The sequence below is a fragment of the Theropithecus gelada genome, chromosome 4 (assembly GCF_003255815.1).
Source record: "Theropithecus gelada isolate Dixy chromosome 4, Tgel_1.0, whole genome shotgun sequence".
Classification (NCBI taxonomy): Eukaryota; Metazoa; Chordata; class Mammalia; order Primates; family Cercopithecidae; genus Theropithecus; species Theropithecus gelada.
In genome coordinates this window covers 83,487,356-83,559,444 of record NC_037671.1, presented here as the reverse complement: position 1 = coordinate 83,559,444, position 72,089 = coordinate 83,487,356, and positions in this window count along the sequence as shown.

The following is a 72,089-nucleotide window of genomic DNA, read 5'->3' as shown; positions in this document are numbered from 1 at the left end:
AGGAAATGAGTCAAGAAACAATGGGGAGATGTAAGCTCAGGTAGGACCAATGAGGCCATGGTAAGGATCTAAGCTACTTTGATGAAGGAGATGGAAAGCCACGTGAGGATTTAAGAAAAAACAAAAACAAAACAAAAAAAAAAAACAACCTTATGTTCATTCTAAAACGATCTTCTGGTTCAGTGTGAGAGTACCCTATAAGAGGGTTGAGGGTAAAAGTAAAGGAACCAATTACGAGGTGATTGTAATAATCCAAACAAAAAATAGTGGTGGTGGCTCAGGATGGCGGCAGTCGGGGTGATGAGAAGTGGTCAGATTCTGGATATGTTTTGAAAGAGGAGAGGGCAGGATTGTTGATGGGTTCAATGCAGGATAAGGGAGAAAAAGAGAAGGTAGGCACAACTTAAAGATTCTTTTATCTGAGCAACTGAAAGAATGGAATTTCTATTAAATGATCTGGGGAGTAATTTTTAGAGGTGGGAGATGGGAAATCAAAAGTTCAGTTTGGTATATATATTTTATAGGTTTGAGATGCTATTAGAAGCACAAAGAAAGATGTTAAATAAGCAATTGGCCATGATCACACCAGTGCACTCCAGCCTGGATGACACAGCAAGACCCAATCTCCAAATAATAAATAAATAAATAAATAAATAAATGGAATTGGGTGTCCAAGTCAGGGGAGTATTCTGGGTAGGCTGGAAAAATTAGGGACTTTCAGCATATAAATGACATTTAAATCAGTGGACCTGCATAGCATCACCTAGGATATGAGGATATATAAAGTACAGAAGAGAAGAGGTCTGAAGATTGAGCCTTTAGAGGTCAGGGAGAGAAAGAAGAATCAGGAGATTGAGATGGGGAAACCATTTAAATGAGAGGACAACCACCCTCCTTCTTGCCTTAGCTCTCGCCAGTCTGTCTACCAGAAATGTTCAGAAATGTGTCCTTAATCCTCTCCATTTGTTTACATCTTACCAATTTCTCATAGTTTGGCACTTAATTCTGTGCTGTGTGACTTCTCATCTTGAGTTTAATTTTATTATTTAACTTTTGTTTATGTTTTAGCTCCTTCTGGATGTATCATTTTGTCTTTTACCCAATGCTATTCTTTAATTTTGTTACTTGACTCCTCTCTGAGTGTGTCTGGGCAGGTCAGTCCTGCAATATCTCACCCATCCTGAACCTCAAGTGTAAACACTCAAGAAAATCATTGGTAACACCAGTCTATTGACGGACGACAAAAGAAACTGGGAGTGTTGGGGTCTGGGATTCAATTCTGATGTGGCCCTAGTAACTGGAGATATAAAAATGTTTGGCCATTATGCTATGGTACAAACTAGGTGGCACTTGAGATCATCAGTCAAGCCAAATCAATAGAGAAATGTATCAAGCAAATTATTTCACAAGGAAACGAATGTATGTAAAGCAGTTCCTGCCTTCTTGGAGTTCATTCTTCAAAACAAGCAAATAAAGCAGGAAAGAAGCCTGGGGGAGAGGGGTTGTAGGGGAAGAGAGAACATCAGGAAGAATGGCTAATGGATGGTGGGCACATACCTAGGTTATGGCATGATCTGTGCAACAAACCACCGTGGTACATGTTTACCTATATAACAAACCTGCACATCCTGCATATGTACCCTGGAACTTAAAAGTTAAGGGGAAAAAAGAAAACTGACTCTGATTCTCATTCTGTGGAAATAATGAGGCAGGGATGCTCCTCCACTGACCAGGCACTGCCTTCCAAAGACCAGGAACAGCCTGCAGGTGGCAACCTTTGCAGCTCTGCTTTCCTTCTCTCCCCAGAGACACATGTGGAGTTTAATTCTGGTTTGAGCTATTAACACAGGGAGAACTATTTTACATATTTGGTCTCTCTGGTAGATGATATTAGTACAAACATTAAAATGATGGTTCCCACGCGGGCAAAAATGTGAAAAAAAGAGAACTCTCATATACTGTTGGTAGGGATGTAAATTAGTACAATCACTAGGGAGAACAGGTGGGGGGTTCCTCAAAAAACTAAAAATAGAGCTAACATATGATTCAGCCATCCCACTTCTAGGTATATACCCAAAAGTAAGGAAATCAGTATATCAAAGGTATATCTGTATTCCCACGTTTATTGTAGCACTACTCACAATAGCCAAATTCTGGGAGCAACCTAAGTGTCCATCAACAGACAAAGAGATAAAGAAAATGTGGTACACTCACACAATAGGGTACTAGTCAGCCATAACAAAAGAATGATATTCTGTCATTTTCAACAACATGGATGGAACTGGGGGTCATTATGTTAAACGAAATAAACCAGGTACAGAAAGACAAATTTCATATATTCTCACTTATCTGTGGGAGCTACAAATTAAACAATTGAACTCATGGAGATAGAGAGTAGAATGATAGTTACCAGAGGTGGGGTTGGATAGCCAAGGGTGGGCCTGGGAAGGTGGAGGATGGAAAAAGAGTACAAAAAAATAGGAAGAACAAATAAGACCTAGTATTTACTAGCACAACAAGATGACTATAGTAAAAAGTAATTTAATTGTTTATTTAAAAATAACTAAAAGAGTATAATTGTATTGTTTGAAACACAAAGGATAAATGCTTGAGGTAATAGATACCTTATGTACCCTGATGTGATGATTACATATTGCATGCCTGTATTAATGTATCTCATGTAATCCATAAATATATATATATCTCTCTCTACCATGTACCCACAAAAATTAAAAATAAAAATTAATGATGCTGTTCCCCAAGACTGGCATTTTAGAGGAAAGAGTGATTTTGAATCTGTGCTTGTGACAACTACAAATTATTTAATATGTACTAATCATAATACATATGATCACAATACAGGTGTGAGTCTGACGCCTTATTTATTTATTTTTTTTCATTAAGCAATGGCCCTGGTATTGCCAATAGGAAGCAAAATGACTTGAGCTAGTTTCATTCCGAACAGTCAGGTGGGCATGTTTTTTAAGAACAGGAATTAGCTATGATGAATGATCTGATTAAGCTTTTAAGTAGCAAAAGACAAGGTTTGTTTGTTTGGCTTAAAGCTAATGACTTAAATACCCTTTTAAAAAAAAAATCCATATTCAGATTAAAGTTACCCAGTTGAAAGAAAAATTAGGCCGGGTGCTGTGGCTCACACCTGCAATCCCAACACTTTGGAAGTATGAGGCGGACAGATAACCTGAGGTCAGGAGTTTGAGACCAACCTGGCCAACATGGTGAAACCCCATCTCTACTAAAAATACAAAAATTAGCAGGGTGTGGTCGCATGTGCCCTGTAATTTTTGTAGTCCCAGTCACTCAGGAGGTTCAGGCAAGAGAATCACTTGAGCCTGGGAGGTGGAGTGCAGTGAGCCAGGTCATGTCGCTGCACTCCAGCCTGGGCGACAGAGAGAAATTCTGTCTCAAAAAAANATGAGGCGGACAGATAACCTGAGGTCAGGAGTTTGAGACCAACCTGGCCAACATGGTGAAACCCCGTCTCTACTAAAAATACAAAAATTAGCAGGGTGTGGTCGCATGTGCCCTGTAATTTTTGTAGTCCCAGTCACTCAGGAGGTTCAGGCAAGAGAATCACTTGAGCCTGGGAGGTGGAGTGCAGTGAGCCAGGTCATGTCGCTGCACTCCAGCCTGGGCGACAGAGAGAGACTCTGTCTCAAAAAAAAAAAAAAAAGAAAAAGAAAAAGAAAGAAAGAAAGAAAAAATAAAAGAAAAAAATTAATAATGATTTTTAAAAAATCAGATAACGTTGCTCTGTGGAGTTAATGTTGTCTCACAATTAATCCAACTTTTCTAAGTCACAAATGAAGCAGGTAAAAAGTTGAGAGATTAAAGCAAAATTTTCATTCAACAATGGTTGTACAGGTTGAAATAGGTAAATAATCCTTTATGTAAGAAAAATACAATGAGAGATAATAGACTGTAATTACCAATCAATATTCCTGTAAAACCAAAATTCTAGACAATATTATCAAAAAGTTAATTTAATAATTATCTTCCATAGTAAAAAGGAGTAATTTATTTACACTTATTGCTGTAAACTTTATTCCACAGAATTGTAACCTGATTTAAATAGGGTAGTCAAATTCAGGATGCTTTTTAGTTAATGAAAACTGCAAACCCAGAATGTCATTAAAATATCACTATTTTAATTTTCTAATCTTCCTTTTTCTTCTTCATGAGAGCTACAGACACCAGATAAATCAACTTGTTTATGGGTAATGCCTTATTTTTTTTCCCCCTTGAATTTTTTTATTTAAATAAGTCTTTGTCTTAAAAGAGTATATATCATCAGTCAAAATAATGCTATCACTTCTGAAAATATTTTCATTTTCTGACATGCACTGAGGTGCCATAAAGTAGTGTTGACAACTCCATCTTTAGCATTCCACAAATCTTACAGAGATATATCATCAGAAAACCACACAGTCTATATCCGGGCTCTGACAAAACTGAAACATGGCCTGCAAGCCACAGATAAGGTTTTGAAATGTTAGTCACTGAAAAGGTGATAACAGAAACAAGGATCAAATGCATGTACACCTTCACCTTTGGACGCCTGCGGTTTTGAGCCGTGCCACTTTGGTAAAAGATACTGCCATTTGGCCTCTCGGCAAAATCAGTGGATATACCGAGTGTGATACAACATGAAAACACATGATGAACTTGGAGTTAAGTGTGTTGGAATTAAGAGGTGCTGAGAAGCAATGACACAGCATCTTTAGCAAATAGGAGAATGAGAGGCTTAGGGTAGGAGCAGCTTGGGACAGAGCTAGAGGGATCAAAGCAACATGCCATCGTGCAGCCGCCAGCAGTGGCACAAATGGAAACTAGGAAACATTTCAGAGAAAGTGGAAACTTCTTTCTCATCATCTTCATTTTCATTATCTTCTTTTTTAGTCACTAAATGTTGTGGGATTTCAGGCTGTTCTCAATTTTATATGGAAATTTTAATAGATAGAAGTGGACAAAAACTCATTAGACTAGACCTGGACATGAAATACTAAACCAAAGGATTTTTGTTTAGAAAAGACTCTTAAATATAACCAGAATAATCACAAATATTACCTTCAAGATAGAATTTATAATCATTCACTTCTTAATGGTTCCTCCCTCATGCCATCTATTTTCAAACAAAGCTGAGTTTATGGCCATGATACGAGATTACATTCCCGTGCAGTTGCAGTATTTCTTCTATAATGATTTATTTAAAAGGGCTTCACCATGATAGCTCTCCAACTTTGTTCCTTCCTGTATATCACTGTTCAGGGTCAAAAGCTGGGAAAAGGGCTGGTCCCTAAGGCCTAACATATTTCACCAGTGGAGACTCTGGCTTTTCACTTCTCTTTCTCTCCTCATCACTTTATGCTTAAAGAAGAACAGATGTGGAAACGTTTAGAAAAAGACTAATTGAATTTCACATAACACAATTTAGCATTGTTTGAGGAAGTACCTAAATCAACAGCACATTTTCCAAAGTCCCAGACTCGCCTAATTAGAACACCAAACGTGTGACTAATTGGCCACACTTCCACCAAAGGCTCTGCTGCAGATGAGCTGTTGCCGGTTCCCCTCGCCCCAGCTGAGGCCGGCGGTCTGGCTGTGAGGCAAAGCGGTTGCTCTAAATGAGCTGGGCAGAGTATAATGGGGAAAGGAACTCGGAGAACAAATCCACATGAAGCAGGAGAGGAATTGGAATGTGTATGCTGTGGCAGCATCCAGAAAATTACCAGGAGATTATCAGTACATAAATTAAGAGATTCTTGGGGCTCTGTAATTGGGATCATTAATAGCCTGCTCTTTATCATTTCAGCTTCATGGTCTTAGAACTTGACATCTAATTAAAATATAATCTGATATCACCAGCAAAGGCTCCACTTAACCCAACCCTTCACCACTAGCAGATCTGTTTTTTGCATGCAACAGGAGGCTTTCTTTTTTTTTCTCACTTTATTTCCTGATGGTGTGCAGGAAAGTGTGTGGGGAAGAAGGAGCACAATTAGAGGAAAGAGGGAAGATGATTCTGGGCTTGTTTCTATTGTAAAACTCTGAACATTTTGCTTTAGGGAGTCTATATTCCCCACCTTGTCCCCTAAGTATAAAACCCAGGGAACTAGAAGTGACTTTAAAAGTCATTTGGTACAACTTTTGCATTTTATAGATGAGGATTATGGGGCCAAGAGAGGTAAAGTAATTTGCCTAGGGCCACACATCTCTTTGGTGACCAATTTAGGATGAGAAATCAAACATATGACACTCCATATCTAGTGCAATTTATACTTCCTCTTTTGTGCTTGAGCTGATGTTGAGAGTAACATGTTTCACAATTATCTAATGATGTGCCTCTTCAATTCCAATCTTTTATTATTATTATACTTTAAATACTGGGATACATGTGCAGAATGTGCAGGTTTGTTTCATAAGTATACATGTGGCATTGTGGTTTGCTGCATCCAACAACCCATCATTCACATTAGGTATTTCTCCTAATGCTATCCCTCCCCTAGGCCCCCACCCCGCAACAGGCCCGGTGTGTGATGTTCCCCTCCCTGTGTCCATGTGTTCTCATTGTTCAACTCCTACTTATGAGTCAGAACATGCGGTGTTTGGTTTTCTGTTCCTGTGTTAGTTTGTTGAGAATGATGGTTTCCAGCCTCACCCATGTCCCTGCAAAGGACATGTACTCATTCTTTTTTATGGCTGCAAGTATTCCATGGTGTACATGTGCTACATTTTCTCTAGCCAGTCTAGCATTGATGAGCATTTGGATTGGTTCCAAGTCTTTGCTATTGTGAATAAAGCTGCAATAAACATAGGTGCGCATGTGTCTTTATAGTAGAATAATTTCTAATCCTTTGGGTATACACACAGTAATGGGATTGCTGGGTAAAAAGGTATTTCTGGTTCTAGATCCATCAGGTATCACCACGCTGTCTTCCACAATGGTTGAACTAATTTACATTCCCATCTCCAGTGTAAAAGCGTTTCTGTTTCTCCACATCCTCTCCAGCATCTCTTGTTTCCTGACTTTTTAATGATCATCATTCTAACTGGCATGAGATGGTATCTCATTATGGTTTGCTTTGCATTTCTCTAATGACCAGTCATGATGAGCTTTTTTTCATATGTTTGTTGGCTGCATACATCTTCTTTTGAGAAGTGTCTGTTCATATCTTTCACCCACTTTTTAATGGGGTTGTTTGTTTTTTTCTTGTAAATTTGTTTAAGTTCCTTGTAGATTCTGGATTTTAGCCCTTTGTCAGATGGATAGATGGCAAAAATTTTCTCCCATTCTCCAGGTTGCCTGTTCACTCTGATGGTAGTTTCTTTTGCTGTGCAGGAGCTCTTTAGTTTAATTAGATCCCATTTGTCAATTTAGGCTTTTGTAGTCACTGCTTTTGGTGTTTTAGTCATAAAGTCTTTGCCCATGCCTATGTCCTGAATGGTATTGCCTAGGTTTTCTTCTATGGTTTTTATGGTTTTAGTTCTTAGGTTTAAGTCTTTAATCCATCTCGAGTTAATTTTTGTATAAGGTGTAAGGAAGGGGTCCAATTTCAGTTTTCTGCATATGGCTAGCCAGTTTTCTCAGCACCATTTATTAAATATAGAATCCTTTTCCCTTTGCTTGTTTTTGTCAGGTTTGTCAAAGATCAGATGGTTGTAGATGTGTGACATTATTTCTGAGGCCTCTGTTCTGTTCCATTGGTCTATATATATGTTTTGGTACCAGTAACATGCTGTTTCGGTTACTTAGCCTTGTACCATAGTTTGAAGTCAAGTACCGTGATGCTTCCAGCTTTGTTATTTTTGCTTAGGATTGTCTTGGCTATATGGGCTCTTTTTTGCTTCCACAGGAAATTTAAACAAGTTTTTTCTAGTTCTGTGAAGAAAGTCAACAGTAGCTTGATGGGGATAGCATAGAATCTACAAATTACTTTGGGCAGTATGAACATTTTCATGACATTGATTCTTCCTATCCATGAGCATGGAATGTTTTTCCATTTGTTTGTGTCCTCTCTTATTTTCTTGAGTGGTGGTTTGAGGTTCTCCTTGAAGAGGTCCTTCACATCCCTTGTGTATGATGTATTGTGAATAAACAATAAGTTGTATTCCTAGGTATTTTATTCTCTTTGTAGCAATTGTGAATGGTAGTTCACTCATGATTTGGCTCTCTCTTTGTCTATTATTGGTGTGTAGGAATGCTTGTGATTTTTGCACATTGATTTTGTATCCTGAGACTTTGTTGAAGTTTCTTATCATCTTAAGGAGATTTGGGGCTGAGATGATGGGATTTTCCAAATATACGATAATGTCACCTTGAAACAGAGACAATTTGACTTCCTCTCTTCCTATGTGAATACACTTTATTTCTTTCTCTTGCCTGATTGCCCTGGCCACAACTTCCAATACTATATTGAATAGGAGCAGTGAGAGAGGGCATTCTTGTCTTGTGCCAGTTTTCAAAGGGAATGCTTCCAGCTTTTGCCCATTCAGTATGATATTGGCTGTGGGTTTGTCATAAATAGCTCTTATTATTTTGATATATGTTTTATCCATACCTAGTTTATTTTTGTGCATTTGCCAAGGAGTGTTTTACTTCCAATAATGTGGTCAATTTTAGAATAACTGCAATGTGGTACTGAGAAGAATGCATATTCTGCTGATTTGGGGTGGAGAGTTCTGTAGCTGTCTATTAGGTTCGCTTGATCCAGAGCTGAGTTCAAGTCCTGAATATCCTTGTTAATTTTCTGTCTAATTGATCTGTCTGATATTGACAGTGGGGTTTTAAAGTTTCCCACTATTATTGTGTGGGAGTCTAAGTCTCTTTGTAGGTCTCTACGAACTTGCTTTATGAATCTGGGTGCTCCTATATTGGGCGCATATATATTTAGGAGAGTTACCTCTTCTTGATGCGTTGATCCCTTTACCATTATTTAAAGCCCTTCTTTGTCTTTTTTGATCTTTGTTGGTTTAAAGTGTGTTTTACCAGAGACTAGGATTGCAACCCCTGCTTTTTTTGCTTTCCATTTGCTTGATAAATCTTCCTCCATCCCTTTATTTTGAGCTTATGTGTGTCTTTGGACGTGAGATGGGTCTCCTGAATACAGCACACTTATGGGTCTTGACTCTTTATCCAATTTGCCAGTCTGTGTCTTTTAATTTGGGCATTTAGCCTGTTTACATTTAAAGTTAATATTGTTATGTGTCAATTTGATCTTGTCATTATGATGCTAGCTGGTTGTTTTGCCCATTAGTTGATGCAGTTTCTTCATAGTGTCGATGTTCTTTAAAATTTGGTATGTTTTTGCAGTGGCTGGTACCGGTTGCACATTTTGTGCTTCCTTAGCCCTCATAAGGCAGGACTGGTGGTGACAAAATCTCTCATTTGCTTGTCGGCAAAGGATTTTCTTTCTCTTTCGTTTATGAAGCTTAGTTTGACTGGATATGAAATTCTGGGTTGAAAATTCTTTTCTTTAAGAATGTTGAATTTTGGACCCCACTGTCTTCTGGTTTGTAAGGTTTCTACAGAGAGATCCACTGTTAGTCTGATGGGCTTCCCTTTGTGGGTAACCCAACCTTTCTGTCTGGCTGCCCTTAACATTTTTTCCTTCATTTCAACCTTGTTGAATCTGACGATTATGTGTCTTGGGGTTGCTCTTCTCAAGGAGTATCTTTGTGGTGTTCTCTGTATTTCCTGAATTTGAATGTTGGCCTGCCTTGCTAGGTTGGGGAAGTTCTCCCGGATAATATCCTGCAGACTGTTTTCCAACTTGATTCCATTCTCTCCGTCACTTTCAGGTACACCAGCCAAATATGGGTTTGGTCTTTTTACATAGTTCCATATTTCTTGGAGGTTTTGTTCATTCCTTTTCATTCTTTTTTCTCTCATCTTGTCTTTACATTTTATTTCATTAATTTGATCTTCAATCTCTGATATCCTTTCTTCTGCTTGATCAATTCAGCTATTGGTACTTGTGTATGCTTCACTAAGTTCTTGTGCTGTGTTTTTCATCTCCATCAGGTCATTTATGTTCTTCTCTAAACTGTTTGTTCTAGTTAGCAATTCCTCTAACCCTTTTTCAACGTTATTAGCTTCTTTGCATTGGATTAGAACATGCTCCTTTGACTCGGACGAATTTGTTATTGCCCCTCTTCTGAAGCCTACTTCTGTCAATTTATCAAACTCATTCTCCATCCAGTTTTGTTCCCTTGCTGGAGGAGAAGAGGCATTCTGGTTTTTCGAATTTTCATCCTGTTTGCACTGATTTTTCTTCATCTTCATGGATTTATCTACCTTTGGTCTTTAATGTTGGTGACCTTCAGATGGGGTTTTTGTGTGGACATCCTTTCTGTTGATGTTGATTCTACTCTTTTCTGTTTGTTAGTTTTCCTTCTACCAGTCAGCCCCCCCCCTGCTGCAGGTCTGCTGGTGTTTGCTGGAGGTCCACTCCAACCCTCTTTTCCTGGGTATCACCAGTGGAGGCTGCACAACAGCAAAGATTGCTGCTTGTTCCTTCCTGTGGAAGCTTCATCCCAGAGGAGCACCAGCCAAATGCCAGCCAGAGCTCTCCTGTATGAGGTGTCTATTGACCCCTGCTGGGAGGTATCTCCCAGTCAGAAGGCATGGGGCTCAGGGACTCACTTGAGAGGGCAGTCTGTCCCTTAGCAGAGCTCAAGCACTGTGCTGGAAGATCTGCTGCTCTCTTCAGAGCTGGCAGGCAGGAATGTTTAAGTCTGCTGAAGCTGCACCCAGAGCCGCCCCTTCCCCCAGTTTCTCTGTCCCAGGAGTTTTATCTATGAGCCCCTGACTGGGGCTGCTGCCTTTCTTTCAGAGATGTCCTGCCCAGAAAGGAGGAATCTAGAAAGGTACTCTGGCTATAGTGACTTTGCCAAACTGGGGTGGGCTCTGCCCAGTTCAAACTTCCTGACAGCTTTGTTTACACTGTGAGGGGTAAACCACCTACTCAAGCCTCAGTAATGATGGATGCCCCTGCCCCCACCAAGCTCAAGTGTCCCAGGTTGACTTCAGACTGCTGTTCTGGCTTCTTTGCATTGGATTAGAACATGCTCCTTTGGCTCGGACGAGTGAGAATTTCAAGCCAGTGGATCTTGGCTTGCTGGGCTCTGTGGGGGTGGGATTTGCTGAGCTAGACCACTTGGCTCCTTGGCTTCATCCCCGTTTCCAGGGGAGTGAATGGTTCTGTCTCGCTGGCATTCCAGGTGCCACTGGTGTATGAAAAAAAACTCCTGCAGCTAGCTTGGTGTCTGTCCAAATGGCCGCCCAGTTTTGTGCTTGAAACCCAGAGCTCTGGTGGTATAGGCACCCAAGGGAATCTCCTGGTCTGTGGGTTGCGAAGACTGTATGAAAAGCATAGTATCTGGGCCAGAAGGCACTGTCCCTCACAGCACAGTTCCTCATGGCACCATCCCTCATGGTTTCCCTCGGCTAGGGGAGGGAGTTTCCCGACCCCTTGTGCTTCCCAGGTGAGGCGATGTCCCACCCTGCTTCAGCTTGCCAGTCCTGATGAAATGAGCCAGGTACCTCAGTTGGAAATGCAGAAATCACCTGCCTTCTGCGTTGATCTCACTGGGAGCTGCAGACCAGAGCTCATCCTATTCGGCCATCTTGCCAGCCACCTGAATCCCAATCTTTTAAGGAACAAAATAACCTGTTGTGTAATAAATTGGTTTGAGAAACTTATACAATATTCACATTTGTTAGTGTATGTCCTGGCTTCTAGTTTGCATCCACTGGGGGACTCCACCTGTTAGGGTAATTGACTATCTAAATATCTGGTTATTTGCCTTAATTAAATCTTTTTATTTTATTTTTCTGTCTGATGTGAAATGATAGTGAATTTATTTTTCTCTAATAGAAAAGTGTTTCTGAAAGAGCTAACTGTTTCTCTATACTCAAGCTAAATAGAAAGATCTTTCATATTGATTTTGGCTGTCACATTTGGTTTATGCTCATTATAAAAACCAACCTGATTATAAAGTATAAACCATAATTAGAAAAATCAGTATTCCATGGAGGTTCATGATCATCAATGTGTATTACCTTGAAATAATTTTTAAGCCCTCATTTGCCACCCAGGATGTGATTTTTATACTCCCTTTTTCACAGTTGGTTATTGAAAGCTCAGGGATAAAAAGTAATGTAGCACCTTCATGAGGAAAATATGATTATTAGAGAAAACATAAAATTTTATTTGATAATTTACTACTTAAAATAACCTTTACTCTTACGTTTCTCTGAGAATAAGGCAACCATGAGTGATCCCTTACTTCCATATCCACTGAAAACAAAGTCATAGAACTTCTCTTTCTTAAGTTTTAATCAAAATTTTAGAAAACTAGGAACTAAGTTAATAAAATAAATTAAGATCAGACGTTGGCAAAACATTTCATGCACTAACAATCTTGTCAGTTTCCTGTTGATAAATAGCTTGCTTCAGACAGAAGAACACTGTCCTGGGATTTTTTTTTTCCTTGATGAGAGTGTGTAAAGAAGAGTGATTGTGTGACATTGAGGTGTGTGTGTCACTGAGGAACTGATCAGACAACAATGCAAGGTGAAGTTGTTTTGACTTTTTCACAATGAAAGTTTAATCAGTTGTGCGATTTAGCCAAATAGGTTAAGAAGTAAATCTATCATTAAGGGAAAATCAGTCTTGGGGAAAGTTCCTTAAACTACATTTACTTCAGACTGTAAGCACAAATGAACAAATGGACTGTGGCATGACTGTGTGTCAGCATAGCGGGTTTCAGCCATTTCTCTTCTTCCCTCTGCATTCACCACAGCCAGATGGGCTGTTGGGTGGTCAGAATTTGTCATGAAGATAGACAGCCACTGGGAAACAGTACTGATCGCTCTGAGGCTGTGATCCAGGGCTTTGCTTTATGTGCAGAGCAGTGCTCAGTGTCACTGTGTGTAACATGGCAGCAATCACTTCTTTCATTTAAAATTATCTCATTGAGATAAATTGAGAACACCTAAATGTTAGAAAAGTGTTTTGACCTCTTGAAAAGAAAGACCATTTCAAGGCAGGCATTTATTGATATATTTCCCCATCAAGCAGAAGTGGTCAGTGCCTATCTTTAATGTTGTTGAAGTCGGTTGATTTTCAAATCGTTTTTAGGTATTATAGAAGCTGCTTGACTAAATAAGGTCACTTTTAACTCAGAAGTACAAGCAGAAAATACGAATAAAAACAAGAAACTATTATGGTAACATGATTTTTATAAGTTTCAAACTAGATTTTTATAAGTTTCAAGGAAGATATACCTAACTTCTACTTACACTGTTTTGATATTTCCCCTTGTTTCACTGTTTTCGGGTATTATGGTTATTTCACTTATTATTTATTTTTCACTTATTTTTCTTGGATTTTTGGAATCATTTACAAAGAGCTTTATTAAATAACAGTGTTTCTAAAGTCAAGACTTGGCAGATCTTCTTTTGAAAAATCAGAATATCTTAAAAGAAATTCCAAATTGATGGAGAAAGAACAGAATATTGGGCACTCTAAACCACAGAACCATGTATTTGTACTATTTGTTGTCTTACTTGTAATACGACTTTTAGTAGATTAAATAACAACAACAACAACAAAAAACAGTAAATGATAAAATTTGGATACAGAAGAACAGTACCAATTACTTTTGGTTCCCAAAGTATTTTTCTGAACACTTAAATGAGGAGACTGGATTCTAATCTCAGAAAACTAGTAATCAGATGCCTAACCTTGGGTAAAGCATTTCATTTGTCTGGATTTCACTTTCCTCTCTGAATGATGACAGGCTAAGACTAGAAACATTAGTTGTTCTTAGCCTTACTTGTGTATTAGAATCACATAGGAAGCTTAAGAAATACTGATACCCATGCCCCACTTCCAAACAATAAAATCAAGGCCTATTTTTAAAGGGCCAGGAATTGGTATTGTTTTTTAAAGTTCTGAAGCAGATTCTAATGTGCAGCAATGTTGAGATGCAGATGGATGCTCTATAATAGCACTTGGAGTGCTATAAAACTATCTGTGGCAAACTCAATATGTTTTAGTGATAAAAAATGTTTGGGGTGATTTTTATCCATTGTATTTAGCTAATAATCCAAAATCACATTTTAAATAAATACAGCAAGCCCTGAAAATTAATCACTGAGAAGTATGTTCCTCAAATAATATGTAAACCCTTTACATTTTGAGTGAATTATCTGGTTTGTAAAATAAGTTGAAGTGACACTAATGGGCCAAACATGTAAAACAAACACTTTTCTATTGAGAATGTGTCAACAGAGCACCAAATGGTCACATGAAAATGCAGGAAAAAACTGAATGTTCTACGTGAAAGATGTGTAACTGGACTTCTTTTTCTTCAAGTCTGTTTCTCCTCCCATTTTCCTTACCCTTACCTACCTGATTCTGTGCACTTACTTGTAATTCTTCATTTCTTTTGAAGAATGTACCTCTTTTGTCGGACTAACAGGGAAAAGACATCTCCCAAATACACCTTAATAGAAACGCACATTTCCCTTTGTTTCCTTCTCTATTCAGAGATCTCAAAATATACATCTGAAAGTTTTATATTAAAGCAACTATTTTTAATTAAAGCTCTGGTCTCTTCTGAACTATGAAGACTAGACCAGACCAAGGACTGCCACATCATTTTTCTCCTCATTATCACCTCGTTAAGATCCCAGAACATGCCTCAGAGGCAGGGGGTTGAGACATGCAGCTTAACAAGGTGATAATGAGGAGAAAATGTCTCCAGTCTATTTGGGGCACAGCCCATGCCAGGTAGAATGATAGCAGACCAGGCTGGACTAGAGCAGGATACACTAGTTACTAAAATGTTTTTTCTCTCAATGTGGCAATTTTAACATAAATTCTGGGGTTTTATTTCCCATTGATGAACTGAGATGAAAAAAATGATGACTTGCACCTAAGACTTTGACATAGAGACTGCAAGTAGCTTCCCAATATTCATTTGTTTATCCTGAGTAGTATGGACCTTGACACATAGCTGGACATTGCTATCTAGCTAAAAAACTGGATTCTCTAATATTCCATGATCTAGAAGTGCCATGTGACTATGCTTTGGCCAAAGATATTTAAATGGAAATATTTCTGCTAACTCCTAAAAGTGTCTTAAATTAAGGGAATTGCCTTTTCTTCACCTATTTTCTCCTTTCTGCTGACTGCAAAGTAGATATGCTAACTGGAGCTCAGGCAGCCATCTTGGACCATAAAGTGGTAAAACATAAAGATGAAAAGAATCTAGGCCTTTGCTACCATGTAGGTATTACACTACAGCAGCCTGGACAGCCTCCCTCTAGATTCTCTTACCTGAGAGAGGAACTATGCTGTTTAAGCTAATAGTTTTTGTTGTTGTTGTTGGTATTGGTACATGACCTGAATCCAATAATACTACACATATTTTTTAAAAATTAACGGCTTTTCCGATGTTGTTTTAAATCTAATCCAAGGTGTACATCTTTCATCCTTAATTTTCAGGTGTCAAATCCAGAGCACCTGGGAAGAGTGGTGTGCTGGAGCTAGCTCATACGATCTCAGAAAAGCCTATTTTTAAATGCAGAATTTTTCAAACCAATTGTTAAACACAGTCATTATTAAAAGTTATATAAAATTATAATTTTATAAATTGTATTAAAATCAAAGGTAGTAAACTCTTAAAATTACCATTTCCTAATGATTTTACTTTTTTCTATGATCTTGAATTTATTTTGTACCAAGATGTTGGGAATATTATCTAATGAGGCTTTAGTGTACATTTCTTCAGAATTCTCTGCTTAACAGCATGACAAGGGCAGCTTTAAATCAGCCACAGTGGGAGCATTTCCACCATGAAAATTGGCTATGCCACAAATCTGGGCTTGATGTTTGTTTTGTTCATTTTTTAGGCCTAAGAAAGTGATATGGAGAATGAGTCAATAAATCAAGTTACACTAAAAGTGAGTAATGGCTAGTGATGAAGCAAAAAGATGTTTCAATTAAATGAATAGTAATTTGTATGGAAGTCAGAATAGTTTGACAATAGGCTATCTGTCAGATTTAGTGAAAATAATTTTTTTGGGTAAAGATTAGGATGCAACTTCATTTGTCTAATCATGGTTGAATTGCAATCACAGGTTGGCCACAGAACAGGAGCTCAGCAAAAATTAATAAAAGCATTCTGTGAGAATCAATTAGCTATGGAATTTCTAATGAAAATATTGCATTTTCATTATTTATAAATCATATACCACACATGCTTTAAATCAGTAAAATTTATAATAAATCTATGTAATGACATATATATAGGCATACATGTGCTTTTTTTTCCAGAGAGCCAGTTAAAAATTTACCAGCACACCACTGTCACTGTCCAAGATCATCTGCTATTTTTCCCAGTCCAAACATTCAATTGATTATTAAATCCTCTACATATTGGTTCAGAAATGCTATTTGAATCATATATTTCTATCTACCTCACAGGTAATGTTGTAGGTTAGGTATTCGTTTTCACTCTGGCTGCTCCCACTTTTATCTCCACCATTACTCTCAGTTCATATTCCACGCCATCACCATAAGAGTCCTTCAACAAGGTGGGTATGGTCCTGCCGCTTTCCTGCTTAAAGTCACTCAGTGGCTCTCAATGACTTGGAGGATAACACTTCAGCTGCTTGGCATGGCTCAAGCCACTGACACATCCCTTCAGTCATTCTGAACTCTTTGCTCTTCTCTTCCTTTATTCTACCATCAAGTGAGGGGGATTCAATACCATAAGACAGGGTGGCAAGAAAAGTGAGGGAGTTACCTTCAGCTGAGGAAATTCTTTGAGAGGAATGCAGCTGTGAACCATCAGCAGTCAATATTCTCAGCACCTGGGAAAATGATGCATGCCCTGAAATAAGAGAGAATCTGGGGAGATGCACCACAGTGTTAACTACAGATAGTCTAAGGGAGATTGATGGTTTCATATCAAAGGACTGGAGTTTTCTCAACTATCCCCTTCTCCCTTTTTGAGTGTCTCCCTTCCCTCTGTCAATGTGAGATGATATTATTCTCTGATAAGGGTTTGAGATCCTAGAGCACAGAGTTCCTTTCCCAAGGAATATAGAAAGAGCCTAGGAAAGGTCTTAGAACAGCTTACAGAAATGTCCATATCGTAATGTGACTGCACAGCAGTAGAATTTTTCCTATGTATGTGATGTCTAGCTGCAAAAATAGCTCAGAAAATTATCAGAATAAGAATCCTTCAAGTTAGGAATGTTGTCTATTGATATTGGCATTCACTAAGATGTTTATCTATCTTCATTGATAGATTTCACATGTTGCTGCTGAGTGGTTAAGAGCTCTGTGAGAGATTGTCTCAAAGATGGTCACCAACAGTTCTTCCCATTTCTTAAACACATCCTGCTACTCCCATCAGTACATGAAATCTATTCCACTTCCCTTTGACTTTGAGTTGGACTTGTTTTGAGCAATAGAAAATAGCAGGAGTGATGTTCTGCCTGTTCAAGGGCACCTGCCTGGAAGCTTCCACGGTCACTATTTTGTGACCCAGTCACTACTCTGTGAGGAGCTGATCTAGGCTACTGGAAGGACAGAGGTCAAGCAGGGGAGAACTGAGATGCTAGGCCAACAACCAGGACCACTTTCAGTCAGTCATACGTGTATGACCATCTTGTATGCTCCAGTCCAATCTGAGCACCCAAATGGCTGCAGCTACATAAAGAACTGCAGTCAATGCTGTGTGGAACAGAAGAAAAACTCAGCTGAACCCAGCCAACATACAGAATCTTATACAATGACAAATCATTTTAAAACAGCTTATTGAGGTATAATTCACATACCACACAATTTGCCCACCTAAAGTATATAATTAAATGGTTTTTAGTTAACCATTAAATTCACAGAGTTATGTACCCATCAGCATGATCTAATTTTAAAACAGTTTTATTCTACCAAAAGAGAAACTCCATGCACATTAGCACTCACTCCCCATTTTTATCCATCCTCCAGCCCTTGGCAACCACTAACCTACATATACTCTGAATAGATTCTGGACATATAATTTAGAATAATCATGTAACATTTAGTTGTTTGTGACTGGTTTCTATCACTTGGCATAATGTTTGAATTTTCTTTTTTCTTTTTTTTTTTTTTAAAAGACAGAGTCTTGCTCTGCCACTCAGGTTGGAGTGCAGTGTTGCGATCATAACTCACTGAAGCCTCAAACTCCTGGGATCAAGAAAATATCCTGCCTCAATTTCCTGAGTAGCTAGGACAATATATGTGTGTCACCATGCTCAGCTAATGACCTCAAGTGATCTTCCTGCCTCAGCCTCCCAAAGCACTGGTGTTACATGTGTCAGCCAAAGTGCTTGGCATATTACGTTCTTGAGATCCATTTTTGTTGAAGTAACTATAAGCACTTCTTTTATTTTAATGCATAATAATACTCTATTCTACAGATAGACCACAATTTATTTATCTATTCATTAGTTGATGGACATTTTTATTGTTTCCATCTTTCAACTATTATAAAAATTACTTCTATGAATATTCATGTACAAAATTTTGCATGACAAATTTTAATGTATTTTGAGTATATACTCAAGAGTGGAATTGTTGGATCATATGGTAACTTTATGTTTAACATTTTGAAAAAATGCCAGTTTCTTAAAGTGGCTTTACCATTTTATATTCCCTCCATCAATGTATGAGTGTACTAATTTCTCCATAACCTTGTCAACAATTTTTTCACTTGTTCTTTTGATTATAGTAATCTTACTGAGTACAAAGTAGTATCTCATTGTGGTTTAAAAGTGCATTTTTCTAATGGTTATTGATGTTGAGCATCTATTCAATGTTTATTAGCCATTTTTCTCTCTTCTTTGAAGAATTATGTATTCAGATACTTTCCCCATTTTTTCAGTTGGGTTATTTGTTTCTGTATTGTTGAGTTGTAAAAGTTCTTTATATGGTCTGAATACAAGTTTCTTATCAGAAATATAATTTGAAAATATTTTCTTCTATTCCATGGATTACCTTTTCACTCTCTAGATGTTTTCATTAGAAGCATGAAAGTTTTAAATTTTGATCTACAGTTTACAATATACAGCTTAGCTCATCAGAGTCTGCTTCAGATTTATACTGCCTTAGGTCTAGTGAAATATAGAAACGTTACTCTCATATAGCTATCTTCCCTCCTCCTCAACTTTTTAAGCTATGCATTCTTATACCTACTATGTTTACATTTTATAAACTCAGCAATATGTTGATATAGTTGTTACTTTATATAATCTTACACCTTTTAAAGTAGGTGACAGAAAGAATAAGTATGTGTTTAGAAAGTTTGCTATATTAACTTTTATTTACTCTTTCTGGTTCTTTTTTTTTCTTTCTGTGGATTTGGGTTACCATCTAATACCATTTCTTTGCTCCAACACAGCTTTGCTCCCACCTGACTCCTTTGTGTTGTTATTGTCAAATATATTACATTTCTATATGTTACTGGCCCAACAAAAAAATTATATACATATTGTTTAATGCAATTATGACTTAAATCAGTTAAAAGAAGACATGAAATACACAATTATGTTGTCCCTCACAATTACATACATAATTACCTTTATTAGCACTCTTTGTTTTTTCATATAGGTGTATATTACTGCCTGGTGTCACTTGCTTTTAGCCTGAATAACATCTGTAAGTATTTCTTGTAAGGGAAGTCTGCTAGCAATGAATTCTCTTAGTATTGTTTATCTTTGAATATTTTTATTTCACTGTTCTATTTTAAAGGCATTTTGCTTGATATAAGATGTTTAGTTGGCATTCTTTTTCTTTCAATGCTTAGAATATGTCATTTCACTTCCTCTGGCCTGAATTGCTTTCATTGAGAAGTCAGCTCTTTTTCTCATTGACATGAAACATTGTTTTTCTCTTGCTACTTTTAAGATGTTATTTTTATCTTTGATTTTAAACGTTTTTGTTATGATTTTTCTGTGTGTAGATCTCTTTGCTTTTAACTTGTTGAGAGTTCATTTAACTTCTTGGTTGTATAGACCAATGTTTTTCACCAAATTTTGGAGGTTTTCAGCCATTATTCCTTTAAATAATGTTTCTGTCCCTTTCTCTCTCTCTGTTACTGGTACTCCTATTAAATGTATGTTTGTGTGCCTAATGTTGTTCCACAGTTTTCTGAGTTCTGTTCAATATTTTCATTCATTTTTTTCTCTCAGTTTCAGCTTCCATAATCTCTATTGACTTATCTTTAAGTTTGCTGATTCTTTCTTCTGACAGCTCAAACCTGTTGTTAGGCCCCACTAGTAAATTACTCACTTTGGTTATTTTACTTTTCGACTCAAGAATTTTCATTTTGTTCTTTTTATAATTTCTATCGTTTTTATTGCTATTCTCTATTTATGAGACATCATCATACTTTCCTTTTGTTTTTTAATCAGGATCTTATTTGTTTCTTTAAACATATTTATAACTGCTGCTTTGAAGTCTTCATCTTCTAAGTTCACTATCTAGGGCCCTGTGAGAGTACTTTCTATTACCTGTTGTTTATTTTCCCTGAGTATGGGTGACACGTTACTACATCTTTAAATGTCTCATAATTTTTTGTTGAAAACTGGATATAACTCTGGATACTGAGTCTCCCCATCCCCAGCCAGGGTCATTATTGTTCATTTGGTCATTTTGGTTATTTTTTTAATAACTTAGCTGAAGTAATTCTGTGCAGCCTATTATTTTCCTGATCTTTTCTTTCTTTTATTTTTATCTTTTATCTTGGCTACTTACAGATTGTCCCTGAGTTGGCATAAGCCACTTATTACTAAGTGGTTATGCTTACGCCCCTCAACTAATTAGAATTTTACCCTTTACCACTATATATGTGTATGGCTTGGAGGCTGCTATTAAATTTCAGGGAGTTTATATATTTTTCCCTATTCAGCCAGAAATTAGTAGCTTGAACTTTTCCTTCCTTAGAATTTTTGAGAATGTGCAGTCATGAGCATACATACGTTCTTCCAGAGTGCCAGAAATTACTGTGATTTTTTTTAAAAAATCTGACTTTGTATTAGCTACTCCCACGTCACAGTAGTTTGTTGTTCAATCTGTGTTCAATCAGAAGTTATGTTTAAGCCCCTTGCACCCATGAGGCTTCCACCCTGTGTGAATGGGTCTGTGTGGGGTTTGAGGAATGCTTTAAAATGTGTACTACATCCTGCTGGATTGGTCCTGTGAGAGTGCACCCTATCACATGCACAAAGTCTTCTCAAGCCTCATACTTGAATGTGAACCCACAAGGGCTCTTCATTACTGTCACTCAAATTCTCTGGTCCTCTCTTTAAATTTTATGGTGGTCTGACATTTTGATTTTATCAAGAAACTAACAACCTCCTCTTATTTGCTCACCACCAAAATCGCTATTGTTTTTGACATTGCCCTTAGGCGTGGAGTTCTCCATGCTGTGTTCCAAATAAAAGTCATTCCTTTTGGCAGAACTGTAGGAATCTTTGCCCTTATAGCCTTTCTTTTCCTCTGGGCAGAACTCCTGTACCATTGCACTAAAGCTGGTGGTAAATATCTGCTTTTCCCAGAGTGGCACTCTCACTGAACAAGTGGCCACTGGCAGACCTTTGTCTTCTTGGCTCACCCTTCCTTGGCATGGAACCTCTATCTTATATGCAAACTGGGCTGGGAAGCAATTTAGACCCTAGTATTTTTGGTTTGCTGTACATGGACTAGAGTTTCTGCCCTACAAGTGATCACTGGGTAGGAGAAAGGAGAGTCCATCTTGTTGGCTGCATTTGACTGGACTAGAGTGTCTGTAATATGGGGCTGGGTTGGCATATGAGAAACACCAGCAGCTCACCCTTATCAGAGTGAAACCTACCTCAAACTGGAAGTGAGGATACAGAGAGGGAGCCCCTGTATTTTTGGTAACTTCTGTCTGGAGTAGAGTCCCTGGGATAGAGTTTGGAGAACAAAGAACTGGATAGGGGTAAGAAAACAGTTCATGGCTCAAATGTCACAAAACTCTCATTATTCCTATTGAGCTTTGGTAGATTTTCTTTAATAAAGATTTCTCCATTTGCTATGTGCCTTTGGAATAATTTCCAGATACTTTAAATGATTATTTTTATAACTATCATTCTAAGCTCTTTATTCTGCCATTCTAGAAGTTCCATACAAATCATTTTTTTTAAGTCACCAAGTTTTGAGGTAGCTTGTCGTGCAGCAATAGACAACTGAACCAGACTCTAAACCCAGATAGAGCTATGTGGAAATCCCAGCTCTACTACTAGTTGTGATTTTGGACAAGTTTTCCGAACTAACTGAACTTCTGTTTTCCTGTGTATAAAATGAGGTAATTTTTACTACATACATTGTAAGGAATAATTGAAATAATGTTTATAAGGCATCTGATAGCATAAATCAATTACTTAGTGAATGGTAGTAGTGTTAGTAGTACTAAGAGTAAATGTAACAAGGAGTATAAAAACTCACAAGAAGGATAAATCTAGACAACTGACAATAAGTTAGTTGCTATACATGCAGAAGTGTATCATGTTCTATGATTTACAGAGGAACTTAAAAGAGAGGCAAGAACTGGAGAAATAGACTTGAGAGGTCATTGCTTTCTGAGAAAAGAAGAATTGTAATTGAATATAATTCACCAAAAAAAAAAAAAAAAAAGTTTTAGAGACAGAATAAAGCAGATGCAAAACTTTTGGAAACAAATTCAACCAGAGAGCAGGAATAAGTGGAGGAATCCTAAAATGACAACAAAAGGAAAGTTCAAATAATTTGAAGAGTCAAGAGAATACAGGCACCTTGAAGCCCAAGGCAGAAAAAGCATTGAAAAGGTGCTTATGTGGGAGGAAAAAAGATACTGAGAAAAGATCACTGGAATCTTTTGAACACATACTTGTCATAGAGGAGTGATGGTAGAAGCTAATTGCTAGTAGTAATTGAGAAGTATGGAAGCAGGGGTGGTGGAAAGACCTAAAAGTATTAGCCACTTGAAAGATGAGCTTGAAGGGTACTTCTTCTTGTTTTGTTTTTGTGTTTTTGGTTTTAAGGATGAGGATGTGCTTTTATACAGAGAGAAATTAGAGTATTTAGGGGTAGAAGATGCAAAAAGAGGGTGCTGTCACTCACTTTCTCTGGTGATAAAGGATAGGAAAGCTAGCACAAGGGATGGGACTGTCGCCACAGGTGGAAGGTCAGTCTGCTATAGGGCTTTGAGCAGTGATGCATATGAAAACACTGCATTAATACATAGCTGTTCAGGGTAGAAAGAAGTGAGGAGCTACATCACATAATCTCAGGACTTCTGAAAAATATAAGACAAAACCATATGCAAAGACACTCAGGAAAGTGAACATCTGATTTAATGAGGAGGCAGAGCTTGGGAAAATGTGTAAAGGAAATGTCGGAAATGTAATGAGTCAAATGTTAACAATTGTTTCCTAGGTGGTAGGATTATCAAAAATTCATATCATGCTCTTCTTCTCCTTTTCATCCTTCCCCTACTCTCCTTTCTTCTTCTTTGTAAACTCCATATTTTCCATAATGTGGAAGAATAATGGCATGGAAAGAAAAATTTTATTTAATGGTTGCTTTAATTGATTATAATAAGGTACTAAAAAACACACAGTTGTAAATTCTTGCAGAAGGGTAAAGATAAACTTGTTCTAAAGATAAAATCTTGTCATGGGCTGCATTTTTACGCCAATCATGCTTCTTTCAAAACTGTGACTTTGATTGACAGCAACAGGTGGTGAAGCAAAACATTTGCTCACTTTTGAAATGGCAAATCAAGGTGTATATATTGGCAATTTTACAGGTTTCTTTATATTAAGATAAGCTAAGAGTATTCTAGAAAGTGTTCCAAAATCTTCAGATTGTCTTTATTAACGTCAAGATTACTAAGAAGAGATTAGTAATCAAATAGGAAGTCATGGGTACCTATCTTTTGACAAAGTAATCTTAGAATTAAAATATGTGTATAAAGTAAGGTGAGTCAAATGGTTCAGAGAGAAAAGAGAATGGGGAATCCAGATTAATTGCCTTCCAGATTAACAAAAAGCAGTCTATCAGGGACTCTCAGATGATGTGGCTGACTTTGATTATTACCTTTTTCCCTCGTTCCTGCCAGGCCCTCTGTCAGCACCTCTATAAGACTAGTCAAAAGCCCAGCAGATATAATCAATTTATATCAATTTTATAATCAATAATACAAAGCATTTGTGGGGTTTTATGTGTTTAATTTGTTTGTTTTCAAGTTTATAGAGTGCCACTATACCAGATATTGAACAGAATTTGTAGACAAATTTAAAAAATGACTAATCTGGATTGGTAAATATTCATTGGGTGACTAAATAGATATTTGGGGACCAAATTGGCATAAACAATGTTTAAGAAGTTGAGGTTAATCAACAATGGGAAAAGATAAAAAACAAAGACGGGGAGGGAAGAGTGAGGTCAGAAAAGTCAAGCATCTGGGGGTGGGATAGGATATGGGACAGATTGAGGAAGAAGCAAAAGGAATAATAATTCAGATAAGTTTTGGACAACCACAGCCAGACTCACAGAGATTCTCTTCTTGTAACTCAAAGTTATTCCATGTCACAAAAGGGACATCTGGCAATGAAGACTTCTAATAGTTGGATTCATTCTGTTTCCCCCACTTCTCACTCCTGACGAGCTGTTCAATTAGCAGTTTAGCAGTTCTAACTACAATCTGACTCAAATATTTTTGACAATCTTTACAATTTTTGAAATCAAGTCTACTTAAGTACTTCTAAAAGTAGTTATGTTGAGAGAAACCTCTGTGGCTTATAATCTTGGACCTAGTGACTTTATTTGCATTATCTGAAGAAATTAAAAATGTTCATTTGGACAAAAGAATAAATAACAAAAGAAAAAATATTTCTGTCAGGGAAAAATGAGGCAGAAACAGCCACTTAAGTTTAATTGCTCTCATAGCACCAGTTTGGCCATCAGTGGAGATGTGGGAAGAAGAAATACAGTTGAAGTAGATACCAAGGTCAACTTCCTTGGGGACTTCTTTTACTCCTCATGGACAGGGCCTATAGACAGATGAGAAACTGCCAACTACCCTATATTTGGCAATTAAACAGGGTGTTGAAAAGGTACCAAAACCAGATTTGCTACCTGTTCAAGATAAACTGTAATTCAAAGATATTTCCAGCAAACAACCCCAAATTCTTGCTTGATAAAAAAGGTACTTCTGCAAAATGATCTGATCTTGACTCAGGTCTACTCCTAAACTCATTAATTTACTTCCTGTTATGGGTTTCTAGTGTAATTCCGTTGTAGTCTGAGAGCTGACATTGTATGACTTCTATTCTTTTAAATTTGTTAAGGTGTATTTTATAGCTTAGGATGTGGTCTGTCTTGGAGAATGTTCCACGTGAGCCTGAGAAGAATATGTAATCTGCTTTTGTTGGATGAAGTAGCCTATGGCTGTCAATTATATCTTGTTGATTGGTGGTGCCATTGAGTTCAACTATGTCTTACTGATTTTCTGCCCGCTGGATCTGTTCATTTTTAATGGAGGGTGTTAAAGTCTCCAACTGTAACAGTAGAATCATCTATTTCTCCCTGCAGTTCTATCAGTTTTTGTCTCTTTTTTAATAATCTGTTATTATTCATTCATTTACTCAACAAATACTAGTTTCTTTTGTGAGCCAGCACTGATCTAGATGCTGGGATACAAGGGTAAACAAAAGAGACAAGATCTTTCTCTCTTGCAGCTTGTGGGTCTAGTGGAGGGACTTAAACAATGAACATGTAAAACAGAATTTCCTATTCCAATGCTGACTGTTTCCCTGAAAGGCTATCATCAGGCCAGCTATTAGACAGTTTTCCTCTGGAAAAAAAACAAAAAAAAAAACAAACAAAAAAAACATGTAGATTGCCCAGCCAGTGCACAAGTGTCAAACTTAATATTAGAACAAGTTTAATTCAGCTGACGATGCAAGTGAACAAAAGGTGACCCAGTAAGAGGAAAGCAAGTCCTGTCTCTCTTACTCAAGCCATTGATAATGTGCTTCTGTTCAAAACAATCAGTCCCAGCTGCTTTATGTGGCTTCCAGGATTCTTCATGGTTCTGGCCCGCCTACCTCACTAATCTTATTTCCCACCATTGTTACTTGCCTCCTGTGCTCCATGGTTGAACACACTTTACTACTGCATATTTTGTTCTCCCTGCCTGAAATGCAACCCCCTGATATTGCTTGTATGAAAAATTTACATTCGTAAATGAGGACCCTTCCTTAGTGCTACCTTCTTTATGACTTTTTCTCTGACCTTTTTAAACGTTAATGACTAACCCTGTTATGCCACCATGGTTCTTATATCACTTATCACAATTGTTCATTTCTCCCAACAAGACTGTATCCTCTTGAGGTAAGAATTTATAGCAATCACTTTATGTTGCCCCAAGGGCGTATATCACTGCTCAGAACTAAATGGGCATAACAATTATTTATTGAATAAACAAACGGATGAATTCACTAATTATTGAACAAATGAAGGAATCCTGGGTAGAATTTTAAATGAAGACAAGAAATTGGCAAATAATTCCATAAAAATCAGTCAGCAAATTAATCTTATTGTTTATATTATATGTTGCATATATATATGTGTATGTACTACATATATACATTATATATATGTATATGTGTGTATATATAGTGTTCAACATCAAGGAAACTTATAGAAGCAGCAAATAAATGGTCCTTTACCTCCTGGATGATCCAATGTACAGTATTTAAGAAAACAAGACTCATAAAAAATAGGAAGTGACACAAATAAATGGAACATCAACTCACAAACCCAACCCAATTTCTGCAGACAGATCTGCAGGCTAGAAGAGTAATTTTGAAGATGGCCACGTCTATCATGAGGTAAAGAAATCTCAGACAGGCTTTTAAAAAGTTGTTCCTGTTAAGTCAAGATGAAAGTGTATTTAGAGGTAAGATAAACAGCATAAGTAAAGGTAGGTGGAAAGGGAATAAGTCTACAATAGAACCAGCTTGATAATCCACAACTGCCCTTTGGAATACAGATTTCTTGGTAAAGGATGATCCCAGCTGCTGCAGTGACTTCAGTGGTTTTCAGAGTCACATGGAATGAACTCAGTTGGCTGCAAAGTGTCTCAAGGGTGATGCTGAAATGAATCTGACCTATCTCCAGAAGTCAATCAGACTCCTAAGTCAAAGTTGAGTCATGCTTGTGAGTCAAACCAGGGCAGTGTAGTGGCAAAGTGCATGGAACGGGCATGGTTGCCATTCTACTTGTTAACAACACAAGGGCTTAACTATGCTAATTTAAGATGGTTTTTGACAGAAAGCCCTTTCCAGATCTACATATGTGTTACATACTTATCTCAGACAAAGTATGTGTTTACTCTTCTTGTCAGCTTAATTGAACAATGAAGATCTATTCTTAAAGAAAATTAGCGATTTACAATGAGAAAGCTTTCCCACAAAGGTTCCTCTTGGCTAGAAAAAGGAAATAAACTTGACTTTGTGCCCCTCTTGTGCCAGGAGTATTTGAGTTTCAAAACCATCCTAGAATGTGATATCATTAGACCCACTGTACAGATGAGGAAATCGAAACTCAAAGTAGTGACTTCCTCAAAGGTTCATATGCTACGGTTCAAACCTTGGGCCTTGTGACTCCAATACTCAGACTCTTCCCACTGAACCTCCATTACAACTGTTCCTCACAGAAAACACACAACCCCCATCACACACGTGGGCATGCGTGCATACACTGTTTTAAGATGTACCAGTTGTGCAATTCTCAAAATTAAGAAAACTCATTTTCTGTTTTATGGTCTTAATATTTAATAGGGAGTCTTAAAAGCTCTAGATAGAAATTTAAATATGTTCAAATTCAAATGCCTGAGAATTTGGAGCTAAGCAAGGGAGTAAAATGCTCTTATCTTCCACCTAGTGAAAGGTCAGGACAAAGTAAGACAAAGGAAACAAACTCTATACGAATGTACAACACAGAGCTGTCTGCATAGTAAGACTAGAGCTCCAAACAGGGTCTATCTGGCCCCGAATATCTTTCTCTCTTACCTCTTAAGGTATGTAGGTCCATATCAGGAAAAACTTCCCTGGGTTAGACATTTCCCCAAGAAGCCTATGTTAAAGTGTTCAGATTGCTTATTACAGTCATTTCAAATATAACTCCAGAAATGTGTATTTGACTAAAGGCTGGAGAAGGTGAGAAGTGGAAGTTCTAATGGGGAACCATAGTGCTGAGAGAGACCAATCATGCCTCAGTGTGGGACCCTAGGTCAATAGAGAAAGGAAACTGGCGACACGGTTGAGTATAAAACTCAACACAAAATGTTCATTAATTCTGTCTGAGGATTCCATTTAAGTGGAGACAGATTGCAGGAGTTAAATAAAGCAGATGTGTGTTAAGGTCAGAACTCACCATATGCAAAACAAGGCTATCCTATAAGGTGGTGAGCTCCTTGATACTAGAAATATTTAGGGAGGTCGGACTCACCCATGGAAGGGATGTTGTGGGAGACTGGACTAGCTGTGTTTAGAGTCCCTTCCAATTATAAAATGCTGGGAGAATTCTATAAATAATTTTGCTAGAGTTCAGAGATTCCTGGTACCATTTTATTGTCATTTTCATTCATTTATTCATTTAGTCCACAAACATTCATTTAATTATTAAATGCACAACTGGGGAAAATCTGCTATCTGATCTAGGGTTTATCTATAATATGCATACAGAATCATATATGGTGCTAATTCTATGGATAGTTCTTTGTGAATAAAACTGAAGGCTATAGGTCCAGACTTATAATACCCATTATACAACGTTAGCTTAAAGAGAATGTATCCATCAGTGTAAGCTAGGTTATGCAGTGCAGTAAAAACCCATCCTGAAGCCTCAGTAACAACACAACCAATGTCTGTTTTGGATTTTTCCCCCTTATTCATGTTTCATGTTCAGTTACAAGCTCTGCTCTCTCTAGTCACTCAGAGACATGGAAGACATAGTACAAGGAGTGATTTAGAAAGATTGGGCAATACCAAAAAAAAGAGAGAGAGAGAAAGAGAGAGATAAAAAAAAAAGATAACAAATTAGAATAGTTAGTCCAAAACACAAGTATCAATTAGGTCATTTAAAAAGGTTTAGTTCAAATGGGTTCAAAATGTTATCTGAATACTTGAAGGCAGAAATGATAAAGTATATAGCAATGAGTATTATATAAACAATACCCAGTCAGGTATGGCATTGGCATATACTTGGTTAGGCTCTATCAGAGCATACCTGCTGGAGATCAGCCCTACCTAAAGGGAGAAAGAGCCTGAGAGTGGAGATGTTCACAAAATAGGTAGAGGCCAATGCTAGTCAAACAGAATCAGCATTCCCTGAACCTTACAGTCCAGTTCAGTGTTAAATCAACTGGACTGCAAGATTAATTTGTGTTGACCACAATTCAGTGAGAGTGGATTAATCCACTCTGTTGTACTGCTGTCCTTGTATCCCTGGATTTCTTCTTTTCAGACTGCCTATGGCCTCTCTCCTTGTCTTTACTCTGTTCCAATGATTTGCTCTCCCTAATTGTGCATCCCCCATCCTTTGTCAAGTGCTTTGATAAATGTGGACACTTCTTCTTTGTTTTCTTCACATTCTGTTCCTCTCATGAGTCATTTCTGAGGGCAGTGAATCATTTTCATCATCGCTCAGCCTCCTCCTGTTTGAAGTCCTTGCCTGGATACAGGCTTATTCATCACCACTCTCTCTACAACCCACATGTGTCCAGCACACTGTTTACATTGGGCTTTAATCTGTTGTTAGTGGCCAACTCTAGTGTCCCCTTCTTCCCCAAGGGGCCCATCCCTGTTTCTCCTGCCTGTACAGCTCCCAGTGGGAGAGCGCAAAGAGCAGGAGTTCTGGCCCTTAACCTTGGTGTATGGACTCTTGCCCAAATCTTCATTCCAGACCTCCCCCTTTGCTTTTCTTTTATAGCAGCTTCTTCCTTGGCATTGTACAGCCAAAGCAGCAGAAATGGGGTCCCCTCCAAGGTGGGCTCAGAGACCATCCTGGGATAATAGGCTGAGATGGGGGCTTATACATTCTTTCATTCTACTTGCCTTCTAATGTATGTTTTCCTCTTGCTACAAATGCCCATGTTTTCCCTTGTTTTGTTTAAGTGCACTTCAAAGTGCAAATTAGATAATCCCCACTGGTCCATGGAATGCACTGTTTTATGACCCTGAAGACGGGGATTTTGCATGAACACATTGATATTTAGTAATTGGTAATAGATCTTGACATTTCAACAGGCTCCAATGGGTTATCCTCCATTTTCCTTTCACCTCCCCCCAGCTAAGTTGCTGTGGAATTGATTTATGAAACTAGCTTGCTTTTTACTTATTTTATTCCTCATCATTCATATTTACTGTTACCCACACTTGACCTTGTGACTCTAATTCCTTAAACTGAATAATGTACACACATTGACTTTGTTCTTCTTGACAGGTCTTATCATTTTTTATCTTTGCCCTCCCTCTTTCAGCCTTTTAAAGATCTGGGGCTTTCTAAGTCTCTTATCTGTTTACATTCTTCTTCATTATTTAGTATTAATGTTCTTCTTTCAGTCATTATTCTCTAGGTTGTTATTTTCCCTCATTTACTGAATTTGGTCTTTCTGTCACTGAGCCAGATCTCTCACTACCACATTTGAGAGGCCAATTATAGTTTCAGCCATGAAACTAATTCAGATGTTATAAAGAAAAAACTCTGTAAGCAAAGATTCAGCAACAGTTCAATCAGATCTTGCCTGAGACTTTTAGTGTCATTTAAGAACATCATTTGTGAGTTGTTGCTCAGAGTATCTGTTTAATCAGGGAAGGAAGATCACTTGGTAGTTAAAGAATAGGATATAAATTCGGCCCTTAAATAATTCTCAGGCCACAGATACACCAAAGGACACATATGGCTGTGATTTGTTCAGTGGTGTTACATAGGAAAACTATACTGTCTTTTGGGAATATTTTTCACAAAGTCATTAATTGGTAACTAAGCATTAGTGTGAATCCAATGATCTAAGTACAAATGATATTCCTTTTCTTAACTTCTTATGAGGTATCATAATGATGGTTGGCAGGAAAATCAAGTAAACACTAGTAATTCTGCATATGTACTTTTTACAGTTTGAATGATTAGTTCCATCATTTAGATTTTTTTTCTCTAAAAACTAAACTAGCTAAAACTAAATGCAGGCCAGTTAGTTTCACATGATCCTCCCAGCTGGGGGAAGAGTCAAGTGTCTCCCAACTGCACATTATAGAGGCAACTAAGAGGAACCATTACCTTGGTGCGAAACCAATCTATTACCTGACTAGAAAAATGATGTTAAACTTTTGAGATACAGAGAGTAAGTTAGACCTATGCTTTCGAGATGAAAGGACTCCTCTGTTATTCCTATAATATCATTACTACTATTAGCATTACCATTATTATCATAACATGTCACATACCAGGCTCAGTGTAGACAGCTCAAAGACACATAGTTCTTATCCTAGCTTGAAGTTTTTTTAATACTACTATGTGGACTAATACTGTGTTTCTACTGGCTGGCAAATGATGTCTGCAAAATAGGGAGTTAGAAATTTAGAAAAGAACCATTCAGTGATTTTTTATATCAAAGAATTGCACACATATTAGATTTTTTAGTATTGCTTTTTGTCCCAGTGTCTCTAAAAGACATTCTTACCACAAAAGCCAGGACAGCATCAGCAAGCAGTTTCTATTTGTACAGCTCTCAGTTTTTCTTCCTTCATTTATTTGTTCCCCTACCAATAAAAGATAAAGGATAAATAATGCTATAACGTTTTCCTTCTAAAGAAAATTTTCTTTGAAAATGATCTTTTGTTTATCTCATTAACTGCCTTCTGTTGCAAGTCACCAAGATTGACCAGAGCTATTTGGACCTTAAAGCAGGTCAAGTCTTTGAAGCTATAAATATTGATTAGTCATTCACAGCAAGGGCCCTTCCCCTAGGTTGGATGCGATTACCTGTGTTAGTTAGGATTCAGGTAAGTTGCTGCAAACAAAATAAAGACAAAAACATAAATGGAATGGCTCAAAAACTATAGGTCATTTTTTCCACATTACAGTCCATGGAGTAGGCAGGTGAATGCCTCTTGTCTTCAGTGTCATCCAAGGACCTACGTTCCTTCTGTGTTGCTCCTTCTGTTTGCAAATTCCTCGGATTATAACTTTGTTTATATGGTTGAAGTAGGGTCACTATCCTAAATCCAGCCTGTGGGAAGGGAGAAAAGAAATGGAGGCAAGCAGCTTTCTTTCCAAGGACACGACCAGAAGTTATGTACACCACTTGTGTTCCCATTTAAATGGCAAGAAGTGAGTCACCTGGTCACATATGGCTATAAAAAGGGCCTGGAAAGGCTGGGTGGCCATGAGCCTCACTTAATTTTGAGGGTAGATTTTCTCTAACTAAAGAGATGAAGAGACAAATGGATCCTGGGGGCAATTAGCGGTCTCTGCCACACTTACTGTAATTGAGAAAATATTGTTATTGTAAATGTAAATGTTCAGAGAAATCCAAGTGTGTGTGTGTGTGCTCTGTGCTCTGTGCTCTGAGATTTTCCACACATTCATTAATAAGTGTTTCCTCAATACATTTAATAAAGGATAAATTAACAAGGGAAAAAATTTAAGGCCATCTACTTAAGGTCCTCGAGTAATCACAGAAAAATGTCTTAATATACCAAATCCTATCTACTTAATAAGTCAGATTTGCTTCTCTATTATTCATTAGAATAGATGAAAACTCTAGTTTAAAATGTAACTTATTGTCCACTTCACACCCTCCAAGCCCCCAGCTTAAATTAAGTGTAAATTGTTGAAACACTCTTTGAATCAACTTCTTCTGTTTTTATTTTATTTCCTGTTGAAAATTAAGGTAGTACATTTTACTGATTTTAGTAAACAAAACAGACAAAAGGACCCAAATGTCAGGGCTTACTATCATTGTTTGGACCCTGTTTAAATGCTATGTTTTATTTAACCTTTTTACCACCCTATGAAATAAGTATCCTCATGCATTCTATAGATGAGTGAATTGACAATTAGCACAGCAAGTCCCTTGCACAAGGTCACCTGTCTGGTGTGCCTTCCTTTATAGCCCAGGCTCTAAATCATAACATTGTACCCTGACAGGAAGATTAAATCCATTATCAAGCAACTGAGAGATAAGCTAAACTCTACTCATATGGATGTATCAATACAACCTGTGCCATGTATAGTCTCCAATATTCAGAGTGACCCTGATTGAATCCTTTGAGATCATGGTATTTTGAAAAAGATGTAAAAAGAGATATGTGCTTTCCTCAGCTTTGGTCTACTCATCAAAAATCACACCACGCTTCATTGAAAGAGTAAAATTAGTGAGTTAGAACAGTCTTTTTTAATGTTTTCATAAAAATGGAAGTACTTTTGATCCTTTCCCTATTGCCAAGTGCAAAGTCACCATCCAGCCTGTTTTCTTACTAGAAAATGACTATAAAAATACAGCCCTTCATCTCTCAGCAGTGATAGATAAGATGTACTGAAACAGCATTAATAATTAATGGGCAGACAAGATGAAACTCCAGTTGCTCAGACTGCTGTCTCCACATAATCTGTATTTTATACAAAAGGAGAAAGAACTCAATGGAATTTCAGCTGTGACCGGATAAAAACTGCCAGCAAAATGTGATAAGGAAAGTCTAATGTGTATATTAATCATGTTTATAGCTCTTCATTTGTTGATATATTACCCTAAACTCCCTTTAAAAATATATTTTTGATCACCAGTAGATTCATTTAATGCAACCAAACTCAACTAGAGTCCAATTAAAGGTTCTAATTTTGATTAATCAAAAATAATTAATCTATCCCATAAATCAAGAAACAAATGAGTTAAGGATTTTAGTGCAGGATCAGAAGCATTAAGAAAAGAAATCTAGAAAAGTTTGATGTATGATGTAAATATGCCATTGTATGTTTATAGCTTGAGTTAACATTTGGCACTTTTATTATTCAAATTGTTTTTCTAGATATAATGAACATATAAAATGGCTCAAAGTGAGACATAGTTTACCCTTGAATAGCGTAGACTTCAAACATGAGGCATTTTTATTTTCTCTGGATCAGTTATAACAAAACCGATTACAAAGTTAGGGTTGGGAATGAAGTGTTTCTAGAGAGGGCTATATTTTTGTGGTTAAAAGCCTAAGAAAATAAGTCTCAGTTTAACCTAGACGAAAAGGAGTTGTTACGTACAACTTAGTAAATTTTTTGACGTTGAAAAAAGCATAGACACTAAAACTTAGGGGAAATTTGTTCTATTATATATGTTAAATACTTCCTGAAAGTAACACCTACCTATAGTCATAACTCAAATTTGACACAAACATCAGAATTGAATGGCAGGTGATGGGTGAGAGAGGACAGGGGAAGATACATTAAATGTAGGAATGTGACATTTAGCCACATTATCAAGGATGTTGAAGAGACAAAAAGCTTTCCAAGGTACACTCAGATGTGTGCTCACTATTTAAAATAGTTTGTTACAGAAGTATTTAAATATTTAGTTTTATAATTTAGATATTAATCTAAATATTTTTGTGGCAGCCATGCTAGTGAAGGAAAGTCCATGAGTCTTGGGACTAGAATAAGTTAGAATGAGCTTTAGAGAAGTCAGGATGTGGAAAAGTGTAGGGAAAAAATGTCATAAAAAATCTTTAAAGTAAGACCAAAGTACTAGGATAACAACTCTAAAAGGCCATAGATTGTATTAGCTAAAGGATTATATTAGTGGAATATGTTAACTAATAGGATCAAGGCATAGTGTAGGAACAATTTTATGAATTCATTTCTTTAAAGGGTCAAATAAAGTTACATAGATAAAAATAATTCCCCAGTTATAGATTCACCCCCAGCCATGGCTATCTGTAATAACTAAGCCACCGGACCCCACTGGGTGCAGGACAGATGAAGCAGGGTGTAATAGGCCATTCTTGCATTGCTATAAAAAAAATACCAGAGACTAGGTAATTTTTAAAGAAAAGAGGTTTAAGTGGCATATGGTTCTGCAGACTATGCAGGAAACATAAGTCTGACAGCAGCTTCTGGGGAGGCCTTAAGAAGCCCACAATCACAGCAGAAGGCAAAGGGGGACCAGGCACCTCATATGGTGAAAGAGGGAGCAAGAAAGAGGAATGTGGCAGGGAGGTGCCATACACTTTTGAATGACCAGATCACACAAGAACTCACTCACTATCATGAGAACAGCACCAAGGGAATGGTGCTAAACCATTCTTGAGAAATTCTCCCCACAATCTGTTCACTTCCCACCAGGTGCCACCTCCACTGTTGGGGATTACAATTTAACAAGAGATTTAGGTGAGGACAAATATCCAAACTATATCACCAAGGTACCTGAGTTTAAGTCAATTCATCAACACTTTTGGAAAAGTAATTCACAGCTTTTTCTACCAGTGGCCAATGAGTATAATCATTATTCCCATAAAAGAGATAATACATTATTAGTAAATTTAGCAAAAATCTCATCAGCTGAGGTATTGCTGGAATCTGAGCTTCCAGGTCATCTAAAGCTTGGATGTATTATGTGATGAATAATGCACAAGATGTAGAAATGCATGACCTACCTAGGCAAACTCTCTGGGTTTGTTTATTCACTTGTAATAAGAGTTTGTTTATTCATTCATATAGAGATAATAATAAGCTTCATCTGTATGGCCCACAGGAATCTAGTCAGGATTTTATTAGGATTTTATTTTTAAAGTGAAAAGGTGTGAAAGAGGGCCTACAAAATTACAAAAGTCACACAGATATGAGGTGTCATTATTAAGCTACGGAGTTTTTCACCTTTCTATAAAGATTCCTAAGTATTGGGGATTAAAGTTGGGACCCGGGGTCTCTAAACATTGTTTATCTCCTTTAGAAACTCTTCCATTGGCTTGCAATCAGAATTTCCCAAATGAGGCCTAGAGAATACTAGTTCCATAGAGAATTAGTCAATTTCATTCCAAAAACAAATTCCTGTGGTGAAATCTCTTTAGGAAGTAGGTTTCTTTCCTGCAGTATTTCTCAGAGCGTTTAATATGCAAATTAAGGATTTCTCAAAGGAAGTATATTAGATGGAGCTTTCCCAAACTTATTTGACCATGGAAATTGTTCATTACAGATAATCTCTTCTGGTTGTTATTCTGCATAAATTGCTTTAGAAAACACTGATGAAATTTTTCGTAATTTTTCAAAAGGTATGCACTGAAGACACAGTGACTTCTAATTTTCTTAAAGTTCAGAGTGCTAATATTGAGACCACCATTTCTCAAAATATGGTCCCTTGAGATGCTTGTTTAAAACATGAATTCCAAAAGCTGCCCTCAGATGTCATGCAAAATCACAGGAATCTGCATTTTTACAGGCTCCTTGGACGATTCTAAACCAAGTTATCCCAGACCATGATCTGCAAAATGCTGCAGAAGTGGGCAATAGTGTGGATCCTGTGGTTTTAATGGCTCATTAGCATGAGATGTGTCTCATCTGTGACAGATCTGTGCTTTTTGAACCAGGAAAACAGAAGTTCATCCTCAAAAATCTCGGTAGATTGCCTTAAGTACCCACTAGTGCCCACTTCTGCTGATTGACCAGCAGGCTGTCAGGACCATTGTATTATACACATTAATGCCTCCTGATGTAATATACTGACTTTCAAAAAAAAAAAAACACCACCAAGGCATACTTCCATACTGCATGAGTAAGAGCGCAAGTATTTTCCTACACGAATTCTTTGAAAAATCCAAATTTATATGTCTGGGAAAGAAGTTTAACATTTGCTAGCAGAGCTACTATAAATAGAAATAGAAAAACTGGACAGTCTCTTTGATTTTGAACATAATAAAGTGAAGTAATAATGTCTAAAAATATTCAAGGTGCCTACATGACATTATAAACATAGCAAGCTCTGGATGAGAACACATTTTGATATTAACCTGGAAAGTATATTAGGCTATTGTCTCTGTAAAACCCACCTATTCTGCAGCTCATATTAATGAGCAGAAGTGCTATGTTAGTGTGTGTGTGAGAAGGAGGGGGCACATTTATTGCTCTCCATAGCACTAAAAGTCTTTGGTGCAGAACCCTTTTTGTGTATTTCTCAAAATAGTATGAGATTGCTGTGTATCCATGGATACTCAAATGAGAAAAAAATGCCTATTCAGCTGGCTGTGGGCAGTATTTGTCACTGGCTCTTTGGTCCATTGAACTGCAAACTCATACGTTAGTTTCTGATCACATTTTTGTAAAATGAAGGAAAGAGTGAGCTCTGGACTCAGCTTGCTTGAGTTTGAATCCTAGCTCTTTCATTTACTTAGGCTCTTAAACTCTAAGTTTCAGGGTTTTCATCTGTCATATGAGACAATAATAGCACCTACTTCTCAAAATTGTAATGTGACTCAAATGAGAAATGCATAATGCCTGGCATATACACTCGGTGCTCAGAACCACTAGTTGCTATTTTCTCAGTCCCCTTCAGCTCTGGGATTATATTTTAGAGCTCTTCTTTACTCCTCACTGAGCCTAGAAAAGAGCTTCACACATAGAAGGAAACCATTAATGATTTTTGGAAGTTGAAACAATGAACATGTTTTGCTGAACTGAGGACGTTTAAAAATATCTGAATGTTTTCTTTGGACATTAAGAATATTGTGAGACAGTTTACATTCCCACCACTAGTGCAGCCACTATGTAAAACAGTGTGGAGATTCCTTAAAGAACTAAAAGTAGAACTACCATTTGATCCATCAATCTCAGTACTGGGTATCTACTCAGAGGAAAAGAAGTCGTTATTCAAAAAAGATACTTGCACATGCATATTTATAGCAGCAGAAATCAAAATAGTAAAATTGTGGAACCAGCCCAAATCTCCATTAACCAACGAGTGAATAAAGAAACTCTGGTGTGTGTGTGTGTGTATATATATGTGTATATGTATATATATGTGTGTACACATATATACACACAGACACACGATGGAATACTATTCAGCCATAAAAAGGAATGAATTAACAGCATTTGCAATGACTTAGAGAAGATTACAGACTATTATTCTAAGTGAAGTAACTCAGGAATGGAAAACCAAACATCGTATGTTCTCCCTGATATGTGGGAGCTAAACTATGAGTATGCAAGACATAAGAATGATACAATGGACTTTGGGGACTTTGGTGGAAGAGTGGGGGAGCAAGGGATAAAATAAAACAAATATGGTGCAGTGTATACTGCTTAGGTGATGGGTACACCATGTTCTCTCAAATCTCCACTAAAAAACTTACTCATGTAAACAAATACCACCTGTACCCCAATAACTTATGGAAAAATAAAATTAAAAAGTATATTGTGAGACAGGTGGGATGCAGTGGCTCATGCCTATAATTCCAGCATTTCAGGAAGCTGAGAGAGGAGGACAGCTTGAGCACTAGAGTTCGAGACCAGCCTGGGCAACATAACAAGACCTCGCGAGACGGGCGGATCACGAGGTCAGGAGATCGAGACCATCCTGGCTAACACGATGAAACCCCGTCTCTATTAAGAAATACAAAAAACTAGCTGGGCGAGGTGGCGGGCACCTGTAGTCCCAGCTACTCGGGAGGCTGAGGCCGGAGAATGGCGTGAACCCGGGAGGCGGAGCTTGCAGTGAGCTGAGATCCGGCCACTGCACTCCAGCCTGGGCGACAGAGCGAGACTCCATCTCAAAAAAAAAAAAAAAAATTAGCCAGGCATGGTGGCACACACCTGTAGTACTAGCTACTTGAACTCAGGCAGCTTGGCTCCAAAGGCCCACACTTGACAATTATTAGGAATCTATCTTAGTTCATTTGGGCTCCTCTAACAAAATGTCACAAACTGGGTGGCTTATAGACAACAGGAATTTATTTCTCACAGTTCTGGGGGTGAGAAGCCCAAGATCAGAGATCCAGCAGCATCCAGGTCTAGTGAAGGTTCCCCATAGATGACATATTTTCACTGTGTCCTTACATGGCAGAAGGGGCAGTGGAGCTCCCTTGGGCATCTTTTATAAGGCTGAGGCAGAATGATCACTTGAGTCTGGGAAGTCCAAGCTGCAGTTGGCTGTGATCATACTACCGCACTGTAGCGTGGGTGACAGAGTGACAGAATTTTTGTCTCAAAAAAAAAAAAAAAAAGAAAAGAAAAGAAAAGAAAAATATTGTGAGACAATTCCAAGAACAGTAAGATATGTGGTAATGTGATTTTGTCTCAAAATCCTGCTTCTCCATTCTGAAGGCAGGAATCACAGTGGGCTTCCCACTCCTGCCCCTCTCTTGACATCATGCCTTGTATGTGTGCTCCTTTTAATACATTTTTTGAAATGATCCTTTTGAAAGGTGGAGATAATCTTCATGGAGAACTTGAAGGTGAAGCATGCTATCAAAATAATAATGATTTATTGATGAAATTACCATACTGCTATCTGCACTTTGTTCTTTAAGAAAGTATCTTTTTGGTACTACCCAAATAGCAAGACAGTGAAGAACTTCATAAGCTAAAAGTAAAATTGCTACTATGAAAAATGTAGTGTGTGCTGACAAATATCTCTTACATGTTGGTGTGTGGTAGAAATGTTGCAAGACAGAATGCCAGGAAAAGCTACATTGGCTGATTGCACTTTCAACCCAATGATAAGTGGACACTGAAAATCCAGTAGAAGAACCACAAATATTTAAGCTATCATTTCAACCCTGCGTCTGATGATGGAAGGGTTTATATTAAAGTCTGGATAAAGGTGAAATGATTAGCCTGTATATGCACATTAGAATTTTGCCAAAACATGACTAATATTTTCCTTGCAGCTGGTGTGGCAGGGATATGGATTTTGGGAAAGGGGGACCAAGAGACAAAAAACTGGCTCTTTTAGAGCTGGAGGAAAGTTCAACAGTGGTCTCTCATTCATGAACACTACCTTGTGAGCCTGTTCCTAACTCTATTGAACCAAAATACATTTCTTTTTACTTAAAGCTAAATGTGACCTATTGGGCTGAGACTCGTCACTAGGTCATAAAATCAGTTTAGTGGTTAGAAGGCAGTACAAAGAGAAGAGAACAGAAAAGAGCTGATCAAAGTGCAAAGTACAGAGTAAGGATTAGATTTGTTTTGTGAAATTTTCTTTCAGTTATGTGTGTGTATAGCAGATCATGGTGTAAATTGTATTTCTGACTTTGGGTCTCAGTTTTAAAAATTCTGAAAGCTACTGGCTAATAAGCAATATTCCTGCATCAATTTATAATACAAGTTACCAAGTAGCAAGGAGAGATGTTTCCACTATATCTCTCAGGATGGTGGTCATTGCATATACCTTTTCTGTGTACTTTTCTGAGTTGCCCATCCAGCAGCTAATGTAGCTAATAACTAACATTTACTGAGCACTTATCTGCTGTCAGGAAGTGTGCTAAGTGTTTCACATGTATTTCAGTCCTTAAAACAACTCTACTAATAAGGTAGTATTATATAACTATTTCAATTTCATAGGTGAGAAAACTGTAACGCAGAGATGTTAAATAAGTTGCTCAACTTTACACAGCTAGGATTCGAACTCAGGCAGCTTGGCTCCCGAGGTCCACACTTGACAATAGTTAGCAACCTGTCTTAGTTCATTTGGGCTGATTTAGCAAAATATCACAAACTGGGTGGCTTATAAACAACAGAAATTTATTTCTTGAGGCTGAGAAGTCCAAGGTCGGAGCTCTAGCAGAGTCCATGTCTAGTGAAGACCCGCTTCCCCATAGATGACATCTTTTCACTGTCTTTACATGGCAGAAGGAGCAGTTGAGCTTCCTTGGGCATTTTTGATAAGGACACTAATCTCATAGCCCTCATGATCTCATCACCCCTAAAGGCCCCACCTCCTAATACTGTCACCCTTGAAGGTTAGGATTTCAACACATGAATTTGGGAGGTGGCGGTGGGGTAGGGGGAACACAAACATTCAGACCATAGCAGAGTCTGAACCTCAACAGGCCAGCCCCTCTCCCATTTTATTTCCAATACCTTATTCACTGTCTCAAATAAAGGACTTTAAAATCGGCACCTCCTGTGGCAGTATTACTGATTATCTCAATTCAGCACAACATTCATTAGGTTAAACCATGTGAAATTGCCAATATTTGCCCACATTTGAGCTACAGGAATGGCAGTTTGTTTCATATAGTTCAACCTAACAGCCCTTCTTATGTACAAACGGGTAGTAAAGGATGAATAATGTATTTTCTTCAACAGCAAAGTGGGCAATACATTTATTATCTATTACATTTGTTATCTACAGATTGAAGAAAATAGACATTTAGGAGATTTTCTATTTCACTTTTTATTCCATTCAACTTGGATTTTCATAGAAATATGTTTGCTGGACTCTGTATAATTGTATGATACAATGTTAGATCTGGGAAGGGCTTTGTCAGCTATTCAAACTGAACACTTTTTTTTTTAGTATATGAGGAAACTGAGACCTAGTGAAATTAAATAACTAATGTCAAGAGTCAATTACTGGCAGAGCTGAAATAATAATTTAGGCTTGTATGCTATTTTATTTCTAGTATACTTTTGTCTACATCAAAATAACTGCCAAAGGTAGATTAAAAAGTCCTAGGATGTGTAAATCTTACAAACCCCTCCTGCTTTGGTTGCCAAGAAGTTCCAAGCTCAATTTAAAACCCACTATCTGTAATTTCAATCCAATCTTTATTTTCTCTTTGCTTTTGTTTGCTATGTTTTATTAAATGTTTTTGCCCTGACATTTTTATCTTTTAAAATTTTGCCATGTTGTATAATTTGGGGAGATGTCTCATTTTATTTTTCAAATGAGAGAAAGTTAAATTTCAAAAGTATTTCAGTTATATAAAAGGATTCAACCATACCCATTTGAATGATTAAATGGGCTGTGAGAGGTGAATCAGGATGCCGAAAGAGGCCAGCAAGGAGAGGCAATGGGGACACGAAGGAGCTGGGAGACAGAGGGGAGGTTAAGAAGCAATGAAGAATCTGTCCTGAGGGAGCAGCATGCTGGACTGCAGTAGTGTCACGGTGCTGCCTATGGCCCCTCAAGTGAAGAGTAGCACCCATCAGATTGGTAACTACACCCTGACTTCAGCTGATGCTTCCTCCCACCACTCTCCTACATAAACCCCTACAGAAAAGCTGGGCCCTTTTATTGTTCCCACTTATTGCAGGGTCTCAACCTCCAGTTGTAACTTGTGTTATTGCCCCCCAGTCATCTCTAAATATATTAACTTTTCAAGGAATTCATTCTTCATTGTGAAACTTTGGAACACTGACTCCTCAAGTAATCTCTTCTTCATATTAATTTCTATACTAGGTGTAGTTACCAAAATGCTCATATTTTATACACGTATTTTATATTGTGAGCTTCTTAAGGAATGCAATGTGTGTGTCCTCAAAACATGCATCAATACTTTACACAATGGAGATGACCATAAGGTATCTTAAATAAAAAGAGACAATGGAATTTAACCAATCCTATGGTTCTACACAATATGTTCAGAAATTAAAAGATGCATTAATATATGAAAGTGTATCTCACTTTTTGCAGCTCTTATTTCCGATTTCCCACAACTATTAGAAAAGTCCTTATACTGACAGAGATAAACAGATGCCAAGATCCATTTAACCATTTGATGGAGCCTTAATGATCAATAGGTACTGTTTGCTTTTACCATTTCCAAGAAGTTTAATTTTATATATTAGCTAATTCTCCTAAATCTACTAAAAAGGCATAGGCATTTCAACTTATTGGAATGCTTTTGTTTCCCTAAAACATTTGTTTTTTCATGATTTTTTTCATTCTGCCACTGAAGTGGAAAGGGCAGGGATACTTTAAGGAATGTGCTACCAATCATACTGTTTATTCTGTCATCAGAAGATTGTGAAATGAAAGCAAGATGGCTTCCAGAAGTTTCCTTAGATAGCTGTTACTTTAGTGACCCAGAGCTATGTAACTTTTCAAGTGATAACTCCCTAATTAGTTGGAGCTTTAGTATCCTCTGCCTATATCTTGTTCTCAGCCTAAATCTTGCCTTATCTCACCCAAAGTGCTACATGACATCTTTGTTGTTTTAGGAACCCACAGTTACCATTCCCAGACTGCCTCCACACTATCTCAGTTATGTGTTATATGACACATCTTCAAATTCAGAGAAGGAAATAGAGGGAAAAAAAGGTATTACTAGTTTGAATTTTTTGCTAACAATGTGAAATAACTCATTCTCAAGATATATTTTTATCCTACATGTTGCTGGGTCTCAGTTTGTATATACAAACTTATGGCATGCAAGTGTTTTGCACATACAGCACAGTGAGAAGTTGAAAGAATTCAAAACAAGACAGCAGCAACAATATGAATATGAGTAGTAGTTCCCACATGGAAAATGCAAATGTTTTGCCTCTTAGAATTTCAAAATAAAAAGGACATTTTGGAAAGGGAAAGGAGAAAATATCATACTGAAGAGGGCTAGTGATTGAAAAGGCATCAGACTGCATTTTCTGATAAAAATTATTAAGGGAGAGTGAAAGCTTCTCCCAGTGAACTACGAGAACCTATAGGTATCCAAAAGTTAGGAATAAGTAAATATATAGAGAGGGTGTAGGCAGTATGAATCATGAGTCAGGATGGCCAGTATTGTTGTAGCTCAGGGTAGTCAAAGAGGTGAGTGAGGTAAAAATAGGAATGACCAGTAACTTCCTTAATGCGATGATTATCAATTCCGAGCTGAGGCCTTGAGAAGGCTAATAGGTTTGGTCTTATCCTTAGAGTAGGAACCAAGGTGAAAGATAAGTGAAAAAGTGAAAAAATAAGGGAACATAACCTAGCACACAAAGTAGCATAGGGAAAGTGAGTTTGGTGTAAATTTTAAAAGGTAGCAATTGCAATTGCATGTATACTGTGTACACACACACACACACACACACACACACACATACGTATCCCCTATTCTATATGTTTGTTTCTTTGGAGAACCCTGATATAGTTCACCATCCAGGAAAAATAGCTCTTGAGGAAGTCCAGATTTTGGACTTACCAGACAAAGATTTCAAATCATCTATTTTAGATATGCTCAAAGAACCAAAGAAAATCATGTCTAAAGAATAAAATGAAAGATTAAAAACATTGTTATACCAAAGAGACAATATAAATAAGGAGATAGAAATTCTTAAAAAGAACTAATTAGAAGTTGTGGAGTTGAAAAGTACAAAAACGCAAATGAAAAATTCAGTAGAGAACAACAGATATGAGTTGGCAGAAGAAGAAAATCAATGAGCATGAAGACAGCTCAATTAAGGTTATATGGTCTTGGAAATGAAATGAAAAAAAAAAATGAAAAAAAATTCCAGTGCCTCAGAAACTTGTGTCACATCACCAAGCATACCAATATATGCATAACGGGAGTCCCAGAAGGAGAGGTGAGAAAGGAAAAAACAGTATTTAAAGAAATAGTAGCCAAAAACAATACCAAATATGCTGAAAATCATTTATCTATGTATCCACAAAGTTAAACAACTCCAAGTAGGATAATCTCAAAGACATTCAAACTTAGACACATCATAATCAATCTCTAGAAAGAAAGACAAAGAAAGACTCTTGAAAGCAGGACAAGAACAACTCATCAAGTACAAGTAATCCTCAATAAAATGAATAACTAACATTTAATCAGAAACCATAAAGGCCAGAGACACTGGGATAAAACATTTAAAATGCTGGCAAATAAGACTTCTCCATCCAACAAATAAATCCTTGAAAATAAAGGGAAAACTAATACATACTCAGATAAACAAATATGGACAAAATGTGTTGCTAGCAGAACTGCTGTACCAGAAATGCTCAAGAAAGTCCTTCAGTCTGAAATGAAAAGACCCCTGAAGAATAATTTGAATCTATGTGAAGAAATAAGGGCCGGGCGCGGTGGCTCAAGCCTGTAATCCCAGCACTTTGGGAGGCCGAGATGGGCGGATCACGAGATCAGGAGATCGAGACCATCCTGGCTAACACAGTGAAACCCCATCTCTACTAAAAAAAAATACAAAAAACTAGCCGGGCGACGTGGCGGGCGCCTGTAGTCCCAGCTACTCGGGAGGCTGAGGCAGGAGAATGGCGTAAACCCGGGAGGCGGAGCTTGCAGTGAGCTGAGATCCGGCCACTGCACTCCAGCCTGGGCGACAGAGCCAGACTCCGTCTCAAAAAAAAAAAAAAAAAAAAGAAATAAGGAGAACTGGAAAAGGTAAATTTAAAAGACATAGAAATTTATTTTTTATTTGTTACTGTTTTTAAAAATCCTATCTGATTTTAACAGCAACTTCAAAAGTAATAACTATAAATCTGTGTTGATGGCCATATAACGTAAGAAGATGTAATTTGTGTGCAACAGTAGTACAAAGGATTAGAGTTGGAGTGGACCTACACATATTTTATATGCTATTAAGTTGGTATTAATCCAAAATAGAGTATTTAAATTTAGATACAAATTGTGTTCACCATGAAACTAATAATATAATATGTAAAAATATAGTAAACAAGAAAATAATTATTGATGACACATGATGTGGAGCATCGTTTCATATGCTCATTTGCCATCTATATGTCTTCTTTGGGGAGGCATCTGTTAGGTATTGGGGCCATTTTTAATTTGGTTGTTTGTTTCATATTGTTGAGTTTTAAGAATTCTTTATATATTTTGGATAAGGGTTCTTTATCACATATCTTAATTCCCAGAGAGTGACAAGAAGACCTGCTAAAGTTTGGTCTCAGTCAAATGTTGCTAATCTTTAACTGTTGGCCCACTGTCTGAGCCACAGAACCTGCTCAGTGCAGTTTGTCTTAACAAAGTGTATTCATCTATTTTCACACTACTGATAAAGACATACCTGAGACTGGGAAGAAAAAGAGGTTTAATGGACTTACAGTTCCACGTGACTGGGGAGGCCTTCTTCATGGCAGAAGGCAAGGAGGAGCAAGTTATGTCTTACATGATGGCAGCAGGCAAAGAGAGAGCCTGCCCAGGAAACTCGCGTTTTTAAAACCATCAAATCTTGGCCAGGTGTGGTGGTTCACACTTGTAATCCCAACACTTTGGGAGGCCGAGGCAGGCAGATCACGAGGTCAGGAGATTGAGACCATCCTAGCCAACTCGGTGAAACCCCATCTCTACTAAAAAAATACAAAAATTAGTGAGGCATGGTGGTGCACACCTGTAGTCCCAGCTACTCGGGAAGCTGAAGCAGGAGAATCGCTTGAACCTGGGAGGCAGCAGTTGCAGTGAGCCGAGATCATGGCACTGCACTCCAGCCCTGGTGACAGAGTGAGACTCTGTCAAACAAACAAACAAAAAAGAAAAAACCACCAAATCTCATGAAAGTCAATTACTATCATGAGAACACTGCAGGAAAGACCCGCCTCCATAATTCAATCACCTCCCATTGGATTCCTCCCACCACATGTGGGAATTGTGGGAGTTACAATTCAAGATGAGATTTGGGTGGGGACACAACCAAACCATATCACTTCACCCGTGGCCCCTCCCAAATCTCATGCCCTCACATTTCAAAACCAATCACGCCTTCCCAACAGTCCCCCAAAGTCTTAACTCATTTCAGCATAAACTCAAAAGTCCACAGTCTGAAGTCTCATTCGAGACAAGGCAAGTCCCTTCTGCCTATGAGACAGTAAAATTAAAAGCAAGTTAGTTAGTTACTTCCTAAATACAATGTGGGTACAGGCATTGGGTAAATACAGTTGTTCCAAATGGGAGAAATTGGCCAAAACAAAGGGGCTATAGGCTGCGCACAGGTCCAAAATCTGGTGGAGCAGTCAAATCTTAACTCTAAAATTATCTCCTTTGACTCCATATCTCACATCCAGGTCACGCTGATGCAAGAGGTGGGCTCCCACAGCCTTGTGCAACTCTGCCCCTGTGGCTTTGCAGGGGGCTTTGCAGCCCTCTCTCAGCTGCTTTCACAGGCTGGTGTTGAGTATCTGAAGCTTTTCCAGGCAAATGGTGCAAGCTGTTGGTGGATCTACCATTCTGGGGTCTGGAGGATGCTCACCCTCTTTTCAGAGCTCCACTAGGTGGTGCCCCAGTAGGGAGTCTGTGTGGGGGCTCTGACCCCACAATTTCCCTTCTGTATTGCCCAGCAGAGGTTCTCCATGAGCACCCCATCCTGGCAGCAAACTTTTGTCTGGGCATCTAGGCATTTTCATACATCTTCTGAAATCTAGGCAGAGGTTCCCAAACCTCAATTCTTGACTTCTGTGCACTCGCAGGCTCAATACCATGTGGAAGTTGCTAAGGCTTGGAGCTTGCACCCTCTGAAGCCAGGACCCCAGCTCTACACTGGCCCCTTTTAGTCAGGGCTGGAGCAGCTGGGATGCAAGGCACCAAGTCCCTAGACCACACACACCACAGGGACCCTGGCCCTGGCCCACAGAACCATGTTTTCCTCCTATGCCTCTGAGTCTGCAATGGAAGGGGCTTCCGTGAAGACCTCTGACACACCCTGATGACATTTTTCCCATTGTCTTGGAGATTAACATTTGGCTCCTTATTATTTACGCAAATTTCTGCAGTGGCTTGAATTTCTCCTCAGAAAATGGGATTTTCTTTTCTTTTGCATTGTCAGGCTGCAAATTTTCCGAACTTCTATGCTCTGCTTCTCTTATAAAACAATTTTTTTAACAGCACCCAAATCACCTCTTGAATGCTTTGCTGTTTAGAAATTTCCTCTGACAGATACCCTAAGTCATTTCTCTCAAGTTCAAAGTTCCACAGATATCTAGGGCAGGGGCAAAATGCTGCCAGTCTCTTTGCTAAAACATAACAAGAGTCACCTTTCTCCAGTTCCCAACAAGTTCCTCATCTCCATCTGAGACTATCTCAAGTCCGGATCTTATTTTTTGTGTCACTATTGGCATTTTTGTCAAAGCCATTCAATGAGTCTCTAGGAAGTTCCAAACTTCCCCACATTTTCCTGTCTCTTCTGAGCTCTCTAAACCGTTCCAACCTCTTCCTGTTACGCAGTTCCAAAGTGACTTCCACATTTTCAGGTATCTTTTCAACAATGCCCTACTCTGCTGGTACCAATTTACTGTATGAGTCCATTTTCAGGCTGCTGATAAAGACATACCAAAGACTGAGAAGAAAAAGAGATTTAATGGACTCAGAGTTCCACATGGCTGGGGAGAACTCACAATCAAGGCAGAAGGCAAGTAAGAGCAAGTCACATCTTACATGGATGGCAGCAAGCAAAAGGAGAGCTTGTCCAGGAAACTCCCGGTTTTAAAACCATCAAATCTCATGAGACTCATTCACTATGACGAGAACAGTGCAGGAAAGACCCACCCCATAATTCAATCACCTCCCACCAGATTCCTCCCATGACACAAGGGAATTGTGGGAGTTACAATTCAATATGAGATTTGGGTGGGGACACAGCCAAACCATATTACCAAGAGTGTGTAACATGGAAGTGTAGAGAGCAGTATAACCTGCTGCTTGCACAGGTCTGTCACTGCTTATCCAGGACCAAGACCAAGTAGGAATTTACAGACCATTTTTCTCTTTTTCTTTTCTTTTCTTTCCTTTCTTCATTTTCTTTCCTTTCCTTTGCTCCCTCTTTCTTTCTTTTCTTTTCTTTCTTTCTTTCTTTCTTTCTTTCTTTCTTTCTTTCTTTCTTTCTTTCTTTCTTTCTTTCTTTCTTTCTCTCTTTTTCTCTCTCTCTCTCTTGCAGGAGGTTACATGTGCAAGCCTGTTACCTGGATATATTGCATAGTACTGGGGTTTGGGCTTCTATTGAACTCATCACCCAAATAGTAAACATAGTACTCCATAGGTAGCCTTTCAAGCCTTCATCACCTGTCTCCCTCCCCATTTTTAGAGTCCTCAGTGTGTTCCCACCTTTACATCCATGTGTACCCATTGTTTAGCTCCCACCTATAAGTAAGAACATGTGATATTTGATTTTCTGTTTCTGTGTTAATTCGCTTAGTGTAAATGCTTCCAGCTGCATCTATGTTGCTGCAAAGGACGTAAGTTCATTATTTTTTATGGCTGCATAGTATTCCACGGTATATACACACCAAATTTTCTTCATTCAGTCCACCATGTATGGGTACCTTTATTGATTCCATGACTTTGCTATTGTAAATAGTGTTATGATAAACAAACAAGTGCAAGTGTTTTTTTGTTTTGTTTTGTAGAATAATTTCTTTTCCTTTGGATAGATGACCAGTAATAGGATTGCTATGTCAAATTGCAGTTTTATTTTCAGTTATTTGAGTAATCTCCAAACTGCTTTCCACAGGGCCCAAACTAATTTACATTTCCACCCGTAGTATATAACCATTCCCTTTTCTCTATATCCTCACCAGCATCTGTTATTTTTTGACTTTTTATTAATAACCATTCTAACCATTGTGAGATATCTCATTGTGGTTTTGATTTGCATTTCTCTGATTATTAGCGATGTTGAGCATGTTTTCATATGTTTGCTGGCTCTTTGTACATATAGACCATTTTTATGGTTACATTGACAAGTGTCTGCAGTAGCTCTCAGTATTCCTACTGAGAGAAATAGAGTGTGCACACAGAAGGATCTTTGTGGTTCCAATTTACAGGCAAATCCCCTTCCAGCAGCTTGGGGAGCCTCTACATTGTAACCTAATCTAGAGGTGTGTTAACCATTAAACGGCAAGGCTTAATCTGCAGGGGGGATTCCCCAGCACATTGAAGTCTAAACCCTGGGGAAATTGCATATGAGCTCCAGCTGGAAAACACATATGGGAGATGAACAAGTTTATCTTTGTAAACTCTGTTTACAAACAAGGTGCATTTGTTCTCCACACAGTTTGTCTTTGCCACTGGCACTTGAGGAATCCAGTTTCAACTTTAGAATGACAACTTTGAGTTCTCTCCAAAATTGTATATTGTCTCTTGCCAGGGTTCTTCCTTTTAAGGCAATCTCCTTGACCCAGAATGATAGAACTGGGATACATTCATTCATTCAAAAACATATTCTAAGACTTATTGGACAAGCTCTATGGTTCAGGATATGTACAAAGGACACAAAAAATTTAATTAGACATTCTCTCTACACCCAAAAGTCATCTGATAATACACAGAAAGCAATAATATTAGTACAAGACATCTAATGCCAAGAAAGGAGGATGCAATAGCATCAGAAGAGTTGTGGGGAATCAGAAAAAACTTGATGAATACAGTAGCTTGTGAACTGGGATTAAAACACAAACAAAATTTCAGTTGAGAGAAATTACAGCCCAGTGAAGGCTGATGAAACTAATAGTAAAGGCCTTGAAAGACAGGAAAGTAGAGGAAATGTGAGAAAAGAACAAGTCATTCAATTTTGCTAAAACACAGACTACGAATAGAGTTTGAGGAAAATCCATCAAGGAAAGGGGACTGGGATCAAATCAGATAGATCAAAAAATGTCAAGCTATGGATGTTATAACAGTGACCAGGGGATATGGGAGTAAGCCAGGCAGACACAATTTCCTGCCCTCATGGGGCTCACGTTCTAGTGGAGGGACAGGGTGTCTTAAGGAAGCCAATTGAGATGAAGGGCGTAGAAAACACAGTGGCGACAATAGCTGTTGCCTACTGTGTGGTGTGCAGAGTGTTAAGCATTTTCCATATGGTACGCCAAGCTTTCACAGATTTTAACTGCAAGATTCAAGTGAGGAAACCGAGGCTTTAGAAAGGCTAGTGACTCACCCAAGAGTGTCCTGATGGCTGGATCAGAATCCAAATTCATGTCTCTCTGGTACCACAGCCCATTTCATTCTGCTCCAGGATGGATGAGTGAGTGAAAGAGAGAGAGAGAGAGAGAGAGAGAGTCAGAGAGAGAGAGAGACAGAGAGAGAGAAAGAGAGAGAGAAAAAAACAAGAAGCTGGGAAAGTAGTTGAATTTGTACTTTTAAGAATCCAGGAGAAAACTGGTGAAATTTGGTTGGATTTCTCCTGTTAAGAATCCAGGAGAAAAATAAGGGGAACTCAGGTGAAATGAAAAAGAAAGGGTGGCTATGGCTGATGGGGTGGAGGTAGATGGATAAGATTTAGTGACTCAGTGAATTTGACAGGAAAATAATGAGTATTTAGAGACAAGCCTATGGGAGTGATCCTGGGGAAATGGGAGAATGCATGAATAGAATCATGGAAGAAACTGAAAATTTCTAAAGATTTGGGGGCTGAGGGGAATTCAACAAGTTCATCCAACCAATATTTATTATTCATTTGTTTATTTAACAAATATATAATGGAGCATGCCATGTGCCAGGCACTGATGGGACACCAAGAACAAACCCAAAGTAAAAGCCACTCTCCTTAGGCTTGTGCTCTGGTGAGGGACGGGGCACTAAAACTGTAATCACACTGAAAAATGCATAATGACAAAGTGGGACAAGGCTCAACAGCAGGGATTTCCTAACCTTTTTGCATGGTGGATTCACCTGATACCTATGTCCCCCTCTGTACAGTGCATGGTTTAAATGTTCTGGGAGTGGTCTGAACTTTGGAAGTCTCCGAACCTCTCTTGGTAGTTCTAATATGCAGACAAGTAGACAACAGCAGAACTGAGTAGCTGTGACCTAGATCACATGGCCTGCAAAGCTGAAAATATTTACTGTCTAACTCTTTACGGAAAAATTTTGCCGACCCCTGCTCTAAAGGAAAAGAATATGGTCTCAGAGAGCTTATAACAAAGCAACAGGAGCTAGCATGAGTGGAGGGGGACTGGGGGTGCTGTTAGGAGGCTCCTTTGATATTTTAGTTTGTGTAGGAAAGTTATCTGGGAGAAGAGGACAGTAGGAGCACTACAAGCAGAAGAAACAGCAGGAGCAAAAGTCCTATTCCAATTGTTCATTGCTATTTAATGGACGAGCCACAAAACTTAGTGGCTCAAAACAACACTCAGTTTAGGATTATCTTTCACAATTCCAGGGGCTGAGTGGCCTCCCTGAGGCAGTTCTTGCCAGGGTCTCTCCTGTAGTTGAAATCAGACCAGCAGCTGAGGCCAGAGTCATCTTGAAGGCTTCTTCCCTTCCTTTTTGGAGGATGATGTCACTGTAAGCTCGACCTTCAGCTTGGCCTGGACCAACAGAAACACCTACCAACAGAAGACCTCACCACATGTTCTCTGTGTTCTCACCACATGGTGGCTGGATTTCAAGAGTTAGCCTCTCAGGAGAACCAAGTGGAAGTTGTGTTGCTCTTTATGACTTTTGTTTGTAAGTCATAGAGCATAGCTTCTGCAGTAACTATAGGACCACTCAGATTCAAAGAACGGGGCATAGGCCTATGTCTGCTTAGGAGGCTTGTCAATGTCACATTCTAAGAAGGGCCTGTGAGCTGGGACCTATTATGATGACACTCTATGGAAAATACTCTCTGCTGCAAACACAAAGAAGCATGGAATGCTTCAGCATCTCAAAGGAAAAGCGTGTGGGGGAGATGAGGCCAGAGAGATGGTGAGTCGAGACGGAGTCTGTTTGCCCATCTGAAGAATTTTTATCTTCTTCATAAGCCATGGGATTTTAATAATGCTGGTATTCAATACAGTGGTGTGGCTATAAGCACAAACTGGACAACTTGGGTTCAAATCCTACCTCTGCCATTTGCGTCTGTGCAATGTTGGATGTTGTGCAATCTCTCTGCACCTTGATTTCCTCATCTGTAAAACGAAAGAAGTTATTATTTTCTTTACTTTTTTTTTTTAAGTTTTGACTAGGCTGTGTCTTTTTCTTATTTTACTTTAAGTTCAGGGATATATGTGCAGTACATGTAGGTTTGTTACATAGGTATACATGTGCTATGGTTGTTTGCTACACCTATCAACCCACCATCTAGGTTTTTTTTGTTTTTGTTTTGTTTTGTTTTTCTTTTTTTTGAGATGGAGTTTCACTCTTGTCATTCAGGCTGGAGTGCAATGACGTGATCTAAGCTAACTGCCACCTCTGAACCCACGTTCAAGCAATTCTCCTGCCTCAGCCTCCTGAGTAGCTGGGATTATAGGCACCCACCATTGCACCTGGCTAATTTTTGTATTTTTAGTGGAGACAGGGCTTCACCAAGTTGGCCAGGCTGGTCTTGAACTCCTGACCTCAGATGATCCACCTACCTTGGCCTCCCAAAGTGCTGGGATTACAGGTGCAAGTCACCGCGCCCGGCATTTGTGTGTGTGTGTGTGTGTGTGTGTGTGTGTGTGTGTGTGTGTGTGTGAGACAGTCTCGCTCTGTCATCCAGGCTGGAATGCAATGGCGCTATCTCGGCTCACTGCAACCTCCGCCTCCCGGGTTCAAGTAATTCTTCTGCCTCAGCCTCCCAAGTAGCTGGGATTACAGGTGCCTGCCACCATGCCTGGCTAAGTTTTGTAGTTTTAATAGAGATGGGGTTTCATCATGTAGGCCAGGCTGGCCTCGAACTCCTGACCTCAGGCGATTTGCCCACCTTGGCTTCCCAAAGTGTTGGGATTACAGGCGTGAGCCACCACGCCTGGCCCATCATCTAGTTTTTAAGCTCTGCATGCAAAAGGTATTTGTCCTAATGCTCTCCCTCCCCTTCCCCCCAACCTCCCAACAGGCCTCAGTGTGTGATGTCCCCTTCCCTGTGTCCATGTGTTCTCATTGTTCAGGAAGTTGTTATTTTCTACAGTACATATCTCATAGAGAAGTTGGGACAACTAAATGGTTTAGTACAAGTTAGTACTTATGACAGTGTCTGGTCCTTAGTAAACATGACAAAATGGTTATCTAATGTTATTACTTGATACCTGCTAGGTAGTTAGTGTTCCACCTGTGGCTTAAAGAGGAATGCTAGCTCTCAGGATAAGCTTGATGCCTTTCTTGCACTCCACTCAGGGGTTGCAGGCAACTCGAACCCTTTGTTTCCTTCATTCTAGATTTTAATACTGCTGCCAAAGGACCTGACCAGCGTCCCTGTGTCACCATCACATCTTCTGCCTTAGAACACAGTGTGGCTCCTGCAGGGGGAGAAATGCTAAAGATTCGACATCCAGCATTACCCAGTGGGCTGTGCAGAAGAGGTTCCTCACATTCCCCAGCCCACCACAGCTTTCCACGGCCTTTCTCCTGTAAGGAAAAGCTCTGAGGCTAGCCAGTTCCTCAGTCATCCTCCCAAGACCAAGCTCTGTTGAGCGCCTGCAGGGCCCTCACCCTGCAATAAGGTGGAGCTCCCTACCCCAAATCACCTTTTTTCTTTTTTTTTCTGGCTAACTCCTTCTTATGTTTCAAGATTAAGCTTGGGCAACACTTCTTCTAAGACCCTTTTTCTAACCCTTTCCCTGCTCTATCCCCATATTATACCACTTCCATTTGGGTCAAAACCAGGACCTGCTATGCAATTTGTGGGACCCAGAGTAAAATGAAAAGGTGAGTTTCCTTGTTCAAAATTATCAAGAATTTCAAAGTAGCAGTAATAGAGCATTATATCAAGCATGGGACCCTTCCAAGTGCTGGGTACAGCAGGACTGCATGGGTTAGAGGCCCAGGAAGTCAACCCTGGTCAAAACACTTACCAGGCTACACTCTAATTGTCTGCATCCCTGATTGCTTCTACCATGAAACTAGAAGCCACTTTATGGAAAGGGCAGCCTGTTTGTATCTCTGCTACTTAGTACAATCAATCTTGAAGAAAAATACATGAATACACTAACTGATAACTAACACCAAAAACACAGTAATAACAAAATAGGATAGAAGAGACATTCTTGAATCTCCTGCAAACCCTGATAGGAAATGGATCAGATCAGAGACTTTGGAATCAGATGTCTTGACGATAACCCACCGAGACCTCTCAAAACCTTGGGACATCTTCCTAACACTCACCAATCCTCAGTGACCTCATCTGTAAAATGCACAAATCACAAAGCCTACCTCTTAGAGCCGCTCCAGGGATGGAATGACAATAATGCATGATCAACTATGCCTTGTACTTACAAATTAGTTCATTAATAATAATTATCCCAATGAACTGAGGCGGTTAAACTAGGAATGGTGTTTTCTGCTTTTCAAAGTACTTTTATATTCATGATCTCATTTGACTTAAAATTCACTATTATTATTTTAAAGATGAGGGAAAGAAAACAAGCTTTGAGTTATCTATCCAGAAGACAAGGGTAGAATAAGCCAGGCTTAGATCTCTTTATCCTAATTCATATTCTTTCAATTGCACCGGGGTGATATTGCTTTCAATGAAATACATCTACGAAAATTTCCTGCACAGGGCCTTTTAAATAATATAACTAAAATTTGATTTTTTTTTCTGACTACAGTCCATGGTAGATAACTGCCATATGATTTCATACACTCAGAATTAAGGAACTAGTGGGGGTGATTTTGATCTTACAATTTGCTACTGGCTCTTTAAGTGCAGTGAGACACACACTGAGACATTCATTCTTTAATTTGGTGCCACTTAAAGGTTCACTGCTTTTGCTGATGTTGGGTATAAAATATAGATCTACAAATAATTGTCTAGAGAGGGAGTAGCTTCAACTTAAAGATAAAAGTTTCACCGAACCTTCCTCCCTAGGTCAGTGGGATGGTCTTTAAATCTTATGATCTTGACTTCTTGCTGACTGATAAAGCAATTGTAGTTTTTTAGAGAAGTTGAAATATTTTAAAAGAATATAAAAGTTTTCACATAGGAGTGACAGTGAATAGAGAATAGACTTGAGAAGAGAGAAATTTTGACATGCTTGTTATGTAGAAATTATTTTTTCCTTGAAAAAGTAAAGGTCCTAGAAAACAGATAAAGAGAGTGACCTCAAACTTTTCTCCATTTTATTAATCCTCTACTGAAACTCCCATTCTTCAAATGTTAGGCCTCATGAATTATTCTGCATCAGTATTTTCTCTAATGCTTTTTACCTGATTTCAGTAAAGTCTTCTCTAGTCACTTGGCAACTCCAACACCCCCATAACTAGTACCCATTTCCTGTTTTGTGTTTGTTTTTCTCCTAACAACCAATCTTTTTCTAGCTTACTTTATTAGCAAAGTTTAAAATACATATCCATTCTACTTTTTCTTCCACTCCTAGAGTGCACTGTGCAGTCCTCTTGATCAGAGCTGAATGTGGCCCCTTGAAGACCATAGGCCATTGAAAAAAAAAACAAAAAACATGGTATCTGTCACCCCTACCCTATCCAGTCACAAATAACCTGCAATGAAAATCCCAACTGGAAAAAGAAAGGGGACGCCTGGAATATATGCAGCAGTCAATGATCTGTAACAGTGATAAATCCTTCTGGGGAGAAGTTAGGAAGGGGTTGCAGCTTTTGGTTATGACAAGGTTGGTAACAACACAGAGAATAAGGTGGAGTAGGGACAAGATCACTAGAAGAAAGGAGCTTAAGGAACTGCAAGACCCCGCTACCTGAAGAATCATCAACCTGGGTAACACTGTGAAAAACACCAGCCAGAAAAAATGTTTAAAGGAAACTACTTTCATTACTCAGGTGGACCAAGAGCCCAAGTATATGTGGTAAGGCACAGCATTCAGAGTGCTTGAGCATGTGTTTCCTAATTGATATAAAAAGAGATTCATCTAGGAAAAAAGTTCATGCATACATTTACTCTCTTATAGTTTTGTTTCACTGCAAAATTATCCAGCATTCCCTGTCTTTCAACTTTAAGCTTTTGAAGGCAGAGATGTACAGTACTCATACCTTTTTCATTTTGGTGTCCCCAGGCTTAATACAACAGTAGACATTTAATCAACATGTCCTTGGAAGTGAATGTAAGTTCATGAGAAAAGAATGTCACTAGCAACTTTGAAACCATCATTCTAAGAAATTTAGACCAAGGTAATCTAATGTGAGAACATGAGGATTTTAGAAAGACAATGTCAGAGGAGATATTCCCCTAGTAATGGCTATGTGGACTGGAAAGACTTTCACATTTACATCAATTTGTTTTGAACATCCTTTCTCTGTATTTAAAACAGCTCTGAAATTTTCAAATACATAAAGCCATTTCCCACAATAACCAGTGTTTTGAAATGTCATGTGATTCCAGCATGTCTTACTCTTACTTCAAAATCAGAAGACTTTGACCCTGCTTTAAGGACAAATGATGCTTGCTTTGATATCTTTATTTTTATTTCTAGGCAGGGTGTGTCCTTTGATATTAGAATTTTCCTAGTGTGGATGCAGTTGATTTCAGCAGTGCCCTGATCATCCTGTGAAAAATGCTGCAGAAGTTACAGCATCCATCTGTTATGTGATTATAGAACCTGGCCTGTCACACACCAGGCTCCTCTTTTTTTTTTTTTTTTTTTACCATTCTTGCTCTGCCTGTTCAGACATTCTTAGTCTTTCTCGAAAAAGTAGAATGGAAATATAGCTTTCTTAGCCTTTCTCTGCCTCATTCATTTCATGGAGAATTCCTGGCTTCCCCATTATTTTACAATAATCTCCACAAAGTAGAAAGGGATAGCTGGGAAGTCCAGGTTAAAATATCATGCTGGACAATCTAGATTTTAGTTTTATTTTCATGGATTGAATTACATAATTTCACTGTTAATTATCTTCTTCACAGTCTAAAATATCTATCTAGCTTCAGAGTCCAGTGCTTTTTCCGTCATATTAGTCATTCTTCAAGATACCTGCAGAAGGAAATTTTCCATCTTTCCTAATCTGTAGCCAATGTGAGCCCATTGCCTAGGGTTATGTAGGAATCACTGAGCTCAGCCTGTTCGAGGGGTTGACCCTTGGCAGTCATCTAGTTTGCTCCCTTCATTTAGCAGATGAGGGAACCAAAGCCCAAGAAAGATAGTGGGCTTATTCTCCATCACACAACTGGTAAATACTGGAGTTGGGACCTTGACAATGCTACTCCTTCAAGCAGGCTTAAAATATTAAGGTTCAGGACTCTAAGTGAGCCCCCCCGGGAACCTGAGGACAGTTCCTAGTTGTTTAAATGGCCTTTCCATACTTCATTACCAACAGCTACAGCCCAAGTCTGAAAACTCATCTACAGCTATCTAACCTGCAACATGCTTTCCAGGCCCCTCTCTGAGGGGGTTGGGGAAGCTGGGCAGGGCACTGCACAAATAAACACAACAACACTGGCAGACTTTGGAGCTCTGCTGAAGCAAAGCACTGCCAGGAGTGAAAGTCATTAAAGACCCTTTGCAAAGGCTGTTAAGAAATGTGCAAACAGCCGTATAAACAACACCAGGTCAGGTCATGGAAGGAGACTAGCAACTGGGGAGGCCCAAGAGAGCCTGCTGAAGTGGGAAATTCCCAGCAGGGAGAAGACATTTGGAAAAACAACTCCATCAGGTTTTATCAACACACATCATTTACTAAGTGCTATATTTTATGTAGACTATGTGTGGCCTAAATTTAACAAGAGAAGCTTTTATCAATCGCAGTTTTTATCACTTCCAGATATCTCTGTTTCTGAATTACTGGCAACATTGATGCTATGTTCATTTATCTGGGCTTTCCTCTCCAAACACACCATGGGTGATGCTCTCAGAGAGATCATCTCGGTGGAGAGCAGCGATGACCTGCACACACACGCTTCCTGTTGGACGTGCTGTGTGGTTCGGGCCCTACACATGCTGACACATGCTGAATTGTAAACAAACATAATTAGGCCTGGTGTTCTAATTTTAAGCCTTAGAGGAAACAGACATATTAATAATCACAGTGGTAGAGAAACTCCCGCATATAGGCCATGCTATGAAATACTAGTTTCTCTGCCAGAGTAAAAACTTTGGCACTTCCTTCTTGAGGAAGGTGATGCTATAATTTCCTTGACCTTCTTGGGAATAGCATCAGTGGCCACAAACCTTCAAGGGAGTTGTGCTGAATGCAGAAAAGTGATTTCTCATGTCTGTGACTTCACCTACATGTGGAGAGCAATTATGTGAAGATGAGAGGGAAGTCTTGTTTTGCACATGACTGCCAGTAGCCTAAATTTTTCTGCTTCTGCTTCTCCATCCAGATTCTTTCCTCTCTGGTCATTCAAGAAGCTCTTTCTGACTGGCCTACCTTCCATTTTTCTTCTGCCAAGATTTTCTTCCTTCGCTTTCTTTGTGCACACACACACAGAGCCACTTTTTTAGCCTGGTTGTTCAGCTTTTGCTCCAATTTAGGAGGACTGACTCTCTGAGTACATTCATCTGGACTCCTGGAGACTAGACATATACATGGAAGTTTCTTCCACAGCAGTTTCCTTGTTGTCTGTCATATTAAATAAAAACAAAAGCCTTTTTAAATATAAATAAATAGTATTAAACTTTGGAATGTCCTGAAAGTAGCTGGAGAAATTTGCACTGAATTTAGATGGTATGTTTGAGCTGCTCTGATTTAAAATCTAGACTGTGTGCCCCATGAGGAATTGCCTTGTGGATAGACCTCAGAGAGACATGCCGTCACCCTCCAGGACAGCTGAAAGCAGAGTTCATTGAGGGGCCAGGCTGTTATGGATGCTCTTGAAAGAGAAATAAATCAGGGATCTTCCTCATGAGTCCTGACTGAAAGTCATGACAGATTTTCAGAAAAGAAGGCATTACTTTGTAATCAAGCTGCTTTTCACAAGTTCAACTCTCTATGGCTTTCACCAGGGCTGTAGAATTAGGCTTTTATTTGTTTAGCAATGAGTTTTTCTTCACCTGTGTAATGCAAGGTGGGATCAGCATTGGACAAGGATAGCCTGCATGGCACATCATGTGTTTCTTCTCGTTCCACTTGGCACAGGAACTGGTTACTCTTCTAGATATCCACATTATCAGTCAAACACTCTTAATTATCTTGTATAGAGAAAATTTAGGGCTGGATGCTGTGGCTCTGTAATCCTAGCACTTTGGGAGGCTGAGGTGGGTGAATCACCAGAGATCAGGAGTTCAAGACCAGCCTGACCAACATGGCAAAACCCCATCTCTACTAAAAATATAAAAATTAGCCAGGCACAGTGGTGAGTGCCTGCAATCCCAACTACTCGATAAGTGGAGGCAGGAGAATTGCTTGAACCCAGGAGGTGGAGGTTGCAGTGAGCCAAGATCTCACCATTGCACTCCAGCCTGGGTGACAGAGACTCTGTCTCAAACAAAACAAAACAAAACGAAACAAAAAGAGAGAGAGAAAAAAAAAATTTAGATTTTTCTGCCATTCTTAATGACATAATTGTCTATTCCTGTTAATGGTAATACCAACAACTAAGGTTTGCAAGCACTTAATATATGTCAAGCAGTGCCAAACACTTTCTTAATTCTCATTTGTCCCTTTTAAAGTATACAATTCAGTGCTTGTTAGCATGTTTACAGAGTCATGTCACCATCATTACTATCTCATTTAAGAACGTTCCATCACCCTAAAAAGAAACTAATATGGTCTGGCTCTGTGTCCTCACCAAAATCTCATCTTGAATTGTAATCCAAATTATAATCTCCACGTGATGGGGCAGGGAACCCATGGGAGGTGATTAGGCCATGGAGGGGGTCCCTCTTGCTGTTCTCATGATAGTGAGTGAGTTCTCATGAGATCTGATGGTTTTATAAGGGGCTCTTCCCTGTTTGCTCTGTACTTCTCTCCCCTGCCACCATGTGAAGAAGGACATGTTTGCCTCCCCTTCTGCCACGATTGTAAGTTTCAGGAGGCATCCTCAGTCATGTGGAACTGTGAGTCAATTAAACATCTTTTCTTTATAAATTACCCAATCTTGGGTATGTAGTCATATCAGTGTGAGAACAGACTAATACCATAATTGGTACTAGGAGGTAGTGGGATACAGCTATAAAGATACCCAAAAATGTGGGAACAACTTTGAAACTGGGTAACAGCAGAGGTTGGAACAGTTTGGAGGCTCAGAAGAAGACCAGAAGTTGTGGCAAAGTTTGGAACTTCCTAGAGACTTGTTGAATGATTTTGACAAAAATGCTGATAGTGATATGGACAATGAAGTCCAGTCTGAGGTGGTCTCAGATGGAGATGAGGAGCTGCTTGGGAACTGGAGCAAAGGTGACTCTTGCTATGCTTTAGCAAAGAGACTGGCAGCATTTTTCCCCTGCCCTAGAGATCTATGGAACTTTGAACTTGAAAGAGATGATTTTGAGTATGTAGTGGAAGAAATTTCTAAGTGGCAAAGCATTCAAGAGGAATCAGAGGATAAAAGTTTGGAAAACTTGCAGGCTGACAATGCAATAGAAAAGAAAAACCCATTTTCTGAGGAGAAATTCATGCTGGCTGCAGAAATGTGCATAAATAACAAGGAACCAAATGTTAGTTGCCAACACAATGAGGAAAATCTCTTCAGTGCATGTCAGAGGTCATCATGGCAGGCCCTCCCATAACAGACCCAGAGGCATAGGAGGAAAAAATAGCTTTGTGGGCCTGACCCTGGGCCTTGCTGCTTTGTTCAAGCTCAGGACTTGGTACCCGGTGTCCTAGCCATGGCTAAAAGGGGCCAATGTACAGCGCAGCTGTTGCTGCAGAGGGTGTAAGCTACAAGCCTTGGTGGCTTACACATGGTGTTGGGCCTGTGGGTGCACAAAAGTCAAAAACTAAGGTTTGGGAATCTCTGCCTAGATTTCAGAGGATGTATGGAAATGCCTGGTAGTCCAGGCATAACTTTACTGCAAGGGTGGAACCCTTATGGAGAACCTCTGCTAGGGCAGTGCAGAAGGAAAATGTGGGGCTGGAGCCCCCACACAGAATCCCTACTGGGCACTACGTAGTGGAACTGTGAGAAGAGGGCCACTATCTTCCATACCCCAGAATGGTAGATCCACCTACAGCTTGCACCATTTGCCTGGAAAAGCTGCAGACACTCAACACCAGCCTGTGAAAGCAGCTGCGAGGGGGCCGTACCCTGCAAAGCCACAGGAGTGGAGTGGAGTTGCCCAAGGCTGTGGGAGCCCACCTCTTGCATCAGCATGCCCTGGATGTGAGACATGGAATCAAGTGAGATTATTTCAGAGCTTTAAGGTTTAATTACTGCTTCATTAAATATCAGACTTGCATGGGACCTGTAGGCCGTTTGTTTTGGCCAATTTCTCCCATTAGGAATGGGTGCATTTATCCAATATCTGTACCCCTATTTTATCTAGGAAGTAAATAACTTACTTTTGATTTTACAGGTTCATAGGAGGAAGGAACTTTTCTTGTCTCAGATGATACTTTGAACTTGCACTTTTGGGTTAATGCTGAAATGAGTTAAGACTTTGGGGAACTGTTGGGAAGGCATAATTGTGTCTTAAAATGCGAGAAAGATGAGATTTCCAAGGGGCCAGAGGTGGGATGCTATGGTCTGGCTCTCTGTCCCCACCCACATCTCATCTTGAATTGTAATCTGAATTGTAATTCCCATGTGCTGGGAGAGGGACATTGTGGGAAGTGACTGGATGATGGGTGCAGTTGCCCTTGCTCTTGTCATGATAGTGAGTGAGTTCTCATGAGATCTGATGATTTTATAAGAGGCTCTTCCCCCTTCGCTCTGTTCTCAATTATTCTCCTTGCTGCTGCCATGTGAAGAAGGACATGTCTGCTTCCCCTTCTGCCATGATTGTAAGTTTACTGAGGCCTCCTCAGGCATGCAGAACTGTGAGTCAATTAAGCCTCTTTCCTTTATAAATTGTCCGGTCTTAGGTATTTCTTTATAGCAGTGTGAGAACAGACTAATACAGAAGCCCTGTACCTATTAGCAGTTATCATGCTCCTACTCCCATAACCCAGTGTTTGGCAAGTACTAAACATCTTTCTGGACATGGCTATTCTGGATGCATTACACAAATGGAATCATACAACATGTGGCCTTTTGTGTGTGGCTTCTTTCACTTAATGTTTCTAAGGTACATCCCTTTTGTAGCATGTATCAGCGCTTTTTTATGGCTGAATAATATTCTAATGTATGAATTTACCAAACCTCATTTATCCATTAATTGAGTGATATTTCATTTATTTCCACATCTTCACTGTCTGGAATACTACTGTTATGAACACTCATGTACAAGCTTTTTGTGTGGAAATGTGTTTTCTTTTCTCTTGAGTATATACCTAGGAATTAAATTGTTGAGTTATATAATAATGCTGTTTAACTTTTTTTAAAAAAAAAATGGACTTTATTTTTTAGAGTAACTTTTGGTTCAAAGAAAAATTGAGCTGAAGATACAGAGATTTCCCACATACCCTCTGGACCCACGTATGCACAGCCTCACTCATTATTGATATCCCCCATCAGAGTGGTGGTACATTTGTTATTATACAATTGGTAAACCTACATTGACACATCATTATCATTCAGAACTCATAGTTTACATTAGGGTTAACTCTTGGTGTTGTACATTCTATGGGTTTAGATAAATGTATAATGAAATGTATTTACCGTTATAACATCACATAGAGTAATTTCACTGACCTAAGAATCATCTATACTCTCCCTATTCACCCATTCCTCCCTCTTAATCCCTGGCAATCATTGATATTTTTACTGTCTCTAAATATTTTCCAGATTATATACCTGGAATCATAAAGTATGTAACCTTTTCAGAAGTGGCTTCTATCACTTAGGAATATGTATTTACGCTTTTTCCATGTGTTTTTCATGGCTTGATAGCTCATTTCTTTTCACCACTAAACAATAGTCTATTGTCTGGATGCACTACAGTTTATCCATTTACCTGTTGAAGTACATTTTGATTGCTTTCAAGTTTTGGCAATTCAGAATGATGCTACTATAAACGTCCTTGTGCAGGTTTTTGTGTGGACGTAAGTTTTCAAGTTCTTTGCATAAATTCTAAGAAGCACAATTGCTAGATTGTTTGTTAACAGCATGTTTAATTTTGTAAGAAAGTACCAGACTGTCCTTCACAGTGGCTGTACCATTTTGCCTTACAAACAATTAACAAGATAATTCCTGTTCCTTGTCAGCATTAGGTGGTGTCAGTGTTATAGATTTTGACCATTCTAATAGGTGTGTAGTAGTATCTCATTGTTGTTTTAAGTTGCATTTTTCTGATGACTTATGATGTGGAGCATCTTTTTATATACTTACTTGTCATTGTGTATCTTCTTTGATGAGATGTCTGTTAAGGTCTTTGGCCCATTTTAAATTAGTTATTTGCTTTCTTATTGTTGACTTTTAAGAATTATTCATATATTTTGGATAACAGTCATTTGTCAGACATTTTCTCCCAATCTGTGATTTGTCTTTTTAATCTCTTCATACTTCACAGTATGCTTCCCAGGGCATAAATTTTTAATTTTAATCAAGTGCAAGATATCAATTCTTTTTGTCATGGATGTTTAGTGTTATATCTAAAAAGTCATCATGAAACCCAAGGTCATCTAGACGTTCTCTTTTGTTATCTTCTGGGAGTTTTATACTTTTGAGTCTTACATTTAGATCTGTAATCCATTTTTAGTTACTTTTTGTGAATGGTGTAACGTCTGTGTGTAGAGTCATTATTTTACCTGTGGATGTCCAGTTGTTTCAGCACTATTTGATGAAAAAATTATCTTTTCTCCATTATATTGTCTTTGGTTTGTGGCCGAAGATCAGTTAACTATATTTATGTGACACTATTTTTAGGCTACTATTTAACTTTTTAAAACATCGCCAGTGTTTTTTCCAAAGATGCTTCACCATTTTACAATCCACCAGTAATATGTAAGGGTTCCAATTTTTCTGTTCCCTCTCCAATGCAAGTTATGGTCTATTTAATTATAGTAATACTAATTTCTGTGAAGTGATATCACATTGTAAGTTTGATTTTCATTTCCCTAATGATTGAAGATGTGGAGTGGATTTTCATGTGCTTATTATCCATTAATGTGTTTTTTGTTATTATACTTTAAGTTCTAGGGTACATGTGCACAAAGTGCAGGTTTGTTACATATGTATACATGTGCCATGTTGGTGTGCTGCACCCATTAACTTGTCATTTACATTAGGTATATCTCCTATTGCTATCCCTCCCCACTAATGTGTATTTTTTTTTTTTGGAGAAATGTCAGTTCTAGTTCTTTGCTTTTATTTTAATTGGGTAATTTCTGTTGAGTTGTAAGAATTCTGATGTATTTTGAATACAAATTATTTATCAAATATATAATTTGAAAATATTTTCTCTTCTTCCACTGATTGTTACTTCTCTATCCTGATGGTATAATCAGCAGCACAAAAGTTTTGAATTTTGATAAACTATTATTTTTTTTCCTGTATTGCTTGTGCTTTTGGTGTAATGTCTAAGAAACCATTGCATAACTCAGTATTAGAAAGATTTACTTTTGTATATTCTTTTGAGTTTTATAGTTTTATGTCTCATAGTCTTATTTTAATAGACCTTATTATTAGATCTATTTTAGATTAAAATAGGTTTATTTTAGATTAACTTTTGTATGGTTTGAGGTAGTTGTCCAAATTCTTTCTTTTACATGTGAATATTTAGCTGTTTCAGTGACATTTGTTTAAAAGACTAATCTTGGAATTGTCCTCACTGAGAGAATTCCATTGAATTATCTTGCCACCCTTTTTGAAAATCAATTGATCATAAATGTCAGTGTTTAATTCTGGACATTAAGTTCTACTGTATTGATCTATATGTTTATCCTCATTCCAGTATCACAGTTTTTTGTTTCATTTTTTTTTTAATTTCTGTAAGTGTATTTCTTTCAACTTTGTTCTTTTTTTTAAAGATTGTTTTGACTATCCTGGGTCTCTTGCATTTCCATCTGAATTTTAGGATCATCTTGTCAGTTTCTACATAAAGTCAGCTGAGATTTTGATAGGAACTGAGTTGAATCTATAGATCAACTTGGTGAATGTCATGATCTTAACAATATTGAGTTTTCTGAGTCATGAACATGGAATGTCTTTTCATTTGTTTAGGTCATTTTTAATTTCAACAATCTTTTACCCCTTTTAGTATAAAGTCTTACGTTACTTTTATCAAACTTATTCCTAAGTATTTTTTCTTTGTGATGCTATTGTAAATTGGGTTATTTTCTTAGTTTCATTTTCAGCTTGTTCATTCCTAGTATATTGAAATACAATAACTTTTTGTGTATTAATCTTGTATCCTGAAAACGTAGTGATCTCATTTATTAATAGGTTATTATAATGAGTCCTTAGAATTTTCCATATACAAGGTCATATCATCTGTGAATATAAAATAGTTATATTTCTTCCTTTTCAATCTTTTTTCTCTTTCTTTTTAAAAATTTTTCCATAAGTTACTGGGATACAGGTAGTAGTTGGTTACATGAATAAGTTATTTAGTGGTGATCTGTGAGATTTTGGTGCACTCATCACCCGAGCAGTATACACTGCACCCTATTTGTAGTATTTTATCCCTTGCTCCCCCACTCTTCCTCCGAAGTCTCCAAAGTCCATTGTATCATTCTAATGCATTTGTGTCCTCATAGCTTAGCTCCCACATATCGGTGAGAACATACGACATTTGGTTTTCCATTCCTGAGTTACTTTACTTAGAATAATAGCCTCCAATCTCATCCAAGTCACTGCAAATGCTGTAAATTCATTCATTTTTATGGCTGAGTAGTGGTCCATCATATATATACCACAGTTTCTTCATCTACTCATTGATTGATGAGCATTTGGGTTGGTTCCACGATTTTGCAATTGTGAATTGTGCCGCTATAAACATGCGTGTGCAAGTATCTTTTTCATATAATGACTTCTTTTCCTCTGGGTAGATTCCCAGTAGTGGGATTGCTGGATCAAAGACATTTTAGTTCTTTAAGGAATCTCCACATTGTTTTCTGTAGTGGCTGCACTAGTTTACATTGCCACCCATAGTGTAGAAGTGTTCGCTGATCATCGCATCCACGCCAACATCTACTGTTCTTTGATTTTTTTGATTATGGTCATTCTTGCACAAGTAAGGTGGTATCACATTGCAGTTTTGATTTGCATTTTCCTGATCAATAGTGATGTTAAGTGTTTTTTCACATGTTTGTTGGTTATTTGTACATCTCCTTTTGAGAATTGTCTATTTAGATCCTTAGCCCACTTTTTGATGGCATTGTTCATTTTTTTCTTACGGATTTGTTTGCGTTCATTGTAGATTCTGGATATTAGTCCTTTGTCAGATGTATAGATTGTGAAGATTACCTCCCGCTCTATGAGTTGTCTATTTACTCTGCTGATTGTTCCTTTTGCTGTGCAAAAGGTCTTTAGTTTAATTAGGTCCCAACTATTTACCTTTGTTTTTATTGCATTTGCTTTTGAGTTCTTGCCAAAGCCAATGTCTAAAAGGGTTTTTTCAATATTATCTTCTAGAATTTTTACAGTTTCACGTCTTCAATTTAAGTCCTTAATGCATCTTGAGTTGATTTTTGTATAAGGTAACAGATGAGGATCTAGTTTCATTCTCCTACATGTGGCTAGGATTATGCCAACACCATTTGTTGAAAAGGATGTCCTTTCCCCACTTTATGTTTTTGTCTGCTTTGTCAAAGATCAGTTGGCTATAAGTGTTTGGGTTTATTTCTGGGTTCTCTATGCTGTTCCATTGGTCTATGTGCCTATTTTTATACCAGTACCACACTCTTTTGGTGACTGTGGTCTTATACTATAGTTTGAAATCAAGTAGTATGATGCCTCCAGGTTTGTTCTTTTTGCTTAGTCTTGATTTGGCTATGCGGGCTCCTTTTTGGTTCCCTATGAATTTTGGAATTGTTTTCTCTAATTCTGTGAAGAATGATGGTGGTATTTTGATGGGGATTGTATTGAATTTGTAGATTGCTTTTGGCAGTATGGTCATTTTCACAATATTGATTCTACCCAACCATGAGCATAGGATGTGTTTTCATTTGTTTGTGTCATCTATGATTTCCTTCAACAGTGTTTTGTAGTTTTCCTTGTAGACATCTTTCAACTCCTTGGTTAGGTATATCCTGAGTATTTTTTTTTTCACAGCTGTTGTAAAAGGGATTGAGTTATTGAATTGATTGTCCACTTGGTCGCTGTTGGTGTACAGAGGAGCCACTGATTTGTGTACATTAATCTTGTATCTGAAAACTTTGCTGAATTCTTTTATCAGTTCTAGGAGCTTTCTGGAGGAGTCTTTAGGGTTTTCAAGGTGCACGATTATATCATCAGCAAACAGTGACAGTGTGACTTCCTCTTTACTGATTTGGATGCCCTTGATTTCTTTCTCTTGTCTAATTGCTCTGGCTAGGACTTCCAGTACTATGTTGAAAAGGAGTGGTGACAGTGGGCATCCTTGTCTTGTCCCAGTTCAGCATCAGAGGGAATGCTTTCAACTTTTCCTCATTCAGTATTATTTTGACTGTGGGTTTGCCATAGATGGCTTTTATTACATTGAGGTATGTCCCTTGCATGCCAATTTTGCTGAGAGTTGTAATCATAAAAGGAAGCTGGATTTTGCTAAATGCTTTTTCTGCATCTATTGAGATGATCATGTGATTTTTCTTTTTAATTCTGTTTGTGTGGTGTGTCACATTTATTGACTTGCATATGTTAAACTATTCTTGCATCCCTAGTATGAAACCCACTTGATCATGGTGGATTGTCTTTTTGATATGTTGTTGGATTTGGTTAGCTAGTAGTTTATTAAGAATTTTAGCATCTATGTTCATCAAGGATATCGATCTGTAGTTTTCTTTTTTGGTTGTGTCCTCTCCTGGTTTTGGTATTAGGGTGATGCTGGCTTCATAGAATGAATTATGGAGGGTTCCTTCTCTGTCTATCTTGTAGAATAGTGTCAAAAGGATTGGTACTAATTCTTCGAATGTCTGGTAGAATTCTGCTGTGGATCCGTCTGGTCCTGGACTTTTTTTGTTGGTAATTTTTAAATTACCATTTCAATCTTGCTGCTCATTTTTGGCCTGCTCATGGTATCTAACTATTCCTGATTTAAGCTAGAAGGGTTGTATTTTTCCATTAATTTATCCATGTCTTCTAGGTTTTCTAGTTTATGTGCATAAAGGTGTTTATAGTAGCCTTGAATGATCTTTGTATCTCAGTGGTGTCAGTAGTAATATCTCCTGTTTCATTCGCTAATGAGATTGTTTGAATTTTCTCTCTTCCTTTCTTGGTTAATCTTGCTAATGATCTATCAATTGTATTTTTCTTTTCAAAGAACCAGCTTTCTACTTCATTTATCTTTTGTATCTTTTTTGTTGTTGTTGCAACTTCATTTAGTTCTGTTCTGATCTTGATTATTTCCTTTCTTCTGCTGAGTTTGTATTTGGTTTGTTCTTGTTTCTCTAGTTCCTTGAGGTGTAACCTTAGAATGTCAGTTTGTGCGCTTTCAGTCTTTTTGATGCAGGCATTTAGGGCTATGAACTTTCCTCTTAGCACCACCTTTGCTGTATTCCAGAGGTTTTGATAGGTTATGTTATCATTGCCCTTCATTTTGAAGAATTTTTAAATTTCCGTTTTAATTTCATTTTTTACCCAATGCTCATTCAGGAACAGGTTATTTAATTTCCATGTATTTGCATAATGTCAAAGGTTCCTTTTGGAGTTAATTTCCAGTTTTATTCCACTGTGGTCTGAGAAATTGCTTGATACGATTTCAATTTTCTTAAATTTATTGAGGCTCATTTTATGACCTATCATATGGTCTGTCTTGGAGAAAGTTCCACACACTGTTGAATAGAATGTGTATTCTGAGGTTGTTGGATGAAATGTTCTGTATATATCTGTTAAGTCTATTTGTTTACTTCCATTGTTTAAATCCATTGTTTGTTTGTTGACTTTCTGTCTTGATGTCCTGTCTAATGCTCTCAGTGGAGGATTGAAGTCCCCACTATTACTGTGTTGCTGTCTATCTCATTTATTAGTTCTATTAGTAATCGTTTTACACATTTGGGAGCTCCAGTGTTAGCTGCATATATATCTAAGATTGTGATATTTTCCTGTTGGACAAAGCATTTTGCCATTATATAATATCCTTCTTTGTCTCTTTCAACTGCTGTTGCTTTGAAGTTTGTTTTGTATGATATAAGAAGAGCTACCCCTGCTTGCTTTTGGTATCCATTTGCATGAAATGACTTTTTCCAGCCCTTTATTTTAAGTTTAAGTGAGTCCTTGTGTGTTAGATGAGTCTCCTGAAGGCAGCAGATGGATGGTTGGTGAGTTCTTACACATTCTGTAGTTCTGTATCTTTTAAGTGGAGCAGTTAGGCCATTTACATTCAGGTTAGTATTGAGATGTGATGTACCATTGCATTCATCATGCTATTTGCTGCCTTTGTTTGTTTCTCCTTTTTAACTTGTATTTTTGTTGTGTAGATCCTGTGTGATTTATGCTTTAAAGAGGTTCTGTTTTGATGTGTTTCTAGGATTTATTTCAATATTTAGAGCTCCTTTTAACAGTTCTTATAGTGGTGGCTTGGTAGTGGTGAATTCTCTCAGCTTCTGTTTATCTGAAAAAGACTGTATCTTTCCTTCATACATGACGCTTAGTTTTTCTGGATACAAAATTCTTGGTTGATAATTGGCTTGTTTGAGGAGGCTGAAGATAGGGCCCAAATTTTGCCCTTCTAGCTTTTAGGGTTTCTGCTGAGAAATCTGCTGTTAATCTGATAGATTTTCCTTTATAGGTTACCTGGTGTTTCTGTCTCACAGTTCTTAAGATTCTTTCCTTCATCTTAACTTTGGATAACCTGATGACAGTGTGCCTAGGTGATTAACTTTTCGTGATGAATTTCCTAGGTGTTCTTTGTGCTTCTGTATTTGGATGTCTAGGTCTCTAGCAAGGCCAGGGAAGCTTTCCTTGATTATTCCCCCCAGTATGTTTTCCAAGCTTTAGAATTTTCTTCTTCCTCAGGAACACACTGATTATTCTTAAATTTGGTCATTTAACATAATCCCAGACTTCTTGGAGATTTTGTTCATATTTTCCTATTCTTTTTTCTTCATCTTTGTTGGATTGGGTTAATTCAAAGACCTTGTCTTTGAGTTCTGAATTTCTTTCTTCTACTTGTTTAATTCTGTTGCTGAGACTTTCCAAAATATTTTGCATTTCTATAAGTGTGGCCAATGTTTCCTGAATTTCTTATTGTTTTTTTCTTTAAGCTATTTCCTTGAATATTTCTCCCTTCACTTCTTGTATCATTTTTTGGATTTCCTTGCATTGGACTTTGCCTTTCTCTGGTGCCTCCCTGATTCACTTAATAACTAACATCTTCAATTCTTTTTCAGGTAAATCAGGGATTTCTTCTTGGTTTGGATACATTGCTGGTGAAATAGTGTGATTTTGGGGAGTGTTAAAGAGCCTTGTTTTGTCATATTACCAGAGTTGGTTTTCTGGTTTCTTCTCGTTTAGGTAGGGTCTGTCAGAGGGGGGTCTAGGGCTGAAGGCTGTTGTTCATATTCTTTTATCCCACAAGATGTTCCCTCCAAGTAGTTCTCTCCCCCTTTTCCTATGGATGTGGCTTCATGTGAGCCAAACTACAGTGATTATTGTCTCTCTTCCAGCAAGTCTACCCAGCCCCAGCCTAGTACTGGGGGTTCTCTGCACAAAGTCCTGTGAACTTTCTATGGGTCTGTCAGCTGTGGATACCAGTGCCTGTTCTGGTGGAGGTGGCAGGGGGGTACAATGGACTCCATAAGGGTTTTTAGCTTTGGTGGTTTAATGTTCTATTTTTGTGCTGGTTGGCCTCCTGCCAGGAGGTGGCACTTTCCAGAGAGGATCAGCTGTGGTAGTATGGAGAGAAACTGGCAGTGGGCGGGGCCCTGGAACTCCCAACATTATATGCCCTCTGTCTTTCTTTCACTAACAGGGTGAATAGGGAAGGACCATCAGGTGGGGGCAGGGCTAGGCGTGTCTGAGCTTAGACTCTACTTGAGTGGGTCTTGCTGTGGATGCTGTGGGGGATGAGGGTGAGGTTTC